Source organism: Amborella trichopoda, chromosome 13 (genome assembly GCF_054954075.1).
Source record: "Amborella trichopoda isolate Santa Cruz 75 chromosome 13, AtrichopodaSantaCruz75HAP2 v2.0, whole genome shotgun sequence".
Lineage (NCBI taxonomy): Eukaryota > Viridiplantae > Streptophyta > Magnoliopsida > Amborellales > Amborellaceae > Amborella > Amborella trichopoda.
Genome location: NC_142348.1, coordinates 45,765,652 through 45,820,889, shown reverse-complemented (window position 1 = coordinate 45,820,889; position 55,238 = coordinate 45,765,652). Strand labels below are relative to the sequence as shown.

Here is a 55,238-nt window from a genome sequence, read left to right as displayed (position 1 = left end):
AAAAAAAAAAAAAAAAAAAAAAGGAAAGAAGAAAATAAATTTTTAATACATGATGATTCGTTTGAACATGATGGTCCTTAGGGACCATCTCTACTTTTCAAAGCTTTTCGTTTGAAAGCTTTGTTGCTTCCTTGCTCTTGCCACGTCCACTAAAGGACGTGGGCTTTAAGCGTTTAAAGCGTAAGCTAACGCTCACATCTGTAACGTAATAAAAGAATAAAATAATATATTAGTAGAATTTAAATTCAGAGAGGTGAGGACTCCTACCTTAGAAAACTTATGAGATTTTTCTCTTTGGTCGAAACACAGTGAACTCCTCTCTCTAGCCGAATTTTTATCGGAAGCTCCCTCTCAAGTATTTGTGGGTAAGTGACATCGTCTTCCTGAAAAATAGTCTGTTTTTAATAAATAGTGATATTTCCGTCCAGGATCTTTATTTTATAAGTTTTGTGTGTAATTGACCCCATTGTCTCGAAAAATAATCCATTCTTTTTAAAAATGAAATGAAATAATTATTTCTGCTTATTATCATGAATTTTAGGCGCGATAAATTTTATGCGCACGTGACCTCATTATCTTGAAAAATAATCTTTCTAATAAAAATTGTGATATTTTATCTATGTTAGAAATTTTGAATGCTGTAAATTAGAAAAATAAATTTATTTATTTTTCTTGTCTATTGTTAGAAATGAATGTGATATTTCTGCTTTTAGTAAAATTGTGATATTTCTTTCTACTGTTTTGAATATTTAGACATTGTAAAATTCATGTGCAAATGACTGCCTTATTATTTAAAAATTGAAATTTTTGCAATTGATTATAGTATTGTTGTGAAATGTTTATTTGTGGATTGATATCCCATAAATTGTGATAATTCCGTATTTTTGAATTTTTATAAGAGTTTTTATATACATATTAAATTGGCAATTATGCTAGAATGCCTTTACAAACTGCTACCTTCCTAAATTTGAGCCCAAAATATTTGATTGATTATTTTTGAAATGTTATAGAGAGTGACTGTTATTAATGGTTTAAGTGAAATTCATATTAATGATTTCAGTGATATGTTGAGTACATGATATTGCTGCTTTCGAATGTTTAAAGAGATTTAGAAATAATTTAAGTATGCAAGTGGACTCATCCGGTTCGCCGGTGAGGTATAAGTGGACCAATCTGGGACGCCGGTAGGGATTAAGTGGACTCATCCGGTACGCCGATGAGGTATAAGTGGACCTGCAGGGATTAAGTGGACTTATCTGGGACGCCGGTAGGGATTAAGTGGACCCATCAGGACGCTGATGGGGTATATAGGTGACCTACTTGGGACGCCAGTAGGGTATTTTGTGAAATCCTTTGAATTATGTACTGCCGTTAAAAGTGTTATAAGCATTTCAATTACTCGGATTATACTTAATTATGCATTTATTGAAAGTGAAACTGTTGATGCATTTCTGTTAATAGATCTCATTTTGGAAAATATTGATATCTTTCAATCATGATTATTTTTAGGATTATGATGATCACTTACTGAGTAGTCATACTTAATTATGCATTTATTGAAAGTGAAACTGTTGATGCATTTCTGTTAATAGATCTCATTTTGGAAAATATTGATATCTTTCAATCATGATTATTTTTAGGATTATGATTATCACTTACTGAGTAGTCAAACTCATCAAACTATGGTAAACATTTTTTCAGGATAACTGCGGTTTCATTTGAGTACTCGTCAGGATCAACTTTGGAAAGATATTGTTGTTGTGCTTAAACTTTCTTTTGTTACTTTAAAAAAAAAAAAAATGCGTCATCTTAAATTTGTCCTAAAAAGAGATGTATATATATATTTTGACTTCCACATCTCAAGAATATCAGTATTATAAATTCTTGGGATGTGACACTGGTACTTTGGCGTAGTTCCAACCCATAAGAACACACAAGGCCTTGTGTAAGACAAAGTGATCCGTCTGAACATCCATGTTTTGCATATGGTACGCATGCATAATAAGGCTATGTACATCGAAAAACTTCTTCCAAAGGCAATTGACTTTGCTTTAAAAATTTTCCTTTAAAAGCGTGCGGTCTTTAGTCAGCTACAAAGAGCTCTTTAGAGCAAGTATTGGAGCAAGTAGTAGCAAAGCACCTGCGTGAATTTTTATGTGGCTGCAGAGGTGTTTGCTGCCTATAGTCTTCATCCACCTCTAAAAATGGCCGATCTGCACTATCCGTCGAGTCGCTCTTCGACTATCTGTCGAGTCGTTCTTCGACTATCCATCGAGTCGTTTTTCAAGTATCCATCGAGTCGTTCTTCAACTATCCATCGAGTCGTTCTTCGACTATCTGCCGAGTCGTTCTTCAACTATCCATCTAGTCGTTCTTCAATTATTTGTCGAGTCCATCTTCGACTCTTTGCAAGACTCTATGCAAAACAACCTTTGCTTTTGTTCCGGATTACGAATTGCTGAATATGTCTTAGTTCCTTACCGAGTTCTGTTGGCTCTTCCAAGTGTCATTTTATACTTGTTCTTCAAGCAAGAGATCACTGCTTCTATTGGTCACGCATTGCACGTGAAGACTTAAAGATCCAACTCATTTGTTTATGCAACTTATTGTTCAAACTCCAACTGCTTTGTGTAAAAGCATCTTGAGTTTGATGGGGAGTATTAGAGTATGTTTATCGTTATTGATATACATAATTATGAATACATAATGAGATATGTATATATATGGATATATATCTCTTAGGCGTCTCTTAATTATGATAAGATTAGTTAGTATTATTTATAATCGTTGATATTTATCTTTAATTGTTATTGGCCGTTTATTTATACAGGTCTTGTATATTCTTTCTGAAATCAATCAATAAAGAAAGAGTTTCATGGGGGCCTAAGGCCCAAATATTCAGAAAGGCAACTTCTTAACAAGTTCCCCTAGAAAGACTGCAGAAAACAAAAACAAATAAAAGCAAGAGAGAAGGGTATGATCAATTTTCATAAAGGAGGTGTTTGATATCTAGAAGCTGGGGACTCCATGAAACTTGTAAGTTTTAATTCCCTATAAACTAGAAGTATTGTTATATACAAGTCCTAGAATATTTGTTTGATAACCTATCGACAAGTTTTCAAATACAAATATTAGACTTCTCAGTGATGTAAGAGAATTTCATAGTGATTATTAGGCTTCACAAAGAAAGAGAAAGAAGAGAGAGAGAGATTAAATTAGAAATAAATAGGACTTAGAGAGATTGAGAGTGGCCACTTTGTATATAAAAGCCAAAGGTTAGGACTGTTTCCAACTCACCTTTCTCAAGACCTTGTATAGGCAAGACAAGAGATAACAGACATGATTAGAAATAGAAGACTCACAAAAAGGAAAAATGACACGGTTCGAGAGAAAAGACTTAGAGAGGCAAGGTGGAAAAAGAGGACTTAAAGAGAGAAAAGGGATCAGTTAGAGAGTTAGAGAGAGAGAGAGAATGATACAATTGGAGGGAAAAATAAAGAGATAATAGGCACACTCAAAAAGAGAAAAAGGGCATGGTTAGAAAAAGCGTACATTTAGAGAAAAATAAGTTATTTAAGCCATGAGGCCCTTTATCAAATTCCCGTGCAAGTTTACTATGAATTCCTTGCTTTCACTTCTACATGAATTAAGGGTACAAAACACATCTAAATTTATCACAATATATTTCCACCATAGATCCCGTACATATGTGACTCCACAAGTAATGCACATTATTTATATGCAAAGAATTAAAATAAGGAAATGTATAAAATGAGACCGTTTACTTTTTATACAAAGAGGTCACAATCACTTTTATTTTGGGCAAGTAGGTGATCACAATCATAATTGACCATTAAATTTGAAATCGGGTAGTTAATGATGTGTCATTATTTAGTAATAAAGTCCAAAATAAAGTTTCTCAATGTTGTGACACACTTTCTATCTATTGGATTTTACAGCTAACAACTAAAAACAATTGTGACCTTATTGTACCAAAAATCAATGGTCTCATAATATACAATCCCTTAAAATAAATAGTTCATCACAAAAGATCAAAATAGACTACTTCTAAATCTTGCCTTTTTTGTTTTCAGATTTATGATCATGGAGGCGAGACCATAAAATGTTGGATCCACAATCTTTATTAAGGAGAATGCATTTTAGTATGTTGGTTGGCACATCAGAGCCTTAAAAACGTATTTGGTCTAATATATTGCAGGTCGTTAAACTCGATCGCCATAATTATGAATCTAGTATAAAAAAAAGAGATTTTGAATCTTCAAATAGATTATTCGGTCATTTTACTTTGAATTATTCAGCACCATTATTTTTGGTTCTTTACAATCCCCATGCTTCCTTTCTAACTGACATCCATTTTGTTATCTCATCTCTTATCTTTTCTATTATTCTTGCAGTTTCACTTATGTTCTTTCAAAAGTTCTCATATTCCTTTCCTTCCATAATTTTCCACACTATTGTACATTTTGCTACCTCCCTTAGTAATCAACCAACAATAGACAGACTTTCTGCTTTCATATGAATGCAGATCTCTTTATTCTATCTCTGTAATTCACGTTAACATTTAATATTTTCTAGCAGTGTTCACAAACTCAGTGGCTTCAACTCTAAACCGGCCAGTTAGATCAAAATCAGGCACGGGCCGGTTTTGGTATTGGTTAGTTTTGGTGATCCAGGTAGGTATTTAAAAAAATAAAAAAAACATATTTAAAATCCCAAAAAATAAGAGATTTGTTTGTAATGCGGTTTTGAATGTTTTATATCATTTTGGGAAAGATTGAAAATTGTTTTGGCCATGTGTACTTATTTTTATATTTTCCTATTTTTTTTTAAAAAATAAAAAATACCCCCGGCGCAAATCAATTTTAAAATCCATTTTTCACTAATTTTCAATTTCATTTGGATGTGTTTTGTTTAATCATGCTTTAAATATACTTTTTATATTTTTTAAAATTACTTTTGTTCTCAACACTTTTTTGACCGCCCGGGACTTGCTTGATAAGGGCGGTTGAATTGACAGGTTTACCAGTTAATCAGAACCGACCCTTGGCAAGTTTGATTTTTCAAACATTGATTTCTAGTATCCATTCTTATAATCTTCTTGCCACCGAGCAATTTAAAAACATATGATCACATGTTTTTTCATCATCCATGCACTAAATTCTTATATTTGATTACCATTGCCCCTTGCCCTCATCTCATCAATGGGTAACAACTTCTCCAAACAGAACCACCAAATAAAACACCCAATCATGTTTAGGATTGGCAACCTCCACATCTTTGCCACCCCCATCAAGGGGTGGCAATGGACCCAGACCCGACCCGAGATTCGACTTCCATACGTTGCTTGAGTCTTGGTATGGGTTCAAGAATTGGACCGAAAGGATTGGGTCTATGTCCAAATACGATTAATATTTAAATAGACATAACTATATATTTTTAATTATAATATTCAAATAATACATGTATAAATTTAACATAACATTTAAATATATTTTAAATATATATTTTTTATTTTTTGGTTGGGTCCAATCAGGTCTGGATCTGATAACTTCGAGTTCGGGTCCAGCCGGACCTAACTTGACCCGTTGCCACCCCTATCTCCATCTATATTTGCCACAAAAAATGTGGCTGTGCTATAAGGTCCCATATCACCTCATCCTTATTCTTTAGGGAATAATACCAAAATAGGATTGAATTACCACATCTGCCTGCCTGTTATATCGATATCTTCCTTTTATATTTATAATTAAGGTGTGGTTTGTATAGAGCCTAGGCTCTAAACAATCAAATTAGAGCTTACCTTGAAATAGTACCAAGAAATGTGGTTTCAATATTGAAAATCTTTGTGATAGCCTTACAATATATTTTCATCTTTATTTACAAAATTTAAAGCTTTAAAAATAGTATAGATCGGCAGATCTATAAAAGCATGAAAACCTTGAAAATTGACGGTCCAAAAATGCATTACAAAATATACTATTTCCAAATTTTAAATCCATTTTTTTTCTCATGTCCATGCATCTGGATGTCGAGATGATCAATTCGAAGATATTTGGGTATCAAAATAACCTCTTCCAGTTAAATTTTTGTGGTAAGCTTCAATTTGATTGTTTAGAGCCTGGGCTCTATATAAATTTTTTCCTTATAATCATGGTTGCCAAGATCAACCTTATAAAAATTTTAGATCCATAATATCATACTTACGAAAAAGACGTAATTTTAAGTTCAAATCCATTATCGTATAGGACTTTTAAAGAATTCCACATTTGAATAGGTGCATCAGCACATGCACCAAAACCCTGTACTTTTTTTTTTTGGGTGAGTAACTGGGAAGGGGGCCCTGCCTATAGTAGGAATTGATCCTAGGACGTAGTGTGGCAAATCATCAAGCGCCGACTAATTAAGCCCGGCGCTTTTTCTATACCACATGCGTCTCTTTACTCTCACACAATTGCCAAGATATTTTCACATGATGAACACTATGTATAGGGCGAGGTTTGTATAAGGTTACTTTTTTATGCTATAAAAGTGAAACACACATCTAAAATTTGCTTAGAGATATCATTTTCATATAAGAAATATTATGATGGCTTGAAAATCTATTTTCATACATAATTATAAAATTTCAAATCTAAAAAATGGTACAGTTGGAGCAGATAAATAAATATTTGAAAATTTTAAAAATAGGCGGTCCAGATAACATGTTACAAAATGCACTGTTTTTTTAACTTAAAATTCTTTTTTTTTTTCATATCAAAACATGTTAAGGTCAAGATGATCAATTGGAGTATTCTTCAATGCTAGAACGCACTCTTCTATAGGATTTTTTAAAGCGCACCTTAATTCAATAGTATAAGATTGCAGCCATATAGATATAGTTGTGGGTCCACCCACTCGATTTAGAGTTGCTTAAAACACACTCCTTATTTCACCTAAACCATTCAATGATATCTTTCTTGCATTGGTTGCTTGATGAAAGTGAAAGCAAGCTTTTCTGTGCCTTCATCATTGCATCTCTACAACTTCGCAATGTCAAAAAGCATGGGTCCCCTGCCAGTAAAAACACAAAAAATAAATAAAAAACATAGCGACCTTTTCCTCAAAAGTCTTTTCTCTTATTTATTTTAAGCATGTGATTTGAATCTGTTGGTTAGGAGAATAAGACATCTTAGCTTCATGGGCTGTATACTTTCTAGCATGACAAAATGGAAAATAAAGAAATGATAAAAAATTGCTCATTAAATGGTGACCTAATGTCTCAAACTTTTATGAGAAGCTTAAAAATAACTCCAATCTTGACTAAAGTATGGTTAACTTTTAGGAGAAATGTGATTACCAAAGTGCCCATAATTTTTTTTTTTAAGTAATGAGTTTTTTTTTTTTATAATAGGAAGTAATGAACTGAGTTTAAGAAGTACTTCATTGGCCATAAGAGTGGATAGGTAACTGAAAAAGGAGTTTTAAAAATGCCCGATCGGCACAGAATCACTAGTCCGATTTAAGAAGCGTTTACCCTGTGTCGTTCGGGTCTAGAAGAGCACTGGCAATTTGTTACGATAACAATGCTGATTCACTGATTCAGACCGATTTTTGGCTAGTTCACTATTCTTGCATGTATTTTTTTGCCAGTTCACTATTTTTATGGTACAATAAAACAACAATCCGAACTACTGTTTTACTGATCCAGAACGGTTTTTGTGATGCCCGATCCGAGTCACCGATCTGTTTTCTAAATAAGTGTTTTTCTGTAATAATAAGAAACTTATTAATGTTGGAAACAATGATACGTCTATTTTCATATGCATTCCCTCGCAAAAATCCATTTACATATGAGTTTTGAATCTAAAATTATGAATTTGCTAAAAAGAATTTAAACCTTAAAAGTATACTTTGACATGGTTAAAATGATCCAAAATCAGTCCAAAAACGAAATTTCGAATGACTTAACGTTTATACAAAACTAGAGAGAGAGAGAGAGAATATTCTCGATGAGTTTTTCAAGCCATTAGATTTTGGAACAATGTCAATCTTTAAGATGGTCCCTTGAAGGAGACCTCATTTGAATAAAAACAGAGCATATATAAGATAATTTATCTTTAATACAAAGGGATCATATTTACCCTTACAAGTGAAATTTGACGGCTAGAGTGTGCCCACAGAAAAAGAAAATATTTAAAACTATGTAATACATCTCAAAAAGCAGAATTCTAAAACTAATGGCTAAAAGTGACCGTGACATTTTTGAATAATTGATCTAAATATATAATCATGTAAAAATTAATCTTAATTATAAAAAAAATTGAATAAAATATTTGAGAGAGTTTTGAAAGCAACATAGTACATGGCATATGGAGATGAAAGTTTGTACAATACAGAGAGATTGAGTGGGGCTTGGTTCGAGTAGTTAGGAGTTGACGTTAGACAAGGCAAGACTGATCGGTTGAGTTGTTCAATATCTCATCGGTGCTTTAGTTAGTGTAGTCTAAAGTAAAATCTAGGTTTAATAAAAAAAGTTTTTATTTTTATATGGGTAAACAATATTGGACAAATTTTAATAATTTTATATTTTTATAGTATTTTATATTTTTATTTATTTTCAAATACTGTCTAAAAAATTTCATGTAGTAGTTAAAGTACTTTTGACTAGACCAGATCTCTACCTAGTTCGATAACCAGTTCAATTTATTACCAAAGACTGATAAAGAAATTACAATAATAGGTATTATTAAACATCCTAACCAAGATTTTAAAAATTGACTCTGTAAACATAATTGCCCCTCTAGATTTTCAATCTCGTTTTGTAGATTGAGCATTCGGACCAAAAATTAAAAATAAAAAATTAAGTAGGGGCAATTCTTTGACAAAATCTAAATTGTTTCTTTTTCTTTAAAAATGGGGTGTATTCAAATAGTTCTATGACATAATTGGCCTCCGGTTCCTCATATTTTATATGATCTGGACCGATCAATTTCAATCCATATTACGATTTTTAAAACACAACAATTATTCCCTATTTTCATCGAGATAAAAGGAACGTGCAATATGATATTTGCATAAATTATTATTTTTGGATAATTCAGTGGGGATAACGGGTTTTTACTCTTTTTTTTAAATCATCGGTATTTTTTTAATTTATTAGGTGAGAATAATAGCGTAGAGTTTAACATGCACAAGCAATGCAATACATAAAATTTAGAAAACACAAAATAATATTCACCAAAAAAGCGAAATAAGTGGAGAGAGCATATCTAAAAAAAAGTAAAAGTTAGAGGGAGAATAATTATGGAATTTAACGGTATTAAGCCAAAAAAAATTGCAGCCAAAGGGCATTATGGTCATAATGTACTTCTCCCACGTGCCTTCCGCCACTTTGAGGCGTAGCCGTTTTCTGCAGACAAAAGATGCTTCCTCTGCCACTCTTACCAGAAGGAGAACAAAGCTCCACACTCACTCCAATTCTCCCCACCTTCAAAACCCTAGCCCTAACCCTGACCATGACCCTGACCCTGACCCTGACCCTAACCCTAAACCACAAGACTTCATAACCCACTTTCATGGCCCCAAGCTTCACGAAGCCCTAAACAGGAACTTCAAAGCTCCTTTCATGGCTACCTCTGAAAAACCCAGTTCACTTCACCTTGGAAGTCCCTCTCATGGCTTCGGCCACTTTTTTAAACCCTGACTAGTAGTTTGGGAGTATTTTTCGCAGTGTTCCGTGTCTGAAAACCAAAGGCGAGCTCTATGTGAATGCCGCATTTTTGTCTCTGAGCCTGTAATAGAAGCCATGAAGGACTCAGGTAGAAGCACCCAAGACCAGAAAACACTAGATATTATGGGCCAGAAGGGCTCTGGATCTGAGAGGCCAGGTCCAAGGCATCCAAAGATTGAGCCATTTGTTCCAATTAGTAGCAATTTCAATCCTAATGATTTGAAGACTTGGGCGAAGAGGACCGGTTTTAACCCTAATCTCTCTGGTGAGACTACAACCAGTGCGAGTGACATTGGTCAGGATTTAGAGAGAGGGGAGAAGAATAATAAGGGAGAAGCAGAGAGAAGAGCTGAAATCGAGCCAGTTTCTAGCACGAGGGTTGGGGGAAACAGTAATGGCAATGGAGACTCAACAGTGAATGGGAGGAGGACTCGGGCAAAGATTCCGACGAGTATCCCGGCCAATAATGGAGATCCGGTGAATTCTCCGGCGAAAGTTGGCCCTGCTCCTTCTCCTTCTACTCCTGCCACCCCTGCTCCTGCTCCTGCTCCTGCTCCTGCTTCTGCCCCTGCTCCTGCTCCTGCTCCAACAGAGACGCAAAAGGAATTGGAGATTGATGTTTTATCACTGTCACAGGATGGTGAAGATTTGGTGTTGCCTCAGAGGCTAGAGATGAAGTATGGACCAGGAGATGACCCTGGTTATGGTGAGTGATTGTGTATCTTGAATAAAGGTCATGAACTCTATTTTATCTGTGTGCATTGTGATTTTTTTTTTTATTATTATTATTTGGCATTGGTGGCTTTTTTACTTTTGCTTGCATCTGTTCCCCTTTGATATAGTGTGAATTGGGATTATTTTCTTTATGGATCTTGTGAAATCTCCCTTCATTGGATATTTTTTTCTTGTTTTTCCCTTCTGTTTTATTATTTTTAGATAATTGTGTGGGGGGTGAAGGTTTGGAAAGAGAAGTACTATCAAGAGAGATAAAATTTAAAGTCTCGAACAAAATTTTTTAAGGGTGTGGTTTGTATAAGGTTGCAACCTTAAACAATTAAATGAATGCACACCTCCAAATTTCATCATAAATATAATTTTGGTGTAAAAAATTATTAGGATGGTTTGTGAATCTATTTTTATCTCTAATTATAAAACTTTAAACTCCAAAAATGGCTCAAATCATGTAGATCTATAAATAATTGAAAATCTTGAAATGGATGGTCCAGATAATGTGTTGCAATATATACTATTTTTAGGGCTCGAAATCTTTTTTTCTTTTCATATTCATTCATCTTAAAGCCCTCATATAGGACATGCGGATTGAACTCTCTCTCTTCATGGGCATGTTTTTTGAGTCAGTCTGTTATTTAGTGAGCTTATAATTCATGATTAGTAAAATGTATCAAGGATGAGTTCCAAATTGTTAGAGAGAAATTTGTGGCTGGGATTATCATTAGTACTTCACAATGGTATTGCGAAGTTACACAGCAATTTTATTAATTCTTTGATAATTAAGTGACCAAGCATATTTAATGAAAAAAATAGAGCGCACCATCTTTTGGCAAGTTTGCCATGATAGAAATTTAAAATTTCAGCCGCCAAACTGAAATGATGGTGTAAAAGTACAAGTCGTAATTACACATTTGTTAAATGCTATTTTTTTTCTTTCATAATCCGTCTACCTACATAAAGGGCCTTGGTATTTCTTTGTTTAACCTATAGACTTCTCAAGCGGATTGATGTTTTACAGCTTTACTTGTTTCATTGGAATGTCATGGATCTAATCTTTTGTAAATAAACAGTCAGTAGCCCCTGGATGTTTGATAGACATCTGCTGCTTTGGTTATCATATTTAATGCCCTTCTATTGTCCACTTAATGGTAGTTTGTCTTCTTGATTGTTTAAACAGCCATGGCTTTTCATTCTTACTGTTTCTTTTTCTTTTGACTGCAGTACCCCTTATTTTCTATGGCATGCAGCACTACTTATCATTGGCTGGTTCTCTTGTTTTTATTCCTGTGATACTTGTACCTGCCATGGGTGGAACTGATGTAAGAAAAATATGATTGCATAATTTCTTCTTAGACTACCAAGTGGCACTGAGTGAAGAAAAGGATTTTGATCGTTTTGACAGGAAGACACTGCCATAGTGATATCAACGGTGCTCTTGGTATCTGGATTTACAACAATACTGCATTCTTACTTTGGCAGCAGACTTCCGCTGGTTCAAGGAAGCTCGTTTGTTTATTTGGCACCAGCTTTAGCTATCATAAACTCTCAAGAATTTCGGAATCTTACTGATAATGTAAGTTGGCAATTTGCTGTTACCAATAAAAAATAAATATAAATTGTCAAGTTGATGATAGTTAGCCACTTATAAAATCTGGACTTTAAGTTGGTGTTACTTAGGCATTACCTCATTGAGTGAAAATTTAATGAGTGCTCCATGTATGCTTTTTGCTCACTCTCCAATAACTGTTAGTTCTTGTTTGAGTCTGGGAATTGTTTCACTTGGGAATTATTGAGTGGTGTCACCACTTATTTGCTTTTGTAGCCTGCTTTCATTTGGAAAGTGAAGGGAAGTAGGACTCTACCGCTTCAGCAGTAAACATCATGATCTTCATCCATACCATCTGTACCATTCAGCTAAACTGACAAATCACATTTGAACTCATAGAATATCATAAATTCATAACCTTTTGCTCTCACGACCCAATCTCAAAATTGAATTAAGTTAAATATCACACTAGAACTTAAGAAGTCTTACATGTTAGTGAAGAAGATTTATTAATCTGATGAACATTAGAGTTAGACCTGTTGATAGGTTATGATAAAAAAGACCTGGCATCATTGCTTTGCTAGTGTAGGCAAGTTAGAGCTAGTTTGCTATAGCTTAGTCAAGGCAATGCATGCTGTAGAAGTTTTGTTGAGTTATATGACTGATTTGGTCTTTCCCCATTCTGAGTCAACTCACTGTGTGTGCTTGTTGCCGTTGTTGCTTTTGTTGACCTTGCTTGCCTGTGCGGTTTTCTCAACCAAGCTTATCAATTTGTTTATATGAGTGATAAATCGTGCTAATTTAACATCAAGAGGCTGTCATTATTGACCTTAACTACCCAAATACTTGGGTAAGTGATGGCTATTTGGATGGAGCCTGCTTATGAATTTGCAATTAGGAGTGAATGCAGGATTATTATCACGTCAATCTCAGTCATAATGAATGTTATACAGTTTCAAATGAATTGGTTGGAAAATTCAAGCTGAGTTATCAATCATTGGGTAGTTGGCGACTACTTGAATAAAATCTAGGGATCAATGGAAGTCAGCTTATATCAGGATGGGCTGAAAGCTTTGTTGCAAAGTCATCTCCATGCATAATTTATGGTTGGTATTTCATTGAGTTGAGATGTCAATCATTTGTATCTGCAGGGTTGGGACACATAGATCTCAATTCTAATATGTGGTTCCTAATTAAATTGAGAGTTTTTTTTTTTTTTTCCCCAATTCTATTAAAATTTGCTCAGTTTTCTCTATTCTTAGTGCTCAAATTGTTTATCGTTATTGACAAATATAAACGTTTTTCTGCATTTTTATGTACCTTCTCTTTTGTTTCATTCATGCAGAAGTTTAAACACATAATGAAGGAACTTCAAGGAGCTATCATTGTTGGTTCAGTTTTCCAGAGCATCATAGGCTACAGTGGTCTTATGTCCCTCTTCTTAAGGTTTTCTACAAGGCTATAGATTGGTATTTTTTGCTGTATTTTTATGTTTCATTTCATATACTTTGGATTATGTTTTGTCCTTTCTGGTCTAGTTCTTTTTTTACTCACTAAACATCTTTTGTTGCCTGCTGAATTCAATTATGGTGTAAAGGCTGCTTCATTGGTCTACATTAAATAGCCTTGCTAATTAGTGTTTAATATTAGTGGGCAATAATACTACACAGTAAAATTGGTGTACATTAAATAGCCTTGCTAATTAGTGTTTAATATTAGTGGGCAATAATACTACACAGTAAAATTGGTGTACATTAAATAGCCTTGCTAATTAGTGTTTAATATTAGTGGGCAATACTATACAGTTTTTGTTCATTTTAAAGTATTTTGATCATTCCTTCTTTCCCGGAGAGAACATGATTATACCTTCATTTTCTTTAGACAACTGGATCTATGTAGTTTGGTGTTACAAGTACTTAATGTGAATTTGAAATACAGATATTGTGGATTACCTATGGTTAGTTTTTCCAAAGTTCGTTTTTCTTTTTATTGTTTTCAAGCTAATCTTATGTTCCATTAATTAGGTTATGTCTTCTTGTTGAACTAGGATTTTATCTTTTTTTTGGTAAGTAAACATCTTGTGTACAAGTGATGGCACCATTAAAATTGTATATGTTATACATATGGAATGGATATAGAGGAGTTTTTAGACTGTTTCCAATCAAGAAAGCTTGTCCAGCCACTTCTCTTCCCAGGTTGGGGCAGCCTTCTTGGTGTAAGAGGAATTTGATTCATCTATGTTTCCTTTGATCTATTCTCCCCACCAGGAGTTTGGTCTTGAAGAACAACTTCACCATATTAAATGTCGACCTTTACTTGCGACTAGAACCATTTTATGGGAAGCAAGTAATTGAAGTGCAAGCTTCAGAGGCTGTCTCCTAGATAAAAAGATGACTAATTGGATGTAATTACTTGTCCTTCTGCATACATGAGCACCATTATTCTGACAAATAGCGCCCCTGCTTTGCTTTCGAAAACCTGAAATGACTTGACCTCGACCTACTTGTGATATATAGCCTATATCGTTTTATTGGAAAACTCTTCCAAGTTTTATAGGAAAGAAAAAAAGTACATGGAAAGAATTAAATGTGTGTTCTAACAAAGTACAAATAAAAGAAGCAAAATTAGGGCATTATGTTCTTTTCTTCTGGAACACATCCTGATACTATGCATCTAATCTCGTAACTGGAAGAACTCATCATCATCATGTTAGTTTTTCTTTTATAACCTAATAGCTGTTGGAGTGGCACAATTTGGAATTTTGACAGGATCCTGGATGTCCTTTTTTGGATGAAATTGCAGATTATTAAATCCTGTGGTGGTTGCACCAACAGTTGCTGCAATAGGTTTATCATTTTTCAGCTATGGATTTTCTCAAGCTGGCACTTGTGTAGAAATCAGTATTCCCCAGCTTCTATTGGTTGTCATTTTTTCTTTGGTAAATTCGACCTTTTGCTCTAGAAGCAGTTTCATTTTCTTTCAATATGTTTAATTACCTCTGTTTGAAGTAGCTCTAGGGTATCTTAAGTATTGGTTTCATCTGCTGTACTGTTTTTTATCATATAAGTTACCATAGTCACAAATCTGTATGGGGGAGTCAATGAAGATTTAAAAGCCTACAGACTTTCAAATTTTAGAGAATTTCAGAGAAAACAAAAAAGGAAACATAAAATGAAATATTGTAAATTTATACTTTCATGTAAAAAGAAGTGCTGCTTTTTCAAAAAATTTCAGAAAAATTTAGAAGAAACTGCAAAACCTTATGAATCTTAGATAATGAAGAAAAATTTCATGCTTTTCGAATCTTGAGAAAATTTTGCAAGAACGAAAAAATGGATATAGTTCTCCCTGTGAATCCTACAATATGAATGTAACTTGATATACTGTCGACAAAATATGTGGATATCTTTGTTTCTCACACTAAATGCTTGTATTTCTGCCTTACGTGCAGTACCTTCGAAGAATTTCCTTGTTTGGGCATCGTATATTCCAGGTTTATGCGGTATGCTTTGAAATTATTATATTTCTATTTATTTCCTCATGGGTGTATATGCGTTAACATGGCAGCACTTAGTTTGCATAATTTTGCTATCTTTAGTTTCAAAAAGAAATATGGAAAGAAATAAAAAGAAAAGGAAAAATGTTTGGAATGGCTGCATAAATAGTGCAGGTGCTCCAGAAATTTGAAATCTTAATGAATGTTTGGACCATGCATAAATATTTAAGTCACAATCATTTTACTAAAGCTTTTCCTAATGGGTTAAAATAATAATTTAGAAAACGATTCGTCTCTACACACTGTTTTGATCTTTCAAATTCCTGAAGTGGCTGCACAATTCATCTGGGTATTCTGGGCAAAGTTTTGATATTTTAGCAAAAAGAGAATTATTTGCTGCTCTCTGGTCATGATGCCAGCAACACCAAATGGGGTGCTCAAGGGTTTACCTCACTGTTGCTTCCTATTTGCTGCAGGTTGCGCTTAGCGTGGCCATTGTATGGGCATATGCTTTCCTTTTAACAAAAGGTGGGGCTTACAACTATAAAGGCTGCAATCCAAATATACCTAGTTCGAATATCTTATATGATGCATGCAAGAAACATGCATTCACCATGAAGCATTGCCGAACTGATGTTTCCAGTGCATGGAGATCAGCAGCATGGGTGAGGATTCCTTATCCTTTACAGTGGGGAATACCCACGTTCCATTTCAGGACATCTATTATAATGGTCTTTGTCTCAATCATTGCGACGGTGGATTCGGTGAGTGCTTCCCTATCACTAGTGTTATCCAAAAAAGTATTGCTTTTATCTATCCAAAAAAGAATGATTGACCATATCCTTTTAGACCTAGTGTTTAAGTGACCTTTGATTTTCATGAACAGCCCATTCTGTTTGCTTGCAATACAAGTCTTATCCTTTCTCTTCCTTTATAACTATTTGGCCCATTAAATGAAAGCAAAATACATCGAAAAGAATTTTATTGGAACTCATTTCCTTCTCTTTTTCTTTCTTTTCTTTTTTTTGGGGAAATCATTACCTGATTTAGATCTCATATTTTGATTACTAACTATAGTTGATGATAATTGGATTTCTTGTCTTGCAATGCGAATTGTTACTCTGCTTGTTTCAAAGCTGACCCAGGTTTGGCAGTTAAATTTAGGGCAGTTAAATTTAGAGGAACTTGGGTGAGTTTTATCATGAATATTTCTTCAGATTATACTCTGTTTCCATGTCAACTAGTGCACAGTTACTTATATGAAGAAAAATGGTACGAACTTCATGCTTGATGCACCCAAGATGAATTATTGAGTACAAAAAGAAAGGACTGTCTAGGGCAATGAACCAGGACATCCTTTAGAGTTTTGAAGTAATTATAACATGACCTTGTATTAGCAAAATTGCAAATTTATCTCTTTGGTTTGATATCAATAGAGCATAGCGCAGGGTACTTCTGTTTAGTGTATTACATATAGTCTTGATCTTGCATCTCGATATGATAAACCATTTCTCCGCTTTAGCAGAGAAGGGAAGAATAGAAAACGGAGGCTTCATGGGGAGGCCTCATCTCTTTCCATCATTGAGAAATGATTGTGGAGCCCTAAAAGAAATATACAAACAGTATACTACATATAGTACAGAAACATCTAAAATATCTAAGATATATAGCCAAAATGTCAAAAAGATAAAGTTTATCGACACCCACTTAACTGTATATCAGTTGCCCAGTATTCTTTTTATCAAGAAACTAAACCAGACACTATTACGATTGATACACCAACGTATGTTAATCTCCACCCTTCGATAGTGTGAAAGGATGGTGCATGTCCCTGTTATATACCATATACATATACCATTGTTACCAGTATTATATCTTTATTAGAATACATCAAGTACTTCGTCATTTGGCAAGGTTCTTAAGATTGCCCTTGATCATCACATCCCAGAGTCGGAATGTCGCAGGCTACTGAATGTATTTTTCCTTTCTATTCTTTGCATAACTATATTCAGGTCGGATCTTATCATGCTGCATCATTACTGGTTAATTCAAGGGCCCCAACCCCAGGCATTGTTAGTAGAGCGATTGGGTTGGAAGGAATCACAAGCTTGTTGGCTGGACTCTGGGGCATGGGAACCGGATCGACAACCCTAACTGAGAACATGCATACCATTGCTGTGACAAAGATGGGTAGTCGAAAGGCAATCAATCTAGGAGCCGGGCTTTTGATCCTTTTCTCACTTGTAGGTAAGAATTTATTTATTTATGGGAAAAGTTTAGATATGGTCCCTTTCAATAGATTTTGGATCTGAAATTTCACAAGTCGGTAATCTCGACCACCATGATTGTGATCTGAAAAATAAATGGATTTTAAAACTTGAGATAAATATTCTTAAAAGATTAAAATGAAGGGTTAATAAAAAACTGTCCACAAGAAAATTTTAAAATTACTTATTTTAAGGTTTAAAATCTCTTTTTTTAGATTCATGATTGTGGTGGTACAGATTACCATGGTGTAAAATTTTGGATCTAATATCCATCTCTAAGATGAATTTTTGGAAGGAGACTGCACAAATTAATAGGTGCATGGCATATGACGCATCAAACCCCATCCTTTATTTATCATGCAAAGTTAACTCTTGTAGTGGATGATATGCCTGCAGAACTTTGACATGTTTGGAGATATGTGATATTTTCTTTTGAAGCTGTGAACTGTATTGTATTAATAGTACAGAGTTACATGTAAGACTGGTATACCAGAAAATAGGCTACCCAAAACAACTGGGAGCCCTACACAAAAACCTTCAAGGGGCCCAAAAAATCCGAAATGAAAATGTACAATGAATCACAGGTGGGTAGGAACAAGGGGTTCAGTAGCTCAAAAAGGTGCCTGGAAACCCCTCTGAAGGGTTACTAGAAGCTCCCTCCCTAGCAAGGAGGTCAGCTTCAGCATTGGCTTCCCTTCATATGTGCCTCCACGAGGTGCTAAGAGGGCTGATAATGGGAGATGTATATTATTATTGAAGGTAAAAAAGGACTCTGGCGTATTTACTAGAAGCTCCCTCCCTAGCAACGAGGTAAGCTTCAGCTTTGGCTTCTCTTCATATGTGCCTCCACGAGGTGCTAAGAGGGCTGATAATGGGAGATATGTGATATTATTAAAGAGAAGAAAGAACTCTGGCATATTTACTTACCAAAAAGAAAGAAAAAGATTTGATGTCTTTCAAATCACATTAAGAAGATGGAAATATGTTCATTATTGTGCCTTTCACATAGCATCTGAGTGATACACTTGCATAACGGAAAATCCTTGTGTATTGTACAGTTTTTTCATTTTGTGAGGATGGGAAATCCTATTGGATTTGTCAATATAGAACAGTTTTTCCTTCATTTGTAGAAGCATATTGGAATGCACATCCCTGTTACTGCATGCATGCCTTAAAAGCCCAATCCGTTAGTTGTATACTCTTTTGCTTCTAATATATATCACAGACATACTCTTTCCAAATACATGTATCGAATTTCTCTCTCTCTCTCTCGCTCCGCCCAAAAAACTAAAGCTCTCTCATTACTGTCATAGGTATAGTTTTATATGTGAAATTTGTCATAAGAGTAACTATTTAACCATATCTTTTGATTTAATTTCAAACTACCCATCAAAAGACATAAGATCATGACTTGGAATAGTTGTAAATGGGTAGCCTGGACAGTGATGCTACATAGATTAAGGATTAAGGCCATGCAGTTGGGACCATAATGGTGCTATGTAGTCCAATAAAAGGCCAATTTGGATCGGGAATCGGTGGGGACTGACCTAGTTCCTTAACAAAACTACTAGGAAGTAGTCCATTTTATAGGCACTTTCCCGGTTCCCACCCATCGCAATTTTCTATTTCTATTTTCTTTTTTTGTTTATCAAATTTTAAATATTATTTAATTTTTTTTGACCTATTACCACACCAAATAATCTGCCAATTTGGCTCGGGTCTGTCCATCCGGTGACCAATCCAGGTTTTAAAACATTGTTCCAAACTAAAAAGATAAAAAGAAAACCATGCTAGGCTGGGCTGGACCATTGACCCCTGGCCCAGGCTTGGCCATACCTTGGGTCTGGATTTATGCTTGGGGCTGTCCCACAGGCCAGATTTAGGGCCTTATTCCAGCTAGGCCGTTCCCAAGCCTACCCTTATATTTAGAGGTATTAATTTAGGAAAAGTATAGAATGAGACCATTTACCTTTGATACAAGGTGGACACATTAATCTTGACCATTGGATGTGAAATTGGGTGGCTGCAATTGTTCCATTGATCAAGCTCAAACTTCAAAAGAAAATTTCTCAAACTTTATGACACATCCAAGCTATCAAATTTCATATCGGATGGTTGTAAGTAATTGTGACTACCTTGTATCAAAGGTAAATGGTCTCATTGTATACAATCCCATTAATTTATTGTCTTGTCTATTTATAAAAATTGAATGTAAATTACGAAAGGTAATTTATTCCATGCCTTGTTCAATAAGAAGCTGTGTTACTTCGTAAAGAACACATATAATTGAAGCTGTTATTTCTTGAATTTGCAGGGAAAGTGGGTGCTATTATTGCGTCAATGCCGCAGTCTTTGGCTGCTTCTGTATTGTGTTTCATGTGGGCCATGGTAGTGGCTCTTGGCTTATCAACTCTACGATACACTGAAGCCCGAAGCTCTAGGAATATGATAATTGTGGGCCTCTCTTTGTTCTTCTCGCTGTCCATTCCTTCATACTTTCAGCAATATGGAACCAATTCAACCCTTGTTGTCCCGAGCTATTTTGTTCCTTATGTAGCAGCTTCAAATGGACCGATCCATACTGGGAGTAAATCCGTAAGCAACAAATATGGTTTGATGCAACTTATTTTATGAAGTTAAAAAAAATATTTTGCATATCTTATATTATTTGTATTAACAAACCCAAAATCTTTTTACTCGATGTTAGAATTCCTCGCCCCGAACTAAAAACAAAACTAGCTCAACCGAGTAACTATGGTTGTTTCCTGTTAATGCAGATGCCTCTTTTGTCAATTTCCTTGTTTTTCTCTGTAAATTTTAGTCATGTCTATGCGCCGCATGGCTCTGTCAATTTACCGTGTCTTTCAGTTTTTATTGCCATTGTCCTTCTAACCAGTGACTGCATCCTCAGGATCAGGATTATGGTGTCATTTTAGAGGAAAGTTACCTTTTAAGGAATCTTTTAGTATCAACTTAGACAAACCCGTTTGTATTTATAACTGAAAACCATTCTGTTCATTGTGTGAAAATGAAATTCATGGATATTGACTACATTGGCAGCTAAATTACGGGCTAAATGCCATTCTTTCGCTTCACATGGTGGTTGCTTTTCTTGTGGCCTTTGTTTTGGATAACACCGTTCCTGGAAGCCGGCAAGAGAGAGGAGTATATGTCTGGTCGACAGCTGATGATATAAGAAATGACCCATCTCTTCTAGCTGACTATTCACTGCCTTCAAGAATCAGTCGGTGCTTCAGGTGGTCGAAATGTGTTGGTGCATGAATCATACAATTCCACAGATACTGAAGAAGAAAAAGAGAGAAGATAAGAGGATTGGTTGAGTTTTAAATCTGGCTTGGGTGTTATAGCAAATCCGATTTAATGATTGGGTATTCATTATTTGAAATTCTTTTCTCCATTTTTAGATGGTTAAGGTATACTGAGGTTAGCAGGTTCAGTGTTTTGGGGAAAGGGATAAGGAGAGATGTAGATGTTGTTTATGATTTTTTTTCCCATTACATGTATAATGTATTGTTCAGTTGTCATTTGTAAGGAAATATGTCAATGAATAGAATTTTGATTTAAATCCAATGAACAGATTACTATCACATTCCTTGTACATGAGTATGCATGGCCGAAGATTTCATGTTATTTATTTGGAGAAAGAAACAATGAAAAATAATCGTAGGTGGTGTGAGCACGCTTGAGAGAGAGAGATGCATAACAGCTCATCCATGGAAACTTGGAGAACTTTGGAATTGGGTTTCACCTTTTGTGGCTGGCAGCTTATCCATGGAAAAGGAGTAGATTCAAGAAGGTTTCCTGTAGGGTTGGCAATGAGCCGGATTCGGGTAAGGGCAGCATTAGCCTGAGCTAGGCCCAAGCATACCCCGGATGGGGCAGCACGCTCCGGACCTGTACTGAGCCAGGTCACTCTGACCTAATAGATTCAAAGAAAGAAAATGCATGGAAAATACAGGGCAAAATCGGGCTGACCCTGTCGTGCCCTTGACCTAGGTTTCGCCTCACCCAGCCTTGTCTTGGCTCAGCCCTCAGGCCATATTTGTAGCTCAGAAACTAGTTTTTGTAGCTCAGGACCTAGTTTTTGAAGGTCTGACCATGCCGCTTGGCCCATTGCCAGCCCCATTTTGTGTAATAAATGGATAGGAGCCATACAATGGTGGTGCATGGCGAATGCCATATCAGTGGGGGCTGCAACTATGGGCGATTTAATGTTTCCAGGCACAATCGATTGCCAATAACTAAAATTAATGGCTTCTTCTGGAGGTCAATGGGGCCGGACAAGTGAATATCCATACAAAAAATGTGCCACTGCTACACATCAGTGGTGTATCCTGTAATATACATTAGCGGTGTATCATAGCTTTCTAAACATTGGTTCCACCCTGCATTTCTTTATATAATGAGACCCACTTTTGATACAATAAAGTCCAAAGCATTTTCAATCATAAAATTTGATCGGTGGTGAGGTGTCACTCGTTAAGCACACTGTTCAAAATAAATTTTCTCAAAAACTGTGATATATTTTAATAAGTTAGATTTTATATTTTATGGTTAAAATAAGTTGTGACCTTCTTGTATAAAAATAAATAGTCATGTAATATACAATTCATTGAAGGAAAAATTGAGCCGTTCAACCAGTTAATGGCAAGTTCGATCGGAATTGGTCACTAGCTGGTTCTAGTTTCGGCCAGTTTTAGTGATCGGTTGAGTATTTTAAAAAAAATTTCAAAAAAATTATATAAAATCTCAAAAAAATATAGGGAATTTATTTGTAATATATATTTTTTTAATATTTTTATCATTATGATAAAGATTAGAATTTGTTTTGGCCATTAATATTTATTTTTACATTTTTCCATCTTTTTAGAAAAATTCAAAACCATCCCTAAGCACAAATCGATTATTTAAAATTCATTTTTTCTATTAATTTTCAACTTCATTTAGATCTGTTTTGTTTAATCGTTCTATAAATATAATTTCATATTTTATTAAAAAAATTTGCATTTTTTAAAACGTTCTTTTAGATTTGTCCAGTTCAAACAGTTGAACCGACCAATTCACCGATTAGGCAGATTGAACTACTTCTGAGCCCATGTCCGATTAACCGTTTTAGTTAGATTTTTCATACAGCTCCCTTTGTTTGATCTTCCTATTGTGCATCATTTGCCACAAGAATTATCCGCAAGGCAGAGGAGCGAACCTTTGCCAGAAAATATAGGGAGGGATATAGCCTGCACCAGAAAAGAGGGAAAAAATGTAGAGCACGAGCCTACATTAGAGGTGAGGTGTGCCTATTTGTGGAGAGAGAATCTTATGGTAGGATTGCTAGACTAGCCCCTCTCGAGAGAGAGAGGTCGGAGGTGTGGTGGTGATGGTGGTGCCGGCTTGTGTGTCTTTTTTTTTTTTTTTTGTAGGAATACATGCCCCTACTTGTTTTCGGAGGTGTGGTGGTGATGGTGGTGCCGGCTTGTATTTTTTTTTTGGTAGGAATACATGTTCTTACCTGTTTTTAAAAATAATTAACAATTTTAATGTGTCAATGGGAATAGAAACTTAAATCAATAGCTGAAACTCAAGTGCTACCACCACGACCTCAACCCCATTTCCGTGTGGGCTTGTGCGTCTCTCGTAGCATAGCGCATAGGGATTTACTAGAAACGGCTCTACAAGTTACAACCTCTATATCTTCGATCGCTTGAAAATCCTCATAAAACGGCACTAGTAGGATGAAATGATAAGATGCAAGTTTTCTCATGCACAAGGCAGCCCATCAACTCATTTAAAAGAGAAAAATAATTAAAATATCAAGACATACCCTTATACAATAAATTTTCTTTAATCAAATTTCATTATTTACCGATTAATATATGGAATCAATCTATTGCAAAACAAAAAAAAAAAAAACCCATTTATTTATGAGCGCATAACTATACTCCCTCATAAGCATAGTTACTTCTTCTCCGTCAGTCTGAAGACCTACTCGGAAGGATTTTTTCAATCCGAAAATTTGAAAATCACTTAGGGGTCGTTTGTTACTTATGTAAATTTTTGCACAGGAAAATAATTTTCCATTTGTAAACAGACTGCTTGCTTTTTTCCAAGTCTAGTAAACACATTTGAAAAGCACATTGCATATGTTTGGTACCTTGATTGGTAAATTATACATTTGAAAAGCACTGTGTAAAGTTATATCCTAGAAATATTAAATATAACTTGTTTTAAATAATTCATCCGTCTATGTTATTTATTTCGTCATCTCTCTTTCGTGGACACACTCTCGAAGAGTTTGAAATAATGCCATTATTTCAACTCTCCCCCCCCTCCCCTTCCCTTCTCTCTAACATGTTCCTTTAAATTGATGTAGGGAAGTTAAAGATTAAAGTTTATCATATCATGCTTCAAAAAGATTAAAATTATCTTATTATTTCAACATCTCTCCCTTTCTAACTCAAACAGAAAAAGAGAGATATGAGAAGTCTCAATTCCATCTACAAGATGTATAGTAATATAACGTATAAGCATTCCATCACATTATATATACAACCATTAATATTACAAAAGATTACCATTACATAATCATAAAGTCTTAATTTCATGCACAAAATGCAGATTGAGTACTAACATGCCAAAATACAGATTTTGATCGGTAGTCTTTAGAAACAAGTATCAAAACAAATAAAGTCCTACAAACTACTACAACCTAGTGCCTATATCAGTAGCATTCCCACATTTAATTAGCAATCTCTTTACGTAATATTGTAACAATATCGAGATTATCCTTGTTCTGATGGCTATCATTTCTCAACTCCAATGAGCATTATGTAATGTTTTTTTCTCAAACATTAACTCCTCATCTGTAACAAGTAAGAACTGTTGAGGTCATCTTAATAAAAATTATGCAATATACAAGTTGCGATGACAATCTTGACCTGAGTACTAATGGATACCGGAATTGCTCTTATAGAATGGGAAACCATACCTTACCAAATATGTGCTCAACGACATTTCACAACAATGAGTGGCTTAAATTAAATAGTTCCCCTTTTGTCATTGGATTGTTTCTACCTTGAAAGTCTTGAAGGTAGTAGCGTATTTTACAATATAGGGTCATAAGGCCTTGCATGTTGTGGTAACCTGCATCTTTAAGGTAGAATTTTTTTACAACAATCACAAGTTATAAATCAGGGTCTGCAATGAAGACTTTATAATTGTTTGAAAAAAAGTTACCTTGTGGCACACAAAATGAATTAGAAGATATTTTCAATGCCGAATATAGTATTCTGTAATCTAAAGCATATCCTTCCCAACCAGAGTACATATTGAAATGTTACGCCAAGGATACATCGACCAACACATTTTAAGATACTTGACTTTTCCTGATGCAAAATAAAAAATGAAGATATAATTTAAGGAAGTGAATCCCATCAAGTGCTCCAACCCAATCTTTGAGTAGGGATGACGAGCCCTTATTCGTTTTTCAAAATCGTTAGTGGTTTTTTAATGTGTTAAGTGAAAATGGGAGCCTAGACCTTAACTAGGGTATAAATGATGCTACCCATAATCTCAACATATGATGGTATCTATTCAAAGGTATTATTTTTTTCAAATACATAATAGATACAAATAGAAATTTTTTATTAAGATTAATCTTTGTTGAATAAGTTACATCTCTAAAATTTGGAGTCGTAAAATTAATTCCACATAGGGTTTTGACCTCGGGAGTAATATTTGGGGTCCTAATATTATCCTTTCCAGGTTCTCCCATTTTGGGGACCGTTGATGCAAGAGAAAAGGCATAAATTCGTTTATATCTGACTTAGCCTTGTCTAGTCTCTTAGGCACTCAGTCCAAACCTATCTGTAAATCCCCTGTGACCGCCATTACTAACCATCACATGGGTTCTTTCACCTTTCAAAGTAACTGTAAATCACTATCCTTATATGGGTTTCTTTCCATTTCAATTAAGTCTTGATTTATAACCATTTTGAATCTCTGCATTCTATTTGGCATATACCTTCGCCTCACAGCATGCACGCTTCATCAATTCCCTGCAAAGCCTCAAATTTGAATGTTAATCTCTCCCCATTTAACCAAAGATCATCATCTAAGAGGAGCTCAATTAGGTTTTTCCAGTTTGGCTTTCCTTGGCCTTCTCCCATGGCTTCTTCTTCTCCCTCTGGTTCTGGTTTTAAGGTTCAATCCCTGATGGGTTCTTCTTCAAGCGAGGGTTTCCAAACTCTAATGGATTATATTGGCAAGGAGGGAGCTGATATTGGGGATGACCTTGTGATTTTGTTGAACCATTTGCAATATGCTTGTAAAAAGATTGCAGCTTTGGTTGCTTCTCCTGTGAGTTCTAAGCTTAGGCAACAAATAGAGTTTTCTGAATTTGGTCAACGGATGGCCCGAGACAAACCTAAGCCTCTGGATATTGTTTCGGTACTCTATTCCTTAACTTTCGAATTGATTATTTGGAGGTACATTTTTTTGTTTCTGGTGTTTCCTTCTCTCTATCTGTTGTTTTTTTGCATGCTGTCATGATAGTGTGTAGCTGCTATGGTAGGTTGTTCCCTCTGCTTTTATTAAGTTATTTTTTGGGTTTTGTTTTGTATCTAATTTCATGTGATGTTTTTTTGTTATTTCCCCTCAGAAACTATGAAAGAAATTGCTTTTTTATTTGTACTTTTCCTATTGACACTGTTCCTACTCAAAAATATTTTGCATTGGAAGAGTAATGAAACACCCAAAATGTGAGTACATTTGCAAAGTTACTCACTGGACATTTCTGGAAAAGGCCTTTGTCTCTTGATTGTGGGCAAGCAGCAATTGTGCTGAGGTCATGCTTCTTCTTATATCTGAATGCTGAACAAATTGCCCATCAATGATTTTTATTCCACCCTGAACAAAGATAATATAATGCTGGTGATTGAAAATATTTTGTATCAAGGGATAAAATAACGTAAGTGTATGACAATGTCAAGCAGGATAAGCAAATTCATCATAGTTGTGACTTGTGATAATTGTGACAAATCCCTATTTACATTTGGCAATTGCTTATTTCTATTGTAACTGCCACACATAATAAATTAGTACATGAGTATCTGTGTAAATTTATTATCATATATTGAGATGGAAGAAACTAACCAGGATGTCTATGTGCTCCCGTCCTTGAATTAGGGAACTTAAATTCTAGAGCAGAAGCGCCTGATGGCTCCAAGTTCTAAGTTCCTGATCTTGTGTTTAACAATTATGCAGGAATGCTTTTTACCAGATAGATTATATGGTTTCTTAGGGTATTACAATGTGATAGCTGTTGCATAGAAGACTTGGGCATTTGAGCTCAGTCACAATCAAATAAAACTCTTTAACATATCTGCTGGTGGCAATGGAGCTGTTTCCTAGGTCCACATGTAGTGCAAATTTTGCTTTTGATTAACTTGCCATCACATGTTTTTCTTGTCTGTTTTTATGGTAACTCATCTCTTGTTTCCCTTTTCCCATTGATTGCTACTTTGTGTTATTTATTGGCTCTAGAATGCTGCATTCACATGTTTTTCTTGTCTGTTTTATGGTAACTCATCGTTTGTTTCCCTTTTCCCATTGATTGCTACTTTGTGTTATTTGCTACTTTTGGCACTGAATAGAATAAATTTCGGTTTTGTTTTTTAGTCAAATATGGTGGGTTTCAAGTAGCATCCTATTGTTTTTGTGCTCAATGTAACATGTATATTAAGTTCATATTTTAACTTGTTGGAGGAGTCGACCTTGATTTCCTACTGTCCTCGTTTCTTTGGTTGTTTCTCATAGAGGATAGTATTTTTGTGCTGTATGCTATACATTTTAGTCATTTAAGGTAATTTTGTATGTGAACATTTTGTTTTAAAGCATGCAAGAGGCTTGGTTTCCTTGCTCCATAGATTGCTATGACTAGAGGATGGGGTGTCAAGTAGTGCAGTGTACTCTCTGTAGGAGTGTGCTCAAGGACGAGCAGGTGTTCGAGTGGTTAGTTGAGTCCAGTGGGGTACTAATTTGAGAGTTGAGATAGATGGAGGATTTGAATATGGAATAGCCCAGGACTCTCTTGATCAGGTCATTCTTTTATTATCTACCAGGCAATTGGTGTAAGTCCTCTCCTGATCATGTTGTATATCATTCCAGCTCTGACTATGGTTAGCCTTTGGTTGGATGTGGATGCTAGGGAAATTTTGACTAAGAACAACTTTTAACATTGGTTCCATCCTCTGATTAATGGTTATGGATACAGAGGACCAGGGGCGGTGACTCATCTACTTATTCAGCATCAGTTTGCAATAATGATTTGAAGCTTCTTCCTGGCCTAGTTTATGCTCAGGATGCCAGAGACAATGACACTTGGTCATTCACCCGTTTCTTGTCTTAGGATGGTACTACTTTTGCCCTTTGGCATTTTTTTCTGGGTTATTTGGAGGGAAGAATTGCGGATTTAGTTGTCTACCTACTTGCAATCTCGTGCCGAGGCACAGTATTAGGTATTCCATCTTATGTGTTCTAGTAGGAAGAGGATCTAGTGTTAGTGAGGAGGATCTTGTTTGGGATAACAATATTGCTCAGTTAAATCATAGAGGGTTAAGCTCTTCTCAAAACTTTGATCAACGGATAGATCTTGTGAAATTATAGAGATTTTATGATATGATTGACAAAAATATAAAAATGTAAATTAAGATAGGGTGCAGTTTGTATAGAGCCAAGGCGCTAAACAATCAAAGTAACGTGCACCTTGAAATAGAGTCGAGAAATGTGGTTTCAATACTGGAAATCTTTGTGATAGCCTTAAAATATATTTTCATCTCTAATTATAAAATTTAAAGCTTCAAATATAGTATAGATCGAGCAGATCTATGAAAAGTTGAAAATCTTGAAAATTGACGGTCCAAAAATGCATTACAAGATGCACTATTTCCAAAACTCTAAATCCATTTTTTTCTCAGGTCCATGCATCTTGAGGTCGAGATGATCAATTTGAGGATAGTTGGGCATCAAAACACTTTTCTAGTGAAATTTTTGAGGAGCACTGTAATTTGATTGTTTAGAGCCTCGCACTTATATAAACTTTTTCAATTAAGATATTCAAGCACCTCATGATGATGAGCTATTAATAAAGACAAATGCATGGGAGGAGTTTTTAGTTTGAAGAATGCGAAGGTGCTGTTGTCTCTTCACTTTTTCCCACCTGTTCTGCCTTTTTATGCTTAGAAGAATTTTGATGCTGGTTTCATCACCCTCTGCTGAGAGAGAGAGAGAGAGAGAGAGAGAGAGAGATCCACACAAGTGCACATGCTTCAAAGCTCCATTTTTTAATCATATTTTAGAGTTATAATTTACAGAGCTCCATTTTTTAACCATATTTTAGAGTTATAATTTAGTTCTATTGCATCGTTTATCATGATGTCCTTGTTCCTGTGGACATTATGTTGTTGCCTGTTATTCATTTTATATGGTTCCTCTATGAGTATGCTCAGCAACTAGTGTGTACCAAGGTTGCACCATCTCTAGTTATTATTGGTTATTCAGCATCAATTATGATTGCATAACAGGCTGCTCCATACACTTGCATTTCAGAGTCCCCTCAGTCCTTCCTACTCCCCCTTCTCCTTTCTCTCTTACTATTCTGTCTCCTAAGCCCTAAGAAAAGGGATTCAACCCCATCCTCCTCACTCTCAAATTCTCTCTCTTTCTTTGGGAACCAATGAGCAATAGTTTTCTGACAAATATCTTTCTAATCCTGTAGAATGAGATCATTCTGGCCTCCCTTCGAAGCTCCGGAAAGGTTGCAGCCATGGCATCAGAGGAAGATGACTCCCCTGTTTGGATAGCCGATAATGGCCCCTACATAGTGGTCACTGATCCTCTTGATGGTTCTCGAAACATTGATGCCTCCATTCCCACTGGGACAATATTTGGAATATATAACCGACTCATAGAGCTTGATCACTTACCTGTTACTGAGAAGGCACTGCTTAATTCACTTCAATGTGGACAGAGACTTATTGCGGCTTGCTATGTCCTATATTCTTCAGCTACTATCCTCTGCATCAGTTTTGGTTCAGGAACTCATGCATTTACACTTGATCGGTCATTGGGTGATTTCGTTCTCACTCATCCATATATAAAAATTCCCGCTCGAGGTAAATTCCGTTACCATATTCCATGCATGAGTCTCTCTCTCTCTCTGTCCCATTTTTCTTTGAATTATGGGCAAATGTATTAGACATGCTTAATTAACTTTATGGGGAGTGTACTATAATCCGATGAACTTTGTGAAACCAGAATTAATCAGAGTCATCATTGTCCAATAGGAATGACAGATGTTGATCGAAAGAGAATGCGACCCACCATTGGGATCATGTCCTCTTTTTGTGAACTCCACTCTCTCCATCCCCACCCATCATTTCTTCCGATGGTCTTGAACCAGTGTCTATAATTTTCCATAGTCCACTGGGCTCTTAGTATTCTCTTAGGTCAAATTCTCATGCCTCACCTTCTACTATTGTCAGGGCAAATCTACTCTGTTAATGATGCCCGGTATTTCGACTGGCCCGAAGGCTTGAAGCAATACATAGACACAATTCGACAGGGAAAGGGGGAGTACCCCAAAAAATATTCTGCTCGATATATCTGTTCGTTAGTTGCCGACCTCCACCGAACTTTGATCTATGGTGGGGTAGCAATGAACCCAAGGGACCACCTTCGGCTAGTTTATGAGGCAAACCCACTAAGCTTTCTAGTGGAGCAAGCAGGAGGGAGAGGCTCTGATGGAAAGTCAAGGATTCTCTCTATTCAACCTGTGGAGCTTCATCAGAGGCTCTCTCTCTTTCTTGGAAGCTCAGAGGACATCGAAGAACTTGAGAGCTATGGTGAAGTTCAACAGAAGGTTAATCCTGGTTATGAGGTTTGATACAAGGTGAGCCAGACTGGTATGGTTTCATTTCAGGTTGGTGCTTAGATTGAGTGTCAAGTGCGTATAGTAAATTATAATTTCGGATGAATTTGTGGATGGTTGTTTACATGTTATCGAATGGAAGAGTATGTTGATATGTGATATAATATTTGCATCCATTGCCCAGTATAAATTCATATTTTTTTTTGGTTGATTTGTTGAATCTCTCTCTATCTCTCTCTCTCTCTCTCTCTCTCTCTCTCTCTCTCACACACACACACACACATGCATGCACGTGTGTATGAAAATGCACATTTGCTACAACAATCGAAGTTATCTAATGTGAACAGGATTTTACTTCCACATTCATCCTCAATTAATTTCCCAAGCAAACCTGTGCAAGAACAACAGCGACCTCAAACGTTCAAGACCCGAGTAGAAAACTAGTATCCTACACCACTGGTTTTGCCCTCTGTTCCATTTCCCGGCTCGTTAGGTCCTGGTTCTCGGTACACACACAAACCAAACATATACATCATATCAGCTATTGTCGACAGATACCAAATGTTCTTTCTCATACTACTTATCTTCATGAAGCTTCAGGTCTGGCATACATTAACCAGCAAAAAAAACATATCTCAACTTTCATGGAGTATTCCAAGCTTTGTTGAGGTGAGATTTGAGCTCTGAAACTTCCTCTTTGGGCAGAGTCACTGTCACTACTCTCTCTCCATTGCTCCCTGCACCAGGGAGCACAAAAACCACACCAGCATCCCCAACCTGTTCCACACTGTAACTCGCATAAACAGGCCGTTCTTTTGCTAACTTCAGCTCATAACACTCCAGTCCTTCCAAGTCTACGAATGTCAAGTTCCCACCATACACTATGGCATCATTGTTCACAATGTCAGCCTCTATATATTCACATATTTCCTTGGTTTCATCCTTGGCTCCTTTCAATATTTCCACTGCCAATTCTTCGAGTCTAGCTTCTGAGACTGAGAAACCAACACTCACCGTGCTTATAGCTTGTTGGTTGCTGAGAATTCCCTTAGGCTTCTTGATGAGAGTTAGGACATTGGGTTCATTGGGGCCTCTGATCTTAGCAAGAGTTTGCCAAATGAAAGCCGAAACTGCTTCGAACGAGCTAGTTTTGCAGTTGGGGCTGGAGATATTAGATAGCAGTTGGTTTACATGAGAACCTGATATGTGGAAAGATGTGGTCTCCATTGGAGTGGTGTTGGTGACTGTCCAATAGTCTCCAGCTGGTTCGACTGGTTTAGAGACAGACAGTGGTTTCATGGGCTTCTTCTCTTGAACTTCCGGTTTTAGGGGAGGGGTTAGGGTGACAGTGGGTAGTGGAGGTTCGGCGGGGTTATCTGCAATGAGATTTCCCCATGCTTTGATGAAGTTGGATGCTGTGAATGCGTCACCTAATATGTGTGACCAGTTCATTGCAATCGACATCCCACCACATTTGAACTTGGTGAACTACAAGAGCATGTTAAAACAACAATGAGTGATTATAAGTAGAATGAATGAAATCATTGCAATCAAACAACAATGTTTGAAGGTTGTTGCATTATAATACTATACAACCATTGCATCAATATATATATATATATATATATATATATATATATATATATATATATATATATAAGTTGGGATTAGCCCATTAGTTCATATGAATAAATGAGCCCAATGGTCCAAATTGAATTTGGGTCAATCTGACGATCATGAATGTTTGGTAGTGTTTGAATTTTATTTTATTGTCTACAAATCTAAATCACTTGAAATTTTACGTGTGTGTTCTTCTCATCAAGGTGCACTTAATAAAAATATAAAACAAATTATTTGTGAAAAACAAATGAACAAAATACCCCTAAAACTTTTCAGGGGTATTTTGGTCAATTTATTTCATGTAAAATATTTTTTTGATATTTTTTCAAGATTCACATATTTTTTATGAACACACGTTTAAAATTTTAAGCGATTTGGATTTGTAGAAAAAAACTAAAATTCAAACACTACCGGACATCCGTGATCGTCTGATCGGCTCAGATTGAATCTGAGCTGTTGGGGTCATATGTTCATATAAGCTAGTGGGTTAATCCCAGCTTTTTTCATATATATATATATACAAATCACTTGAAATTTTAGGCGTGTGTTCATAAACAATAGGTGAATCTTTGATTGACCAAAATACCCCCGAAAAGTTTTGGGAGGTATTTTGGTTATTTTTTTTTTCTCAAATAAATTTTTTTATATTTTTATTAAGTGCGCCTTAATGAGAAGAACGACACTTAAAATTTCAAGCGATTTAGATATGTAGAAAAATAAAATAAAATTCAAACACTATCAGACATCTGTGATCATCAAATCGGTCCAGATTCAATCTGGGCCGTTGGGCTCATATGTTCATATGAGCTAGTTGGCTAATCCCATCTTTTCCCTATATATATATATATATATATATATATATATATATATATATATATATATATATATATATATATATATATATATATAGGCAGGGGCAGTGATTTCATGCATCAGTTATATCATAGTATAATGCAACCACATTTCTAAAAAACCATGTTTGTGGTATTTGTATGATCCAAAACTTTGCACACGCACTTTCTTCATCTCAATAATCAATCAAAAAAAAAAGAGGTTCAATTTGAATGTTAGATATGGTCAAAATGAATCCCTTTCAACAACGAATCTAGACCATTCATTTAGTGAATTTTTAGATCTTAGCCTTTAGAAATTCAAAATCTTTTTTTTTTCCCTAGCATTGTTCATCTAATAATAATAAAGCCATCTAAAAAAATTGAGAAAGAAAAAATCCTTCTAAGTCCTAGATCTAAGCATCTTATCAAAATGGACGACCTAAGTTAATTGGGTTAAAAAAATACTTCCTAGGTTCCGTTGTTAAATTTTACTTTTTTATGATTGTTCATTACAATGAAAAGAGTGTATATTTTTTAATTTGGATCGAACAAATGGTCCTAACATAGTTTTTTAAGGTTGTTGCATTATATTACTATACAACTGTTGTATGAAATCACCACATGGATAGTGATTTCATGTCACAATTGTATGGCAATATAATGCAACAATATTAAAAAATCATGTTAAGGCCACTCTTTTCATTCTAATGAACAATCACAAAAAAGATAAATTTGAAATGGAACTTAGAAAGTATTTGTTTAGCCCAATTAACATAGGCCGTCCATTATGTCGAGAAATGTGGTTTCAATATTGAAAATCTTAGTTATAGTCTTAAGGTATATTTTTATCTTTAATTATAAAATTTAAAGCTTCAAAAATAGTATAGATCGAGCATATCTATAAAAATCTTGAAAATTGATAGTCAAAATATGTGATACAAGATGCACTATTTCTAAAGCTTGAAATTCATTTTTTCTCGTGTCCATGCGTCTTGATGTCGAGATGATCAATTTGATGATATTTAGGCATCAAAACAACCTCTTCTAGTTAATTTTTTTAGGTGAGCTCCAATTTGACTGTTTAGAGCCTCAGCTCTATATAAACTTTTTCCTTATATGTGTGGTTTGTCCTTGTGGTTTATTGGATATATTGGTAAATAAGATTATATACAATGAGACTATTTACCATTGATACAAAGAGGTCATAATTATTTAAAACCATCAATTGTGAAATTTGATAGCTTGTATATGTTAAAAAGTTTGAGAATTTCTTTTAAAGTTTGAACTTGATCAATGAAATAAATACATATATATAATTTCACGACCAATGGTCAAGATCAATTGTGACCACCTTGTACTCATACTTTTCCTAGTTAAATTTACAAAAGCTAAAAACTTACACACTCCCTCGAAGCATATCATGTATTTACTAGTTTGGGTAAAGCCCTACCTAGGAGCATTCTTGGGACTACAAATTTTGGGGATGGAACCTCCTCAAGCTAATGGTTAATTTGAAGACAAACTTGGTTCATATACACTATATGTGCTTGAAGAAAAAAAAGTACTAAAATTGACAGAGACCATCGAAATTTTGGATGGCCAGATCAAGTGTCGATAAACTGCAAACTCAATTTATTTATGGGGGTCCCAAATTCTATTATAAATGCAATTTTGGGTAAAAAGTTCTTATGATGACTTGAAAATCTATTTTGATATCTAATTATAAACAGTTAAACTCAAACAATGGTTAAAATCAAGTAGATCTATAAATACATGAAAATCTTGAAAATGGATGGTCGAGATAATGTGTTGAAAGATACACTATTTTTGAGATTCGAAATCTTTTTCTCTTCGTATTCATACATATCGATATTGCGATTGATCAATTAGATAGTTTTTCAACATCAAAACAACTTTTTATGAACATACGAAAATCTTGAAAATAGAAGGTATAGATAATATATTGTAAAATGCACTATTTTTTAGATTTAAAATCTTTTTATTTTTCATAGTCATACATCTCGATGTCGAGATTTTCAATCCAAGCGTTTTTCAACATTAAAACTACCTTTTTTGATAGATTTTTTAGAGCATCCGGAGTTCTACATTATAAGGTAGCATCCTCATATAAACTTTTTCCTAGGCCAGTATTGCATATGGATGGAGGGAGGGCTTTAATTTACTTAGCCAGTATTGCACGGGGACAGAGAGGTGGAGGGCTGAAAATATGCCAGGTTTGGTTGGTTGACTTTAGTGTTCAGAAAATCAGCTCGGCCAATGTACTCAGACTTTTGTCAAGGAAAGTTACTTGATCGAGTTTATGTCATGTTAGAAAAGAAAAAGGAAATAACAAAAAGAAATAAGTTATATATATATATATATATATATATATATATATATATATATATATATATATATATATATGGGTAAACCTTACAATAGCTGATCACCTATAATGAATAGTGTATAGGTGGAATGGAAACCGTTAAATCTTCATCATGCGGTTCAGAATGCATATCACTATTTTAATTTTAATTTTTTTATATAAATCTGATTAATATGAAATTTTGGGTGTATATACTTAACACTATTGCACACCATATAAAATATTAAAAAATTATTTTCAATAACTTAAAATGACCAAACTACCCCTGTCATTTTTTAGGGGTATTTTGGTCATTTTATATTTTGAAAATATATATATATATATATATATATATATATATATATATATATATATATATATATATATATATATATATATATATATATATATATATATATATATATATATATATTATTTGTGCGCTGTATTTTTTAGTACCCATGTCTAAAATTTCATTATAATCCGATTTATAAAAAAATAATTAAAATTAAAACAGTGATATGCATTATAAACCGCATAATGAAGATCTGACGGCTCCCATTCTATCTATATTACTATTCATTATAGCTGGTCAGCTATTGTTAGTTAATTAAACCATAATGGTGCTTATTTTTTATTAAAAAAAGAACCCCTCCTAATTGTTTAATTAAACCATTGAACCTCAAGAAGGCATATTTGTCAATACAGTAAGACATGGCTTATTTTTTTATTTTTTAATAAAACAAGAAACGCCTTTTCCATTTAACCTTAAAGGCTTATTTTTTAATAAATAAGAAACATCTACTTTTTTAATAAAAATAAGGCATACATAATAACCAATAAGTCAATTAGATCCCATGAGATTATATATATATATATATATATATATATATATATATATATATATATATATATATATATATTGTTAAGTCAGCTTGGTTTCCTCATGCTCAAGTACAGATCAGTTGGATAGTGTTGGAGGAAGAGTGGTGGGACCACCTCCCATCCATCACCTTCAAGCAATGGCCATGGAGTTAGGGACCTTATCAATCAAATTGCAGGGCCCCTCACTGCATTCAATCAGTTAGTTGTTTGGCCTAATCACCAAAATTTAAAATACATTACTAACACCATGAATTATGGGTGATTTGGAAAGTCTTAATCTCCATATGGGTAATTTTGCAAGAAGTTTGGAAGGTCGAAAGAGGACCCTACAATTCTTTCATAGCTTTGAGGTAGCTGAGAAAATGAGAATAGCATCCTAAAAGAGGAAAAATGCTCACCAGTCCAAAGGATGAAAGTGAGGGCCAGTCCAAAGGATGAAACCGAGGGAGCTCGCTATGTCTCAAGTTCTATTTCTACCACCAACCCCCTTCCCAAAAGTAAAAATAAAATAAAACAAAAATAAATATATATATATAAATATATATATATATATATATAAAAAGTAATGATCTTATGAGACCTTTCTACACCTATGTGCGTAGGACTCCTAAAAGATCACCATTGGATTTACCATAAATGTCTAGAAAAGTTATCACATGGTTGTGAAACTTAACTTTTTTAGAGATTTGTGCCAAATTTAATGGTGATCCTTTGGAATCCTACACACATGGGTGTGGTAGGGTCTCATAAGATCATCAAAATATATATATATAGAAGGGGAACAGAACTTCAAAGAAGTGCACTCGAGCAACTTGTAGTGAGGACTTCGTGTACATGTGGAAGAGAGAGAGTATATATTGAAACCATTGCAATTATTATCTTTGTATTTCCTATTTTTTGACCTCAAACCCCTCATGGATTTTAGTACCATTAAGAATAAAATAATGAGAAAGGGTACTATAGAAAGAACTTAGTTGGAGTCTCTTTCCAATTAAAATAGATGATATAGAACATCGCAATCTTGTTTCTACAAGTAAAGCTACCACTTTATACAAATGGCACACAACTCTAGAGATATGGGAGCACCAAGAATTTATGCAGGACACAATTTAGCGAAGGGTTGGACATATGGTGTTCCTGCAGGACCAAATTGTACATATAGCCTGCAAAAAAACCAGTATAGGGGCTTTATAATCTGAAATTTTTGAAACCTTTTAGTGATTTGAACTCTTAGATTGCAGATCTGATGGTTTGCTAAAGGGATATTTTAGAGTCAATCTTGGAGTAAGAGTTGATTCAGAGCATTATAGGCAGCCCAAATCATTTTTCCTAAAGTTGATCTCACATGTGATAAATATTAGAGAATTGTGGGAAGGAGATGTGAAAGGAAAGTATATATTATATACCTGGTTAATATGGAAGATATATATTGTAATTTGTATATTTAGAAATGGTAGATACAATATCTTGTATTTGTGGTAAGTTTGGGTGTAGTATATGAAATTGTGATTATTTCTATATTTTCTTATTTTGTAATTTGTTTATAAAAGACAAGACTGTATATTCATACGATCTTCAGAGAAACCTGAGACTCTTCACAAGGCATCAGAGTAAGGTTCATATTTGTTGTGTCCAAAGGTTCATATTTGTCGTGTCCATTCCTCGTCCATGAAGCGTTGTTGTCGATTTTCAAGGCAAATCTGTTGCTCACCCAATCGGTGCAACTTCTGCCGAGTGGTGTTTAGACTATCTGATCAGTCTCTCTGTCAAGTCGTGATTCGACTCTCTGATTTGTCTCTTTGCCAAGACGTGTTTTGACTCTTTGATCTATTTCTCAATTAAGTCGTATTTCGACTCTTTGATCTATTTGATCTCCTCCGCCTCGACTCTCTAATCTATTTGATCTGAGAGCAATCTGAGCATGACAACCACTATTTCTATTAGTCATACTATACACTTGAAGATCATGCTTGTTTCTGCAACTAGTGTTCAAACTCCTGCTGCTCTCTCTCATAGCATCATGAGTTTGGGGGGGTGTGTGAAAGGAAAGTGTATATTACCTATCAAGTTAATATAGAAAGTGTATAGAAGGTATATAAGGTAATTTGTATATTTGGGAAGGTGTATATTGTAATCAGTATATATGTGAAGGGTAGGTATAATATCTTGTATTTTATGGTAAGTCTGGGTAGAGTATAGGTGTTTATGATTTATTTTCTATTAGTGTCATCTGTAACTTGTCTATAAAAGACAAGTCTGTATATTCATATGATTAATGGATAATGAGTCTCTTCAGAGAAACCTGATACTCTTCACATGGTATTAGAGAAAGGTTTATATTTGCCGTATCGGTGCAACTTCTGTTGAGTCGTATTTCGACTCTCGAATCTATCTCTCTATTGAGTCATTTTCGACTATTTGATCTATTTTTCTCTCTGGAATTTTGTTTAATTGATCGAGCTTACTCTGATATGGCCCTCAGTTTCTGAGGCCATCTGTTCTTGACGTTTGTTGATCCATTGCTGCTTTCTATGCTTGTTGGTCGAGCAATCTGAGTATGGCAACTACTACATATATTAGTCATGCTATACACCTGAAGATCTAACTGCTCGTTTCCACAATTAATGTTCAAACTCTAGCTGCTCTCTTTCATAGCGTATTGAGTTTGAGGGGGAGTGTGAAAGGAAGGTATATATTGTATACTCAATTAATATGGAAGGAATATATTGTAATATATATAGATATGAAGCGTAGATATAATATCTTGTATATATGGTAAGTCTTGGTATAGTATAGGAAATTGTGATTTATTTCTATATTTTTTAATCTGTAATTTATCTATAAAAGACAAGTCTCTATATTCATACGATTAATAGACACTAGGTCTCTTTAAATAAACCTGAGACTCTTCAAAGACATAGTTGCACCCCAAAAAAGAATCTTCCTTTTAGAGGGTATGGTTTTCCTGGCGTTGCAGCACTACAAACTTTAGTAAATCCACAATTTTGCATAAAAATGTACTCTTAGCACTAGAATTGCTTTTAACTTCCTGCTAATCTATATTTGATCTTGATTATAGAATTTAACGGTCCAAAAATAGCACAGATCTCATAGATTTGTAAAGAGTTCAAATGGCCAGTCCAAACAAATGTGCGGTGAATATTAACCATCAAGCTTAAAATTATTAAATATTATTATTATTACAATATTATTATTGTTTCACAATATATTCACCTAATATATTGTGCAAATGTATTACCCAATAATATTAATATTATCATAATATTGTTAATAATCATAATAATATTAACATAATATTATGACCACATTATGAGATAGTCCAATAATATATATACGATTAATATATCTCATACACATGAAATTAATATTATGAGAGCCGAGCATGTGTCTAAAACTCAATTATTATAACTGGAAAAGATAATATTAATGAGTGCATGGAAGGATTTGGTGTATCATGGTTGACCTTGGGTTTCGTATTATGAGATATCCAAATTTAATAATATTGGTATTAATATTATTATGTGTGACTATATTATTAACATAATATTTATAGCATTACAATGATTTCAATATCAGCCCATATAGAAATAAATCTTCTTCTTTTTTGTCCTTCTAGATACGTGATTGCGAGCACTGAAATATGTTTTCCAATGAGGCTTGATGTCACGACCTCTTAAGTTCATTTTAGTGGGTATAGGTCGTCCTAGAAAACCAGAAAAATAGTGTTTTCGGACCCTAAACTTGTCCCGTCTCAAGCAAAAGCTCTCGATCCGTGAACTTGTATTGATGAGCGTTGGCATATAATTTCATTTATTCTTTTTTTCTTTTATTCCTGTGCATTCTCGTATGTTTTATGAAAACTTTTTCACATGGAAAAATAGTGTGAGAATATTTTTACATCAATTAATTGCCAATTGGTGTGAAAAAAGTCATTAACACCAATTGGTATAAAAATATCTTCATACCTAACTACAAAAAAAAAAATTTTACATGAAAATATTTTCTAGAAAACATTTTCACACGAACCAGTCGTGCATATAATGTCTATACTTTAAAGGGGAGAGTCTTAGGTAGGTAAATGTATTAATTGTGTGTAACTGACATAATTGAAAGATGAGAAGCTCAAGCAATCTCTAGATAAACTTGTTGAGTTCATACTGATGATCGGTTGGGTGCACAACTAGAATTTTCATTTTTTAGCAAACTACAATGACATTATTGCAATATTATTTCTAAAGAGAACACTTTTATGCGTCTCCACCTACATATAAAACGCATAAATTCTTAGTTGTCCAATCTAAATGAATGGCTAGAATAGCTTTAATCATAATGCTGCGAGTTAGTCTTTGATATCCAATCATGATAAGAGACTCGGAGTGCGTATCGAATTTGATTTTTATTTTTTACTTTATATATATATTTAATGTCATATTTTGGTTTTTTTATTTTTTCCTTGTAGGAGCACATCTAATAAAAAATATGCCTTTTATAAAAATAAATGGCTAAAACATTTTTGAATCTTGAAAGAATAATTTGATATTTTGTTTTATCAAAAATATATTTTATTTATTTGATATTTTGTTTTTATCAAAAATATATTTTATTTATTTTGTTAGGTACACCCACACGACTAGAAATGGCAATCACAGTGGCACTGTGTGGAAAGAGACAGAAAGCCTCCCTTCCTAATAACCTTACATAACAACATAATCAAAGAATATGATATGCTTAATTTAGTAAAAATTTCTTCCTTTAAAACTTTATTATATATTTTTTGGTGCACAGTTTAATTTTCTTTAAACAACAGTAACATAAATGGTGTACCTTCCCGTACTTTGATGGTGCCATGTTAAACGAGCATATAAACTACATGGCAAGATATTAGGGCATTCACCTAGTACCCAAAGAGCTATAAACTAATAAAAATACATGTTTTATAAAAAATAACTAAAATACCTTAAAATTTGCAGAGATACTTTAGTGTTTTTAATCATATATATATATATATATATATATATATATATATATATATATATATATATATATATATATATATATATATTATTATCTAGGCATGCCTCAACAAGGTGAGGGGCATACCACATATTTCATGCGAACTAGTTTATAGAAAAACTGAAAATATAAAAAAAAAAATTTGGCATGATATTGTGATTGAAGCTATTCTGTATTCAGATGGGGTGGATTCAAATAAGATGGCTGGGAATAGCGTTGCATGTCCTTTATGTGGGTGGCGCCCAATTTAAATTTTTTAAAGATTAAGTGTCAAATGTGCGTCTACAAGAGTATAATATACCGTCATAAATTAAGTAGCAGTTATTTTTTTAAAAAAATGATTTACTTACAGATTTTAAAATTTTAAGTAAAATACAAAATGCTCTATTTATAGGCAAAAATTACAAAAAAAAGTTGGTCAACTCAATTTTTTTATTTTTTGCAAAATTGCTCATTTGGGAACCCAAATTTTGATTTTTTTTTTTTATTTAGTTTTTTCATTAGTAAAACAGTGCCTTAATGCTTGGGGCACTGCCCTACTAACTAAAAAACTAAAAAAATAAAATCAAAATTCAAGTTGATTGAGAGGCAATTTTGAAAAATAAAAAAAAACAGGTTCGCTAACTTTCTTTATAGTTTCCGCCTATCAGCCGAGCATTTTGTATTTTATGTAAAATTATAATCCGTACATAAATCACAATTTTTTTTAGCGTTTTTTTTTGTGGGATTCCTTTGACCATGGAAAAAGTGTTTCAAATGAGTATTACGCTTGCAAATACATTAGAAGAAACTAACTTATTTGTTGAGAGTGACTAATTTTTTTGCTCAACTATTAGTATTGACACATTTGTAGCCTCAAGAAAAAGGAAAGGAGAAGAACAAAAAAAATTCCAAATAAAATTAAAATTAAAAGAAAAAAAGAAAATGGGGATCCAAGAAAAAGGAAAATTGGGTTGAAAGACAATTGAGCTCCAAAAATCAAAGAAAACTTGGTTCTTAAAGAAAATTGGTCTAAAACAAAAAAAACAGGTATTCAAAATTCATAAAAAAATTTTAGTAAAATTTTACACTGGCTGCGAACCTAATTACCTTACACAACTCTCCTCTTTCACCTGGCTTGGGACCGGCTGGCTCAAAGCAGAGTTAATTTGTAAAACCACAAAAAAAAAAAAGGAGAAAAGAAAGAAGAAGAGGAAATTGGGTTCTGATTAGAATGGGTACCTGCAAATATAGGAGTGGTGAAAATCGAAGGTCAGGGCCAAGAACCTGGTTACTAATAAGTTCCTCACCATGAATAAGCTCCTTAAGCTCGAGCCACTCTTCAATGGTCTTATTACACTGAGCTTCCAATATTCTCACTCCACTGTCATTGCACTTTATGTGAGGCCTTCCACTCTCTGATTTTCTCACTCTACCTGCAACTGCGACATGCCTTTGAAGCAAAACAAACATGCTTTCTTTGACCTTATAAATGCTTAGGCTTTCCGCTGCTTGTTTGTTGTAGTAATACACAGCTCTTAGATAATGAAGCTTCATGGCCAGGTCCATGTTGCTTAGCTCATGGACTGTGCCATCTGCTGTGACTGCTGCAGGAAGAACTGTGGAGACCTTGATGCCATGGGTGTGGCCCTGAGATTGGGCTGCAACCATAGTTTTTTTCTCCTTTTTTCTTTTTGGGTTTTGAGAAGGGGGTTTAGAGGAGGAGAGAAAGAGGAACAGGGTAATGTGAGGAGGCAAGTTGGAGCTGATTTGAGAGCAATTTCTCTCTCTCTAAGTAGAAGTCAAAACAGGTTGAGAGACCTTGGGAGATGAACACCCATTATATACTCTCTATCACCAAATCAAATTACCAAGTAACAATTAAAAAATAAAAAATAAAAAAAAGAAAAAAGAAAAGAAAAGCTCTCTTTCTCTCATAAATACTATCTATGTATCTTGAAAACAACATCAGATGAGACCTTTTTTGTGATTTATGTATGGACCCTAAAAATTTAGGTAAAATACAAAATTTTTCATTTATATGAAAAAATTACAAAAGAAGGTTAGTCAATCCATTTTTTTATTTTGTTCAAGATTGCCCGGTCAATCTGATTTTGATTGTTTTTTCCATTAGTAGGGCAATATCTTAAAGCTTGAGGCACTACCCTACTAGCAAGAAAGATAAAAAAAAAAAAAATAAATATTTAAAAAATTAAAAAAATCAAAATTCAAGTTGACATAAAGGCAATTATGGAAAAAATAGATTGACCCACCTTCTTTATAATTTCCGCATACAAGTAGACAGCATTTCGTATTTTACCTAAAATTTTAGGGTCCGCATGTAAATTACTGTTTTATCTATCTTTCACTAAGCAAGAAGAATCTCTCTCTAATAACTATATATGTAATCTTGAAAACAACATTAGATGACTTTTCTTCTTTTCTTTTTTTGTGATTTTATCTATCTTTCACTAAAAAGAAGAATCCTGTCTCTCTCTCTAATAACTATCTATGTAATCTTGAAAACAACATTAGGTGAGACCTTTTATTCGATTATCTTTCACTAAAAAGGAAAAAAAAAAAAAAAAAAATTGGTGTTTGAACAGAGTACACAACACAGTTGGGCAGAGAGATGAAAGAGAAATGAAAATCAGACCTTTCTTGGTTAGTAACGGTTATCAATCAACATGGTTAGCAGTAAAAAGTGAGGAGACTTTCTTTCTCTTTGCAGTTAGTTGTGATAAATATGTATATGGTGAGGAAGCTGAAATCTCAATCAAGAGACTCTGAAATTTAATGCCGAAGTTTCTGGTTAGTTGCCGGAGGTGCATGTGATTTGCATTCAAATTTTTCTGTGAAATTGTTTACCACCTCAAAGGAAGGAAAAGTTGTGTGTCTTGTGTAATGACATAGATGAGGGAGTTAATGCAGAGCAATACGAAGGTGACGTCTAATCTCTATCTCCACTGCCCAACTTTTTCTTCCATGATAATCCCGGACCCCAGTGATGTGGATGAACTTCACCCTCCTCAATTTAATAGTTTTCAGGCGTGCGAGAGAGAGAGATGGCACTGGATTCGGACCTACCCGGGCCCAAACCCGACCCCGGACCTGAGGGGTAGACCTGAACGAGGTCTGGGTATGGGTTCAAATATCAGACCCGACAGGTCTGGTATGGGTCCGGGTCTAAATTTTTTACCCGAATACTATTTGGGTTTGGGTCCGGTAATATTTCTCAAGTCTCAATTTATGAAATAAAATTAAATAATAGATATTTTAATTTTTGAATCGAATTCGATCGTGTCCGGGTTCCGCTCTATATTTTCGGATTCGTGTCTTTTTTCGGTTGGTTTGGGTCCAGGTCCCATATCATTTTTCCAAGGTCCGGAGCTGGACCCGACCCACCAATTGCCACCCTAGACTCTCTCTCTCATAAAATTTGTATGCATTGAAGGAAAACGCATGTAAGGTGCCAACCTTGTGATGTACGACGTATACCTTAAAAGTCCACCAAAAAGGTTGCTTTGGTGTCCAAAGGCCCTATAACGGATTATATGTGGATATTAAAAAAAGGATTCAAATCATAAAACTAATGTACTTTGTAACAATTCATGTCAACCGGCATTTTTAAAATTTTGAGGTGTTTGTAGATTTGCTTGATTTGTTTTTGTAGATTTGCTTGATCTACATCATTTTAGAACTTCACATACTATATGAAAAATAGATTTTTAGGCTATCGTAAAGGTTTTCGATACCAATACGTCATATTTTAGTGAAATTTAGATGTGCGTCTTACTGTAATTATTTAATGTTGACACCTTATATAAACCGCACCCTAAATTGAATTCAGTCCTCTCTCTCTCTTTTTCTCTAAGAGGGTTGTGTTAAGTAGGACCACCAATTAGCATTTCGAGACTCTGCTGTGTAATTCAGACAAGCAGTGTTATTCCGAGTTACTCAGTATAACTCATGGTAGATCAAAACTAAAAATATATAAAAATATGGGATTGATGGATAAAAAATTTATATATAATTTAGATGTTATTGGGAATGATCGGTGAAAACATGAGACCGTTTACCTTTTCTACAAGGCGGTCACAATCAGTATTCATAAAATCAAAGCGAAACGGTTAACCGGACATGGGCTGGGAGTGATTCGAACCAAAACCGGACTAACCAGTGAAATAGATTTTTTTAAAAAAAAATAGGTAAAAAACCCCCCAAAAAAATAAAATAGAAATTTATAAAAATAGAAATTTTAAATTAAATGTATAATATCTTATTACATATATTTATCTTACGAAACAAATTAAAACAAGTTTTTATATAAATTAATATTTGAATACTATGGTAATATACATTATCCCAAGCAGGTCACATAAATCTTTTTGTTTCCTAAAATGCAGTCTGATAATAAGTTTACAAAACCTTATCACAAATGTATTTCCCCAATGTAAATATGCATTCTAGATATTCAGGTGTTGCATAAACATTACACTAGCCTATGTTTATTACTTAAAAACATAAGCATACATATATGTTTACGCACTCCAGTTTCAAGTTTTACAACACTTCACGATACTGCAGATCAAACTTAGAAACAACGGAAAAGAAATTGATCCACCAAATTTTACAAGTCCATCTAGAATTTCCATCTAAAATAAAAAACATTATTTTATTAAAAAAAATAGAAAATGTCTTTCTATATTCATCAAAATAATAATTTTATAAAGCAAAATAATTTTTTTTTTGAAAAATCGATTTCTCAAAAACTTCTAAAATCATGCAACATTTAAAGCTAGAAACAACCATCAATATTCAAATAATCGCACAAATCAACATACAAGCACTGTAAAGGTTTTGACCACCGTTTTAAATGCACCAAAAATCATAAAAAAAAATATTGGGTATTTTTATTTAATTGAAAAAAATTGTGAAAAATTCAGATATGTGAAATCGAGCAAGAAAAAAAAATATAAAAATATTTACTCAATAATAAATAAGCATAACTATTTTATGTGATAGATGAAGCCTTGACGATCAAATTACACAAATCAATTTGATAAAAAAAAGTCAAAAAAAATTGATCTAAAATCTTCTTCTTCTTTCTTTGCATCGAACACAGGTTCTTAGAGCAGCAGCTTTTCGGGCCAAAATCAACCCCAATATTTTATTTTTTGAACAAATTGAAAGAGATATATGGTAGATAATTCGATTAGGGATTAAAAACCCTTAAATTTCAGCAAAAACCATTGACTATTCAAGATGATATTGATAAAATGGCGAAGATTTCAAAAGGCGTGAAAATCCACCATTTCAATCCATAAAATCTCTTGATTTTTCAATCTTGGATTCGGATATGCTTGTTTTCTAGAGAGTAAATAGTGTTTTACAACTATAAAGCATAAAAAAGCCAAAAAATGGCAAGAAAAAAGAATAAAAAAAACTTAATAAAATGTGAATTCCTGCATCAAATAACAGTTTCAATTGAAAGTAACGGGCGTTATGTTAACTACCGTTATTTGTTCATAAAACCCGTTATATTCTCTAACCGGTTCGATGAGCAAAAAAACCGGCCAATTTGATTAAAACATGGCTGGTTCGCCTAATTGGCCAGTTTTGGGCCTGAAATTTTATGGGATTGTACCCTAGGCTAGGAGATCCCCAAAACCGCCCATAACCGAACTCGAAACCCTAGTGGTTTCAAGCTAACATACCGGTTTTTCTAACAATGGTCATAATTAATCTTGACCATTGGATGTGAAATTAGGTGTTGCATTTATTTCATGGACCAATCTCAAAATTCAAAAAAAAATTTCTCGAACTTTGTGGTACATCCAATATATCATATTTCACATGGGACGATTATAAGTAATTTTGACCTACCAATTCCAAAGATAAATGATCTTATTGTACATAATCCTTTTTACATTTTTCTTTTTTAAATTTCCTTTTTACATTTCTCTTTTTAAAATTTTCAAATATCGCAAACTATATAACTCCAATTTTTTAAAATCCATATTTAATTAAGATAAAAACCCAGGTGAAAGTCACTGTTTTAATCGCTTTAGCAGCTACGACGTGATGTAGGTATCGTTTTTCTATTTGTGGGAGCTTACGTGGCAACCCCTCGGAACTGAGCCCGTCTGGTCGAGCCCCAAGTGACTCATACGAGTAACTCGGCCTCTGGTCTATTGCGGTTTTTTTAAATTAATAAATTTTTAAATTTTTAAATATATGTTTATATTATTTATATGGTTTTAAAGTTTTTATGATGATTTCAGAACTTTTCTCATTACATGTTCTCATTTTTCTTTGTGGATTTTTTTAAAATATTTCAAGATATAGGTCAAAATTTTCATTAATATATCTTTTTGTATACTTTTTTGGATTTTTATAAACTTTTAAATATGGAAAATGTTTGTGGAAAAGTGAGGCCCTAAACAATCAAATGTAAGGGCATCTCAAAAATTCACTAGAAATTGATGCAATGTTGAAAAACCCTCAATTTGTTTAGCACAACCTCAAGATGTATGGACATAAGAAATGAATTTCAAGTCTTGAAAATAGTGCATCTTGTAATGTATAATCTAGACCATCAATTTTCAAGATTTTCAAGAGTTCATAGATCTGTTGAATCTATAATGTTTTTTAATCTTTAAATTTTAAAATTAGAGATGAAAATAAATTTTCAGGTCATTATAAAGATTTCTGATACCAAAAAACATATTTCAATACTATTTGTAGATAAGCTTTATTTTAATTGGTTAGAGCCTCAACCTTATACAAACCACACCCTTTAAATATTTTTATTACTTATTTTAGTTTTTGTTATTTTTAGTTGCTCTAAACAATTATTTTACATTTTTTTTGAAATTTTTACCATTCTTTAATTGTCGAGTCAACTCAGACTCGGCCGAGCCACCAGTTGGCTCACGCAAGGGCCAAAACCGAGGCACGAGCTGAGTTTAAAATAGGGCTGTGGGCCACATATTGCGGCCTTAAAAATCAAGAGCTTGGGCCACAAATTGTGGCCTTAAAAAAACAAGGGCCTGGGCCGTTGCCTAGTAGCTGAGTCAACGCTGGGTCATTATGACTCGAGGGAAGAGCTGGGCCAGGCCAGGCCAGGCCAGGCCAGGACTGCAATTACAACCAGATTGGGTTTGGGATTACAATAATTTGGTTGGCTAGAAGTCCATTAGGTAAGTCCAGCAGGATTTGGAGTCCATTGTCATTAAAAAGAGCCTGAGGGCCTACCTCTACCTAGAATTTCACTAGGATTTGGTAAAGTCTAAAGTCCGAAGCTTCATAAATGAGGAGACGGAAGAGAGATAGCACATCGTGCCGTGTAGAGAGAGAAAAAGCCATCCAAGGGAGGAACAATGAAGATAGGGAGAAATAGAAGATAGAAATATGAAAAAGTTCATAAAAGCATGCGACTTTATAATGTAGAACTGTGATGCACTTCAAAAATCTATCGAAAAAAAGTGGTTTTAGTGTTAAAAACCCTTTGGTTGATCATCTCGATATCAAAATGTAAGATCATAAAAAATAAAAAAAAATTAAATCTCAAAAATAATGTATTTTACAACACATTGTGTACCCCGTCTATTTTTAAGATTTTCATATGTTTATCGATTTACTTGATTTTAATTATTTTTAAAATTTAAAATTTTATAATTAGATATAAAAATAAATTTTAAAATAATCTTAAAAACATTTTAACAAAATTATACGTCCCTATAAAATTTTAAAGTACACCTTACCTATAGCTACTTATGCATCCGTATGCCAAACTGCACCCTATAAATATTGAAATAAAAGTTCTCTTTTTGTGTGCATTTATTATGCCATCCACACATAAAAGCTTGCGTACTTTCAAATCTTCGGTCCACTCAAAATGGATAGGATCTCATGTACCGATTGGATTGGATTTAAAAAAATTAAAATTAAAATAGGTAGAACCAGTATTTAAAAAAACGCCGATTCGTGCGGTTCGACTCGGAAATCGCCATGGACGGTTCGAATCGGTGAAAAAACGGGAATTGGCCGGTTCTAGAGAGAACGGGGACGATTCTGCACAGTGACTCGCCGATTCACTGTACGGAATCGGCGAGTCCGTACGGAAGAACAGAATTTTTTTTTTTTTTTTTTTGTAATTCATGATAGATTTTTTTGTAATACTTGATCGATTTTTTTGTAATCCATGATCGAATTGTTTTTTTTTTTTTTTTGTAATCCATGATCGAATTTTTTGTTTTTTTTTTTTTTTTGTAACCCATGATAGAATTTTTTGTAATCCATGATCGAATTTTTTGTAATCCATGATCGAAATGTTTTTTTTTTTTCTTGTAATCCATGATCGAATTTTTTGTTTTGTTTTTTTTTTTTTTTTAACCCGTGATAGAATTTTTTGTAATCCATGATCGAATGTTTTGTAATCCATGATCGAAATGTTTGTTTTTTTTTTGTAATCCATGATCGAAATGTTTGTTTTTTTTTTTGTAATCCATGATCGAATTTTTTGTTTTTTGTTTTTTGTTTTTTTTGTAACCCATGATAGAGTTTTTTGTAATCCATGATTGAATTTTTAATAATCCATGATCGAATTGTTTTTTTCTTTTTTTGTAATCCACGATGGAATTTTTTGTTTTTTTATGTTTTTTTTTTTTTTGTAATCCATGATCGAATTTTATGTAATCCATGATCGAATTTTTTGTAATCCATGATCGAATTTTTTGTAATTCATAATCGAATTTTTTGTAATCCATGATTGAATTTTTTGAAAATTTGTGATTTTTTTTTTTAATCCATGATTTAATTTTTTTTTGTAATCCATGATAGAATTTTTTGAAAATTTGTGATTTTTTTGTTTTAATCCATGATCGATGTTTTTGAAAATTTGTTAATTTTTTTTTTAATCCATATTATTCAAAGAGAAAATGAGAGCGATGATGATTCTAAGGCCACCCTATCCCAGCCATATTATTCACATATCAAGTCCCAACAGCAACAGTGTAGGGATGAGCACGACAGTGCAGGTGAGCATGAAGGATGGACAAGCTTCAGGGATTTTGGATTGAGAACACAACAAAACACTAACACTCAGGGATTTGGGAATAGTCAGACGCCTGCTAATATCGATGATTCGTTTTTAGATCGAATCAATGAATTGTTAAACGAATTCAATCAATGGCACCAGCGTGACCAAGAAGAACAATAACATCGTCTATCATTTTATTTTTAGATCATATGTTACTAATTTTATGCTTTATTGTAGTCCATGTATGTTGATATACTTATTCCATGATAATTCTATGTTTATCCTTTTGTGTGATGTAAATTAAATGCTGAATGGCGGTTCATGCAGGGAAAAAACATATCAATATTCGCATATTCATTCAAAAACATGAAAATTCTTAATGGAGTACCCTCATTTCTTATTGAATTCTTAAAAAACAATATTTATAATGAATTTTAATAATTTTTTCGGATTTTTTTTAAGCTTTATTCTGACCGATTCACCCGATTCCTGATCCGAATCGCATATTCGTCGATCCAAATCGGTTTTTTTGGTGTCCGATCCGGGTCACCGATCCATTTTTTAAACCATTGGGTAGAACAGTTTAAAAATATATAATATATTTTTAAAAATATTCTTAACTTCCGTTAGCTAGTCAAACTACTCAAACCAACTATCTTTCAAATGTATCTCTTGTGTTTAGTTGGTGTAATGATTTCCTGCTTCGGCAGGAGCATGCTGTCCATTTGCTCCCTAGAATAAAACCAAGTTAGAACCCCAAATCTTGGGGTTCGAACATCTTGAACCGAGAGACCAAAGAATTCCAATTTTTGGTTAGTAAGTCCAGTATCTATACAGTGTTGGAGAACTTGAAATTAATTTTTCTTTTCAAATTATTATTAGGCTAATCCCCAAACTTCCAAATCAAAATAACTCTCCTAAGTAGCTCTTTTGTACGGTATGCTCTAGCCGGATCATGCTATATGCCCTAGATTTTTGTAGTCAAAGATTAAAAGATCGAAGACGTTTATATAAAGGTGAGGCCCCGAACGATCAAATTAAGGTGCACCTCAAAAATTTATTAGAAAAGATTGTTTCGACGCTTAAAAATCCTCAAATCCATCATCTCGACATCAAGATGTATGGAAATGAGCAAAAAAATATTATTTCAACTATTGAAATAGTACATCTTGTAATGCATATTCTTGACCGTAAATTTTCAAGATTTTGAAGTGTTAAGAACTACTGATTCTACATTTTGAAGCTCTATATTTTATAATTGAAGATTAAAATAAAATTTCAGGGCAACACACATTTTCAATATTGAAAAAACATCTTTCAAAACTATTTGAAGGTGTGCCTTACTTTAATTGTTTTGAGCCTCAACCTAATACAAACCACACCCTTAAAAGACTAATGGATACGGTTTTGGTGAGTCAGCCAGATCATCTATTACCATGCAGTGCCATGTCTATCTAACGTCCATCTCTAAGATGGATGTTAAAAAATGTTACATGTACAAAAAATAAAAGTGGATGGTGAAGAAAGGAATTCAAAAAAAATATTTAAAATTTTTAAGAAAGAATATTTTCAAATTTAGACCATTGTCATGGTTGAGATTATTGAAAATATTTTCAAATTTAGACCATTGTCATGGTTGAGATTATTGAACTCTAAAATTTTGAATAAAAAATTCATCATTGATATATATTCTGTAAAGAAACTGCACGAGACTAATTTGCCCACTTCTGTCACAAAACGGTAGGCAAGTGCATATAAATAATAAGAATCTCTCTCCTTCCCTCCCCTTCTCACTCTTTCTAAGTTGTCGGGATTTGTATGACTTCAATCACAATGACATATGCTTGTCGGTTTCTGATGTGGTGCCAACTATCTATGTGTAAAATATCCATCTTATTTGGACCGTTTATTTTTAAAAATTTTAATTATTTATAATTCTGCTCGATTTGTTTGATGTGCATTATTTTTGGAACATTAGATTATAAATTCATGCTTTTCGAAACCGGTATTTCGAAATAATTTTAAACCAAGTGTTACTTATTATTTAAGGCTGATGCCTTGTAACGTACCTAAAAAGTTGTTGGGGTCTCTTTAAGTTTAGTTATCATGGAGGGAAATAATGAAGCGTGTATAAATAAGCAATGTCACACGTGCGTGTGAACTAGGAGCTCTAAATAAAAATAAAATAATATACGCCAAAAGAATTGGCCAAAATGCATCCACCATGTTTAGTGAACTCTAGTTATGTCTATATTGCCTTCTATTAAACAATCTTGGCAGTCTGGTCTGTACTATTCCATAGGCTGAGTGGCTCATAAAATCTGTACGTCACATTTATATATTTAAAGGGAAAAGTTTATAAAGAGCATAGGCTCCGAACCTTCAAATTAGAGCCTACATCAAAAATTTCACTAGAAAATGTTGTTTTGATGCTTAAATATCATCAAATTGATCATCTTGACATCAAGATGCATAGACTTGAAAAAAAAAAAATGGATTTCGAGTTTTGGAAATAGTGCATATTGTAACGCATTTTAGGACCGTCAATTTTAAGTTATTCAAGTTTTTATAGATTTGCTTGATCTAGACCATTTTTTAAGCTTTAAATTTTGCAATTAAATATAAAAATGTATTTTAAGGCTAGTAAAAAAATTTCAGCATTAAAACCACATTGCTCGACACTATTTGAAGGTGGTCTCTAATTTGCTCATTTAGAGCCTCGGCTGCATACAAACCGCACCCATATTTAAAACCCTTATCCTAATGTACGAGACCAAACACGTTTGAGAGACCTTGGGAGAAGAAGACGGTTCGTTATATTCTTTCTTTCAACAAATAAAATTACCAAGTAGCCATTAAAAATTAAAGACGTTAGTAGAGTGATGTTAGCGGTAGGAATGTAAACTACAATGTGGTAATTAAGGTGTGGGAGTGCTATCACCACAACCCCCAATAAAGAAACATTAGATAAGACCTTTTTTATGATTTTATCAATCTTTTACTAAACAAGAAAAAATTTGGGTGTTTGAAAAGTGTACACAAGTGTTTGAAAAGTGTACACAAGTGGGCAGAGAAATGAAACTCGTGTTAGGTTTGGTGATAGGCAAAATCACCACATTATATTTTTCTCAAAAGATTAAAAGTATTATGGTAAAAAGAAAATAGCTTTCTTAGAAATAAAGCAAGAAGTTTAATGATTTTTATAAAATGAGGTGAAGGAAGACATAATATTCATCATTTAGGCGTCGCGTTTTTTGGAGTTCATGAGAAGGGATCTTCATGAAAGAGATGGGTCTCCAAGAGAGAAAAACCCAAGATAAAGAGACATGGCCTAATAGAGAGAGGCGGTTTTCCCATGGGAGTTTTGGGTGGTAAAGTTATTGGGTGTGTGTGGCCATTAAAGAAAGTGCTTGTACATGAACTTATTGATATAGTAGAACTTTAACTTAGTGGGACCATACTAAGCAAACTATATTTGTTGATACTGGACTGAACTTTATGTGTTAGGCTAGTCTGGTTGAGAAAAACCCATGTTACCTCGGCATAAAAAATAAACTAATAAGGTTTGTGATAGGTCATCTCTTGATGAGGTTAGAGTATGCCCGAAAGAATGAGCCGATGGACTATGTAAACCTTGTGTGTGATGGAAGCCTTCAAAGATGGGGTCAAAACCTCATCCGCGTACCATCACTTGACATGCATAATGATAGCCATTTTCGAAAAAGCGAACCACCTTTCAGGGTGAAGCATGTATATGTGCGAGAGAGAACCCCTATACATCATCAAGCAATAGATTGCATCAGGCTAGGTGACTTTGGTCTTCGTCTTTAGGGGAGAACCTGAAATCTATAGACTGAGACGATGACCCTTGCCCATTAGCTTGACTTTGGTGACCCACTAATAATCCCCTACATAGACTATGGGTAATGAGCAACCCTGGGTTGGTTTGAGAAAGTAAGCGTGGACTGTGGTCCACAGTAAAAAGTGGAGTGCCAGGGTATATATTTATTCATAGACCATATTGATCATTTTCTCATCAAATTATTTAATTATATTTGTTTTATTGATATATGCTTTTTAGAATTGTTATTTGAATTTTTATAAATCTCTAGATATTTTATTTATCAAATTTGGAGTTGTAAAAACAGAAATATTGATTTTATATTGATTTAAGTATTCAAATATGATTTTATGAATTTCTAAAATCATAATATTTATTTTTATATTTTTATATTGCATGGTATACTTGATAATATAAATGGGCCCACCATGACAAGTTTTAAGAGAAGTTTTGATATGTAAGAGAAGTTTTAAGCATGACCTAAGAAAACAAAATATTATCATATATTATTTTCCTATTTGAATTAATTGACGGAAACGTAGTTTAAGGGATAATGATTTTAGCACCTTCCATATGATCTTGATGACCTATCTATGGAATTGACGGCTCATATATTGCACCCCACAAGTCACCCAAGATCAATAAAGCATATTCAATCTCACAAGAAGAGACAAACTATGAAAATCCCTAAAACCAGTGATTTAAAAAACACCGAGTCGAATCGGACTCGCCCGGTTCGACTCGGGAATCGGCACTAGACGTGCCGATTAGGGCAAATTACACGGAATCGCCTGGTTCCAGAGAGAACCGGGCGATTCTGTACAGTAACTTGCCGATTCACTGTATGGAATCGGCGAGTCCCGTGAAGAACACGGGTTGCACAGTGTTCTTCACGGGATTCTTCAAAATTTATCATTTTTTTAT

At 34.0% G+C, this 55,238-nt stretch overlaps 3 protein-coding genes across 8 annotated transcripts; 2 read left to right on the top strand and 1 right to left on the bottom strand.

Moving 5' to 3' along the window:
• The first annotated feature begins 9,621 nt into the window (after positions 1-9,621).
• Positions 9,622-21,379, top strand: LOC18442645 (Xanthine/uracil permease family protein). Of its 5 annotated transcripts, none has more exons than XM_088854787.1 (10): positions 9,622-10,436; positions 11,684-11,781; positions 11,865-12,035; positions 13,354-13,454; positions 14,811-14,946; positions 15,460-15,510; positions 15,981-16,169; positions 17,517-17,751; positions 20,086-20,366; positions 20,832-21,379. In XM_088854787.1, exons 1-10 carry the CDS (start codon positions 9,806-9,808, stop codon positions 21,051-21,053), a joined length of 2,115 nt encoding a protein of 704 aa, XP_088710913.1. In that variant the 5' UTR covers positions 9,622-9,805; the 3' UTR covers positions 21,054-21,379. The 5 variants fall into 5 exon arrangements, 4 of the variants coding, with proteins under 4 accessions (XP_088710913.1, XP_006852922.2, XP_088710915.1 ...); XM_006852860.4 differs by having other exon boundaries at positions 15,981-16,268; XR_016046780.1 differs by lacking the exon at positions 17,517-17,751 and having other exon boundaries at positions 15,981-16,268.
• Positions 21,380-25,770: 4,391 nt separating this feature from the next.
• Positions 25,771-30,925, top strand: LOC18442644 (Inositol monophosphatase family protein). Of its 2 annotated transcripts, none has more exons than XM_006852859.4 (3): positions 25,771-26,234; positions 29,563-29,959; positions 30,329-30,925. In XM_006852859.4, exons 1-3 carry the CDS (start codon positions 25,824-25,826, stop codon positions 30,727-30,729), a joined length of 1,209 nt encoding a protein of 402 aa, XP_006852921.2. In that variant the 5' UTR covers positions 25,771-25,823; the 3' UTR covers positions 30,730-30,925. The 2 variants fall into 2 exon arrangements, with proteins under 2 accessions (XP_006852921.2, XP_088710912.1); XM_088854786.1 differs by having other exon boundaries at positions 25,771-26,272.
• A 119-nt stretch (positions 30,926-31,044) lies between these two features.
• LOC18442643 (protein ECERIFERUM 26-like) lies at positions 31,045-43,379 on the bottom strand. Its single transcript, XM_006852858.4, has 2 exons — positions 42,673-43,379; positions 31,045-32,202 (listed from the first exon to the last, which is right to left on the bottom strand). The coding sequence occupies exons 1-2, from the start codon at positions 43,099-43,101 to the stop codon at positions 31,357-31,359; spliced, it is 1,275 nt and encodes a 424-aa protein (XP_006852920.1). The 5' UTR covers positions 43,102-43,379; the 3' UTR covers positions 31,045-31,356.
• Between the last annotated feature and the right edge of the window lie 11,859 nt (positions 43,380-55,238).

Bases quoted from the DNA above. Each gene is read 5' to 3' on its own strand.
- LOC18442644 (XM_006852859.4), top strand. From the start codon at position 25,824: ATGCACGCTTCATCAATTCCCTGCAAAGCCTCAAATTTGAATGTTAAT. The intron at 26,235-29,562 runs GTACTCTATTCC...CTAATCCTGTAG, and splicing joins AGCCTCTGGATATTGTTTCG to AATGAGATCATTCTGGCCTC. The intron at 29,960-30,328 runs GTAAATTCCGTT...TACTATTGTCAG, and splicing joins TATAAAAATTCCCGCTCGAG to GGCAAATCTACTCTGTTAAT.
- LOC18442645 (XM_006852860.4), top strand. From the start codon at position 9,806: ATGAAGGACTCAGGTAGAAGCACCCAAGACCAGAAAACACTAGATATT. The intron at 11,782-11,864 runs GTAAGAAAAATA...TCGTTTTGACAG, and splicing joins CTGCCATGGGTGGAACTGAT to GAAGACACTGCCATAGTGAT. The intron at 15,511-15,980 runs GTATGCTTTGAA...TATTTGCTGCAG, and splicing joins GTATATTCCAGGTTTATGCG to GTTGCGCTTAGCGTGGCCAT.
- LOC18442643 (XM_006852858.4), bottom strand. From the start codon at position 43,101: ATGGTTGCAGCCCAATCTCAGGGCCACACCCATGGCATCAAGGTCTCC. The intron at 32,203-42,672 runs GTACCCATTCTA...ATGCTCTTGTAG, and splicing joins CACCACTCCTATATTTGCAG to TTCACCAAGTTCAAATGTGG.